Source organism: Elephas maximus, chromosome 12, assembly GCF_024166365.1.
Source record: "Elephas maximus indicus isolate mEleMax1 chromosome 12, mEleMax1 primary haplotype, whole genome shotgun sequence".
NCBI lineage: Eukaryota > Metazoa > Chordata > Mammalia > Proboscidea > Elephantidae > Elephas > Elephas maximus.
Genome location: NC_064830.1, coordinates 109,948,093 through 110,001,946, shown reverse-complemented (window position 1 = coordinate 110,001,946; position 53,854 = coordinate 109,948,093). Strand labels below are relative to the sequence as shown.

General features: G+C 55.3%; 4 protein-coding genes and 1 non-coding gene across 19 annotated transcripts; 3 read left to right on the top strand and 2 right to left on the bottom strand.

Annotated features, from left to right (window-relative positions):
* Positions 1 to 9,997: 9,997 nt before the first annotated feature.
* On the top strand, positions 9,998 to 14,194 carry VPS37D (VPS37D subunit of ESCRT-I). Of its 2 annotated transcripts, XM_049904207.1 has the most exons (5): positions 9,998 to 10,157; positions 11,470 to 11,641; positions 12,084 to 12,166; positions 12,681 to 13,039; positions 13,894 to 14,194. In XM_049904207.1, exons 1-5 carry the CDS (start codon positions 10,020 to 10,022, stop codon positions 14,054 to 14,056), a joined length of 915 nt encoding a protein of 304 aa, XP_049760164.1. In that variant the 5' UTR covers positions 9,998 to 10,019; the 3' UTR covers positions 14,057 to 14,194. The 2 variants fall into 2 exon arrangements, with proteins under 2 accessions (XP_049760164.1, XP_049760165.1); XM_049904208.1 differs by lacking the exon at positions 13,894 to 14,194 and having other exon boundaries at positions 12,681 to 13,203.
* On the bottom strand, positions 10,945 to 19,992 carry DNAJC30 (DnaJ heat shock protein family (Hsp40) member C30). 4 transcript variants are annotated; one of them, XM_049904213.1, is made up of 2 exons: positions 18,861 to 19,992; positions 10,945 to 11,029 (listed from the first exon to the last, which is right to left on the bottom strand). In XM_049904213.1, the coding sequence occupies exon 1, from the start codon at positions 19,984 to 19,986 to the stop codon at positions 19,318 to 19,320; it is 669 nt and encodes a 222-aa protein (XP_049760170.1). In that variant the 5' UTR covers positions 19,987 to 19,992; the 3' UTR covers positions 10,945 to 11,029; positions 18,861 to 19,317. The 4 variants fall into 4 exon arrangements, with proteins under 4 accessions (XP_049760170.1, XP_049760166.1, XP_049760168.1 ...); XM_049904209.1 differs by lacking the exon at positions 10,945 to 11,029 and adding an exon at positions 15,057 to 15,943 and having other exon boundaries at positions 16,445 to 19,992; XM_049904211.1 differs by lacking the exon at positions 10,945 to 11,029 and adding an exon at positions 15,057 to 16,751.
* A 136-nt stretch (positions 19,993 to 20,128) lies between these two features.
* BUD23 (BUD23 rRNA methyltransferase and ribosome maturation factor) lies at positions 20,129 to 31,687 on the top strand. 2 transcript variants are annotated; one of them, XM_049903641.1, is made up of 12 exons: positions 20,129 to 20,232; positions 20,324 to 20,361; positions 22,201 to 22,296; positions 22,383 to 22,465; positions 22,563 to 22,659; positions 25,358 to 25,454; positions 26,275 to 26,325; positions 26,933 to 27,018; positions 27,203 to 27,248; positions 27,569 to 27,627; positions 31,262 to 31,351; positions 31,494 to 31,687. In XM_049903641.1, the coding sequence occupies exons 1-12, from the start codon at positions 20,185 to 20,187 to the stop codon at positions 31,546 to 31,548; spliced, it is 846 nt and encodes a 281-aa protein (XP_049759598.1). In that variant the 5' UTR covers positions 20,129 to 20,184; the 3' UTR covers positions 31,549 to 31,687. The 2 variants fall into 2 exon arrangements, with proteins under 2 accessions (XP_049759598.1, XP_049759597.1); XM_049903640.1 differs by lacking the exons at positions 31,262 to 31,351; positions 31,494 to 31,687 and adding an exon at positions 30,989 to 31,236.
* LOC126087624 (small Cajal body-specific RNA 20) lies at positions 30,695 to 30,825 on the top strand. Its single transcript, XR_007519804.1, has one exon. It is a non-coding gene; the product is annotated as a small Cajal body-specific RNA 20 (non-coding RNA).
* Positions 31,688 to 31,797: 110 nt separating the features above from the next.
* STX1A (syntaxin 1A) lies at positions 31,798 to 49,477 on the bottom strand. 10 transcript variants are annotated; one of them, XM_049903643.1, is made up of 11 exons: positions 49,413 to 49,477; positions 41,548 to 41,625; positions 41,121 to 41,220; positions 38,445 to 38,519; positions 37,643 to 37,716; positions 37,452 to 37,560; positions 36,967 to 37,040; positions 36,008 to 36,145; positions 35,611 to 35,693; positions 34,699 to 34,775; positions 34,384 to 34,464 (listed from the first exon to the last, which is right to left on the bottom strand). In XM_049903643.1, exons 1-10 carry the CDS (start codon positions 49,440 to 49,442, stop codon positions 34,748 to 34,750), a joined length of 789 nt encoding a protein of 262 aa, XP_049759600.1. In that variant the 5' UTR covers positions 49,443 to 49,477; the 3' UTR covers positions 34,384 to 34,464; positions 34,699 to 34,747. The 10 variants fall into 10 exon arrangements, 9 of the variants coding, with proteins under 9 accessions (XP_049759607.1, XP_049759604.1, XP_049759601.1 ...); XM_049903650.1 differs by lacking the exons at positions 34,699 to 34,775; positions 35,611 to 35,693 and adding an exon at positions 31,798 to 33,932 and having other exon boundaries at positions 34,292 to 34,402; XM_049903644.1 differs by lacking the exon at positions 34,699 to 34,775 and having other exon boundaries at positions 34,362 to 34,464.
* Between the last annotated feature and the right edge of the window lie 4,377 nt (positions 49,478 to 53,854).

The window sequence follows — 53,854 nt, the reverse complement described above, 5'->3', positions numbered from 1 at the left end:
ACAGACGAGTCTTAAATGACTTTGGTACAGGTTGGCCTGCAGGCAGGGCTGACAGATGTGCCAGGAGAGAGGGGCAGATTTCACCCCTGGAGGAGAGAAGGCATAGGCTAGGCCAAGAAGGTTGGCTCAGTTCTTCAGCAAGCATGAAGATATAGCATCAGAAGGGAGGGCAAGCAAGGCAGAGGGTCATCTTGAGCAAAGGCAGAGGAGGTACTGAGATGCAGAATAAGACTGGCGAACAGCCAGGAGTCTGGGGGTCTATAGGTCAAGTACAGGATGAGGGGGTGGAAAAAAGGGAGAGACCATGGAGGAACTCAAATGTCAGACAAAGAAGTGTAGACCTCATCATGGGGAGGATGGGGGCCATCAAAGAGCATCAAGCAGGGTAGGACCCTGGATTTGCTGGAGTAGCTCTGCCTGCAGCAAAGGGGAAGCTTTGCATGTGAGAGCACAGGGGCCTGCCAGGGGTGGGTGCCTCAGCCCGTGAGTGGGTGGGGCCTGTCTGAGCTGGGTCAGGACGGTGAGGCTCACTGGGAGTGGTGGATGGAGGACCTGCAGAGCTGAAGGGACTGTCGACGGTGGTTGTGATGTCTGTGTGTATTTCTCCAAAGGGCTTGTGTTTCATTTGGCTCTGGATCCAGCCCCAGAACAACCTGGAACAAAATAACTCACTAGTAAATGTCAGCAGAATTGCGTGGAAAGGATTTGGGGACAGATGGAACTTTCGGGGACAGGAAAGATGGAGGGATCAATGAACATGTTTCTGGTTTGAACCTAAGTGCCTGGTGGGACGCTGGCCATCTAAATGAAATAAAGGGATAGAGGGGAGACTGCTGGCACAGTTGGGGGACACTGAGCGGGAGGAGTTACCAAAGGGTGACATCCAGGAAGCTCTGTCTTCTGGATGGCAGTGGCCATCTGAGCTTCCGATGATGCCGATGGCTGGGGCTCTGAGGCAGCTGAAAGTGTGCAGTTGCTCATTTCCTCAGTCTGTACTGATGCTTCTTGTGTGCCATCCCGTGTGGTGTGAACATGATCATAGAGTGGTAGAAGGGTGTCCCTCTCAGCAGAAAGACAAGAAGAGCGTTCTCTTTCTATAAGGTTCAAAAACAGCTACAAATAAACAATCTACTATTTAGACTTATATGTATATAAGACTTTTTTTTTTTTTAACAAAATAAGGGAAACACACAGCTATAGGAAGGCTAAAATGAAAATGACTGATGATATAGTGTTGGCAAGAATTTGGAGCAACTGAAACTCTCATACACTGCTGGTGGGGATTTTGTTACAAAGTTTTGTTTTGTTTTTAAATGGTGTCTTAACAATGTTACACGTATACCTCCCATATGGCTTGGCCATTCCACTCCTAAGCATTTACCCAAGAGAAATAAAAGCGTATGTCCATACAAAGACTTGTACGCAAATGTTCACTGCAGCTTTATTTGTAAAAGCCCCAAACTAGAAACAATCTAAATATCCATCAACAGCTGAATGGATAAACAAATTGTGGTATGTCTATACCACAAAGTAATAAAAAGGAACATACCAAACAATAAATTCAAGGACATGAGTAAATATCAAAGTAAAAATGCAGAGTGAAAAAAAAAACCCAAAAATTAGTACACACTGTATAATTCCATTTATACAAAGCCATACAAAATGTAAACTAACCTGTAATGGCAGAAAGCAGACCAGTGCTTGTCTGGGGATGGGGAAGAGAAGTTGGGAGCTGGAGGGAGGGATTACAAAGGGGCATAAAGAAACTTTTGGGAGAGATGGATGTGTTCATTGCGTTGATTTTGGTGACGGTTTCATGGGAGTGTTCCTATGCCAAAACTCATCAAATTCTACAGTTTAAATATGTGCAGTTTATTGTACATCAATTATACCTCAATAAAGCCATTTTAAAAGCAATGGAATGATAAATCCTAAATTTAGGAATATGGTTACCTTAGGTAGGGGGCAGATAAGAGGACAGGCTTGTATAAGGAGCACCTGGGTAGAGGTTAGGTAGTGGTGAGTTTCCATTTCTGGGGTTGGGTGGTGGGTACTCTACTGCTTGCTGTAAGTTAATAAATATGTAAGTAAAAACAGGCCACATATGGACCAATTATAAGAGTATATTTAAAAAAACAGAATTTTGATTAATCTACTTTTGTGTACCTCAGATCCAGGTTTGAAAAAAGGGAAAGAGTGCTGGGAAAATAGTATCTCCACATGCAAAAGAATTAATTGTACCCCTACCTCATTCCACATAAAAAAATTAAATGGACCAAAGAACTCTTAGAAGAAAACACAGTAGTACATCTTTGTAACCTTGGGTTAAAGAATTGTTTCTTAGATTTGACACCTAAAACACAAGCAACAAAAGAAAAAATAGATAAATTGGACTTCATTTAAGTTAAAAAATTCTGTGCTTCAAAGGACACCATCAAGAAAATGAAAAGATAACCCGTAGAAGGGGAGAAAACATATGCAATTATATATCTGATAAAGAACTAGTTTCCAGAAAATATAAAAACTCTTACAACTCAACTTCTAAGACAGACTTGTTCTTTCTTCTGGCAGTCCATGGTATATCCAATATTATTTGCCAACACCATAATTTAAAGGCATCAATTCTTCTTTGGTCTCCCTTATTCATTGTCCAGCTTTCTCATGCATATGAAGTGATTGAAAACACCATGCTTGGGTCAGGCGCACTTTAGTCCTCAAAGTGCCATCTCTGGTTTTTGGCACTTTAAGGAGGTTTTTTTTTTTTTTTGCAGCAGATTTGCCCAATGCAACTTGTCATTTGATTTCTCAACTGCTGCTTCCATGGCTGTTGATTGTGGATCCAGGTAAAATGAAACCCTTGACAACTTCAATCTTTTCTATGTTTATCATGATGTTGCTCATTGGTTCAGTTGTGAGGATTTTTGCTTTCTTTATGTTGAGGTGTAATCCATATTGAAGGCTGTGGTCTTTGATCTTCATCGGTATGTGCTTCAAGTCCTCTTCACCTTCAGCAAGCAGTGTTGTGTCATCTGCATAACGCAGGTTGTTAATGAGCCTTCCTCCAGTCCTGATGCACTGTTCTTCATATAGTCCACCTTCTCACATTATTTGCTCAGCAAACAGATTGAATAAGTATGGTGAAAGGATACAACCCCAACGCACACCTTTCTTGATTTTAAACCACACAGTACTCTCTTTTTCTGTGCGAGCCACTGCCTCTTGGTCTATGTACAGATTCTGCACGAACACAACTAAGTGTTCTGGAATTCCCATTCTTTGCAACGTTATCCGTAATTTGTTATGCTCCACAAGTCGAACGTCTTTGCATAGTCAATAAAACACAGGTAAACATCTTTCCGGTATTCTCTGCTGTCAGACACGATCCAGCTGACATCAGCAATGATATCCCTGGTTCCACATCCTCTTCTGAATCTGGCTTGAATTTCTGGCAGTTCCCTGTCAATGTATTGCTGTAGCCTCTTTTGGATGATTTTCAGCAAACTTTTACTTGCATGTAACATTGATGATAGTATTTGATAATTTCTGCATTCTGTTGGATCATCTTTCTTTGGAACAGGCACAAATATGGATTTCTTCTGGTCAGTTGGCCAGGTAGCTATCTTCCAAATTTCTTGATATAAACAAGAGAGCACTTCCAGCTCTGCATCTGTTTGTTGAAACATCTCACTTGGCATCCCCTCAATTCCTGGAGGCTTGTTTTTTGCCAATACCTTCAGGGCAGCTTGGATTTCTTCCTTCAATACCATCAGTTCTTGATCATCTGCTACCTCCTGAAATGGCTGAACATCGACCAATTCTTTCTGGTACAGTGACTCTGTGTATTCCTTCCATTTTCTTTTGATACTTCCTGCGTTGTTCAACATTTTGCCCATAGAATCCTTCAATATTGCAACTCGAAACTTGAATTTTTTTTCAGTTCTTTCAGCTTGAGAAATGCTGAGTGTGTTCTTCCCTTTTGGTTTTCTAACTCCAGGTCTTTGCACATTTCACATGCACATTTCACTTCTAGCTGCCCTTTGAAATCTTCTGTTCAGCTCTGCTACTCCATCATTTCTTCCGTTCTCTTTAGCTTCTCTACTTTCAAGAGCATGTTTTAGAGTCTCTTCTAACATCTATCTTGATCTTTTCTTTTTTCCTGTCTTTTTAATGACATTTTTCTTTCTTCATGTGTGATGTCCTTGATGTCATCCCGCAACTACTCTACTCTTCAGCCATTAGTTTTCAATGTATCAAATCTATTCTTGAGATGGTCTCCAAATTCAGGTGGGATATACTCAAGGTCATACTTTGGTTCTCGTGGATTTGTCTGAATTTTCTTCAGCTTCAACTTGAACTTGCATATGAGCAATTGATGGTCTGTTCCGCAGTTGACTCCTGGCCTTGTTCTATCTGATGATATTGAGCTTCTCCACCGTCTTTTTCTACAGATGTAGTTGATTTGATTCCTGTGTATTCCATCCGGTGAGGTCCACATGTATAGTCACTGTGTTGTTGAAAAAAGGTATTTCCAATGAAGAAATTGTTGGTCTTGCAAAATCCCATCTTTGGATCTCCGGCATCATTTCTGTCACCAAGGCCATATTTTCCAACTACCAATCCTTCATCTTTGTTTCCAACTTTTGCATTCCAATCACCAGTAATGATCAATGCACCTTGATTACATCTTTGATCAATTTCAAGCTGAAGTTGATAAATAGCTTCAGTTTCCTCATATTTGTTATTAGTAGTTGGTACGTAAATTTGAATAATAGTCGTATTAACTGGTCTTCCTTGTAGGTGTATGGATATTATCTTATCGCTGACAGCGTTGTACTTCAGGATAGATCTTGAAATGTTCCTTTTTTCGATGAATGAGGCACCATTCCTCTTCAATTTGTCATTCCTGGCAGAGTAGACCACATGATTGTCTGATATCAGTCCATTTCAACTCAACAATGTCCAGGATATCGATCTTTATGCATTCCATTTTGTTTTTGATGACTCCCAATTTTCCTAGATTCACACTTCGTGCATTTCATATTCCAATTACTAATGGGTGTTTGTAGCTGTTTCTTCTCATTTTGAGTAGTGCCATATCAGCAAATGAAGGTCCTGAAAGCTTGACTCCATCCATGGCATTAAGGCCGACTCTCCTTTGAGGAGGCAGCTTTCCCCAGTCATCTTTTGAGTGCCTTCTAACCTGGGGGGCTCATCTTCCAGCACTGTATCAGACAATGTCCCGCTGCTATTCATAAGGTTTTCACTGGCCAGTTTTTTCAGAAGTAAATCACCAGGTCCTTCCTCCTAGTCTTAGTCTGGAAGCTCTGCTGAAACCTGTCCACCACGGGTGACCCTGCTGGTATTTGAAATGCTGGTGGCATAGCTTCCAGCATCACAGCAACACACAAGTCACCACAGAACGACAAACTGACAAATGTGTGTGACCCAGCGTAGGCACTCCATGAATTAAAAACCAGGGGAGTGTTTCTATAAAGAGAAACCTATTGCAGTTGCTATTTATGGAGTACCTACTTTGTGCCAGAAAACCTTGGTGGTGCTGTGGTTAAGAGCTATGGCTGCTAACCAAAAGGTTGACAGTTCAAATCCACCAGGCGTTCCTTGGAAACCCTATGGGGCAATTCTACTCTGTCCTATAGGGTCGCTATGAGTCAGAATTGGCTCGACTGCAGTGGGTTTGGTTTTGGTTTTACTATGTGCGAGGCATCATGCTAAACACTTAGATCAATTCATATAATCCTACAACCACCCATTTTACAGATGATGAAATCAAGGCTCAGGGAATTAAAGAATTTGCTCTTTCTTGGGCACATAAGAAATGGCAGTGCTCAAAATGAGATCCAGGTCTGCCTGACTCCAAAGCTAAAACCAAAAAAAACCTGTCGCTACCTATTTGATTCCAGCTCACAGCGACCCTATAGGGTAGGGTAGAGGTGCCCCCATAAGGTTTCCAAGGCTGCAAATCTTTAAGGAAGCCGACTGCCACAGCTTTCTCCCAGGAGCAGCTGGTGAGTTCAAACCGCTGACCTTTCAGTTAGCAGCGGAGCACTTAACCACTGCACTACCAGGCTCCTAACTCCAAAACTAGGGTCTAAAAATAGACCCTAAAAAAACTTATTAATTTTGTATCGAAGATTTCAGAGTTAGTAAAAAGCACAAAGGGTAAACACAGTGCACAGCTGTGTACCCATCACCCAGTCTAAGAAATCAGTTGGCGCTGTTGAAGTTCCCTGGGTTCCCTCTGTGATGCCAGCCCCTCTCGCTCAGATGACTGTGCTCCTGAATTTGGCGTTTATTGTGCCGTTGTGTTTATTTATATTTTTACTCTGTACACGCCTCCAAGCAATAGGAAGTACAGCATTGCATGTTGCTAAACCTCATCGAAACAGGATTATACTGAATATATTCTTCTGAGGTTTCTTTTGACTCAGGGTTGTTCGTGTGATTCATCCAAATTGACACGAGTAGGTGTGGCTTGTCCATTTTTGTTGCTGTGTAAGATTCCACTGTATTAAGATACACCCGTTTCTTTGCCATTTTCCTTTGGTTGGACATTTGGGTTGCTTCCGGTTTTTGTTATCACAGGGCTGCTGTGAACAATCCTATCCCTGTCTTCTTGTCCGAGAATTAGTAGAAGGGTATGTTAGCTTTCTGCTGCAACAAATCACCACAAAATAAGTGGCTTAAAACAACACAAATTTATTATCTTAGAGTTCTAGAAGTCAGAAGTCCTAAACGGGTCTCACTGGGCCAAAATCAAAGCATAGGTAGGGCCACCCTCCCTGGGAAGTCTCTAGGGAAAAATCCATTTCTCTGCTTTTCCAGTTTCTAGAAGCTGCCTGCATTTCTCGGCTCATGGCTCCTTCCTTCATCTCCAGACCTCTCTCTGAGGCTGATTGTCTTTCTGTGGTTCCTTCTCTGACTGTGACCCTCTAGCCTCCCTCATGTAAAGAGCTTTGTGGTTACACTGGGGCCAACCACGTGATCCACGACGATCTCTCCATCTCAAGGCCCTTAATTTAATCACAACTGCAAAGTTCCTTTTGCCACGTAAGGTAATCTTTGGGGGGCATTATTCTGCCTCCCACAGAGGGAACAGCTGGGGGGTATAGTATGAACATGTTTGAATTTATTAGTTTGTCAAATTGCTCTCCAGGACAAATCAGCTCTCTCCCTTCTCACTAACACTTGATATTGTCTGACTTTTTAATTTTTGCCAACCTGGCGGCTATGAAGTATCTGGGCTCTGGCTGGTATGCAGTTGAGAAAGAGGGTAGTCAGTGGTATCAGATGTGGCAAAAGAGGGGCCCGGCAGTAACCATGGTTGGTGACCTTGACTGGAGCGGTGCCTTGAGGTGGGTGGAAGGGGGAGGGGAGACTGGGTTAAGGAATGGAAGTGGGGGCGAGATAATGGACACAGAGTGTAGGGGGCACTTTCAAAAAAACTGAGGGTGTGAAAGGGAGGTACCAGTCTAAAAGCAGAAGTTAAAGATGAAAGAGGCAGAGAGAGAAGTATCTGATGGGGTAGGCAAGGCATCTTGGAGGAGACAGGTGAAGGTGAGACCATTGCAGGGGTACCTGGGCTGCCCGTGGAATGTGCAGCGGCGGCCCTTCCCAGAGCTGGGAGGGAAGGAAGGCAGAGAAAACCGGAAGAGGTAGGGTGGGAAGTGGCAGAAGTACCTGTACAGAAGGAGCCTGAGGGGTGTGGGAAAGGTTTTCCAGGGGGCATTGTTGAGGGACACTCAACAAGGGGCTCACTGGGACTGAACAAAGGGGGATGGGTGAGGAAGAGGGGACAAGCAGAGGCAGTAGCCCCCCATCAGGTCTTAGCATCCCTTAATGTGAAGAAGGCCCTTAGCCCAGAGGGGGAGGGGCCAAGGGAGGACCCATGGGGGAGTGTCTAGGAGATCCCTGAAAGTTCACTGGAAATAGTGGGCCCTGAGGAGGCAGGAGTCCTGGTGGTGCAGTGGTTAAAGTGCTCAGCTACTAACCGAAAGGTTGGTGGTTGGACCCACCAGCCACTCCACGGGAGAAAGATGTGCCAGTCTGCATCCACATAGGTTTACAGCCTTGGAAACCCTATGGGGCAATTCTCTGCTGACCTGTAGGGTTGCTATGAGTCAGAACTTACTCAAGGGCAGTGGGTTTGGGCTTGGCTTCAGGAGGAGGCAGAGGAGTCCCTGGTGGTGCAAATGCTTAATGTGCTCAGCTGCTCACCAGAAGTTTGAAGGTTGGAGTCCACCTAGAGTCTCCTGGGAGGAAAGACCTGGCAATCCACTTCTGCCAAGTCAGCCACTGAGAACCTTATGGAAGTCATTCTCCTCTGACTGCATGGGGTCTCTGTGAGTCGGAATCGACCCAAACGAAGGCAGCTAGGAGGGGGCAGAGAGGGAAACGGGGAGCTCATAACGAGGAAGGGGCTGTCGGCAATGAGGAGAGAACTGTGGTGGGGGAGTACAGGGAGGCTGGGAGCGCAGAGGACAGGGGCACACAACCCAGCCGGGACAGCTGAGAGGGCATCCTGGAGGAAGTGACGCACAACTGAGGCTTTAAGGGAAAACCAAATTTCAGTCATCATAAAAGCGTGGAAGAAGTTTTGCCTTCACAGAGTGTCAGCAGGACTGTCCTGCCTCCTCTCCCAGACACCCCCACCATGCCCAAGGTGCTCTGGCTAGATGGGAAGACAGGCTGCTGGGCTCTTCTCACCCCCATGCCTTAGCTTATGGACTTCTCTTTGGTTCCATTATTTGCCCATAAACTTCAGATCTCCTACTCATCCTTCAAAGCCCAGCTCAGATGTCCCCTCCTCTGGAAAGTCTTTCTGATTGCCCAGGCCCCGCCTCTGTGCTTTGGGGTAGCTGGCGCGTGCAGTGGAGGAAACACTGGTGGTGTAGTGGCTAAGTTCGAATCCACCAGGTGCTTCTTAGAAACTCTACAGGGCAGTTCTACTCTGTCCTATAGGGTCGCTATGAGTCGGAATGGACTTGACAGCAATGGGTTTGGTTTGTTTTTTTTTGGTGCAGTGGAACAAACTCACCTGTTGCTGTTTGATTTTAGGCAAGCTTATTTTTTACTTAATCTCTAAGTGCCTGTTTCCTGAGATGGGGACAAGGGCACTGGCCAAGTGTGGTGAAGAAGAGCACGTTTGGCATCGCAAAGGAAGCTGCCGTGTGGTGGTTCTGTCATCCTGTCTTGTACTAGAGTTAGCAGGGTGGGTATGTGACCCTGCCTTAATCCATGAGCTCCCTGAGGACACAGACGATGCTCCCCCAGGGCCGAATCCAGGGCCCAGCAGAGGGAGGGTCATGTGCTCTGCAGGGACCGCACAAACGGAAAGAACTGGGATCGGCTACCATTCACCGGTGATGTGACTGGGGAAGTGATATTGCTGTGAACTTCTGTTTTCCCTTCTCTAAAATATCAATAATCTATATTATTAACCTATATTACCTAGTACCTATATTCTAATAACCTGTATTAGGTATTCACCTGCTACTCCTTAGGTACTCCACATTCACTATTCTCACCCCATTTCACAGAAGAGAAAACTGAGGCTTGGGGAGGGTGAGCGACTTGTCGAAGTTAGCAGCAGGGCAGGATCATGGCACCCAGTCAAACTCAGAAAATTGTGCGAATCCGAGGAGGAAATGTGAAATAGCCCTGCAAACTGTAAACGCCTGGGGTGGGAGCGTCTGCGTCTGGGGGCGTGGTCCGGACGGGGGCGCCCTCAGATTTCGGGGTGGCGGCAGGGGGGCCGACTCGCGCCGCGGCCCGGGGTGCCCCAGGCCCCGCGCCCCGAATCAGCCTGCGGGGAAGGGGCGCGGCCGCCCCCCAGCCCCCCAGCCCCCCAGCCCCGGGCCGCGGCCCCTTTAAGAACGAGCGGGGCGCCCCCTGGCGGTCGAGCGGCGCGCGGCCGGAGCCGGAGCCGAGCGGAGCGGAGCCGAGCGGAGCGGGCCGAGCGGGCCGAGCCAGCAGCCGAGCTGGGGGCGCGGGCGGGCGGCATGTACCGGGCCCGGGCGGCGCGGGCGGGGCCGGAGCCTGGCAGCCCGGGGCGCTTTGGGATCCTCAGCACCGGGCAGCTCCGGGACCTGCTCCAGGACGAGCCCAAGCTGGACCGGATCGTGCGGCTCAGCAGGAAGGTAGCGCGGGGCGCGGGCGGGGGGCGCGGGGCCGGGCCGCGGCCTGCGGGACCTGCCGGGCGACAGGAGGGCCGCGCGGGCCGCGCCGGGGGCGCGGGAGCGGGGCACGCACGGCGGCCCGGGGAGGGGGCGCCCGGAGCCGGCCTAGGGCGGGTGGGGCGCCGAGGACCCGGGGAGGCGCCAGCGCACCCCCGGGACGGCCGCGAGGCGTGTCCTACAGCGGATGCTCTGGGAAGGTGTGTTCCAGGGGCCGGGGGTGGCTGTGTGGGGGGGGCCCTGGCTCGCACACCCACTCTGTAGGGCCAGAAAGGGGAGGCGCCTCCCATAGGGACAACTAGGGGCCTGTTTGACACCTGGGGGGCCGCTGGAGGGGCGTAAGGGTTCTGGGGGCGCAGGAGGGGGCTTTGTGTCTTGCGTTGGGGAGGGGTCCTGAAAGCCGAGGTGTGTATTCCATAGGCCACCATAGAGAAAGTTGTCTGTTCCACGGGAGATAGGCCTGGGCGGGCGGGCAGTGGGGGCAGCAGGGAAAGTGTGTTGGAGGGAAGCAGACAGGGAGGGGCACGTGCATCCTACAGGGGACAGATGGAGGGTAGTGCATTCCCCAGGGGCGCGGAGGGAAACAAGGAAGAGCGTTCTCCAGGACCAGCAAAGACGGGGGGCCTGCTTTCTGGGAGAGAAGGGAAGCAGGGAGCAGGTGCTAGGGGGTCAGGGAGGGAAAGGGAGTGTGTATTCCTAGGGTGTGGGGATTCCGCTGGAGGGCAGAGGAGGGGGCGTGAAGGGAAGAGAGGCTGACCTGAAGGGGTGAAGGGACGGGGCGTGGACGTCACTCTGGAGAGTAAGGGCAGGAGGCGGAGTGCTTTCCGCACAGACACCTGAGGAGGAAGCAGACAAAGAGGCCTGGAATGAGAGGGAAGCTGCCCAAGCATGGAAAATGGGACAGGGGAGGGAGGGGTCTCCTCAGGGACCTGAGCAGACATATTAATTGAAAAAATTAAAAATTAACTAACGTTTGTAGAGGCCTTCATAGTTTCCCTCACTTAGGTCTCACAACAACCCTGCCAGGTAGGTGTTTTTACTCTGCTTTGCAGAGGAGGAAACTGAGGCCCACAGTGGTCAGGTGTCCTGCCCAGGGCTACACAGGGAGGCAGCTCTAGGCAAAGTCTAGCCACCTGTTGGGCTCACCACCCAGAAAGTTGGGGCCTTCCAGGTGCCTTCAGCTTGCTTGGCTCGTAGGCACTGACGCCCACTGTGGCAGCAAGGTGGCTGTGGGCAGACTTCTGGAGTGGGCCTCTGAGCTCCTCTCTGCTGGCAGTTCCAGGGCCTGCAGCTGGAGCGTGAGGCATGCCTGGCCTCCAACTACGCGCTGGCCAAGGAGAACCTGGCCCTGCGGCCCCGCCTGGAGATGGGCCGGGCTGCCCTGGCCATCAAGTACCAGGAGCTCCGTGAGGTGGCCGAGAGCTGTGCAGACAAGCTGCAGCGACTGGGTGAGGGGACAGCTAGAACTGCCTGGGGGAGGGCTTGGCCATCTGGCTGGGTGGCCCTGCGGAAGTGCCATGATCTGAAGGGTGGAACTTGGGCAGTCCTCTTCCCAAGCAAATTTGAGGGGGATGTTACTCCTGGCCCCCTGGGAAAGAGAGTTGGGCAAGTGAGCAGAAGGTGAGTAGAGCTGGGTTGGAGAGGCCTGAGGGGGCTCTGGGCAGTGGGAGAAAAGGGGTCCAGTACCCCAGGGCCTGTATACCTGCTTCTCTTTTGCATTAGGGCTGAAGGCAGAACCTGGGGGCAGGGACTCTGGGGGTGTGTGCATAAAATGATTACATAGGCATTTTTTTAAGAGTCAGGATTGGACCCTGGGGCTCTGGCCTGTCTGTCCTGGGAGACGGGCCCTGAGGGTAGGGGCTGTTCATTCCGTCCCTCTGTGGCCCTCAGAGGACAGCATGCATCGCTGGAGTCCCCACTGCGCGCTGGGCTGGCTGCAGGCGGAGCTGGAAGAGGCTGAGCAGGAGGCTGAGGTGAGGGGAAGGTGGCTGGGCCTAAGGACAGGGAGGGACACCCAGCCTATCCCACCTCTCCTCCAGGAAGCCTCCAGAGTGCCTGGCCCACAGGGGAGCCTTCCCTGGCAGACACTGGCAGCAGGGACTCCCTCTGCCTACCCATGACTTTTCCCCTGGCTTCCTTGTGAACAGCTGAGGGCAGCATAGGCCTGGGTCTGCAGAGCTGGCACAGACGGCTCAGTGCTGCTGGCTCGGGTGGCGTGTGTGAGCTGGTGGGAGCAGGGGAAGAGGAGACCCAAGCCCTGGCCTTGATGAGTCCCCACCTCCAGTCCAGCAGGTCTGGTGGTGCTGTCTTCATGTTCTAAGTGGGGGAAATCAAGGCTTGAGCGAGGAGGACATCTGTCCACAGTAGTTCAGCAGGGCTGTCAGGCCAGGCCATGGCGGTCACCATGGGAAGGGACTCAGGGTGGGAGGGAGAGGGCCAGCCCTCAGTCTCTGGTCTTGCTTCTCACAAACCCTTCTCCGGTCCCAGGAGCAGATGGAGCAGCTGCTGCTGGGGGAGCAGAGCCTGGAGGCTTTCCTGCCCGCCTTCCAGCGTGGCCGCGCCCTGGCCCACCTGCGGCGGACCCAGGCAGAGAAGCTGCAGGAGCTGCTGCAGCGCCGGGAACGGTCTGCCCAGCCAGCCCCCACTGCTGCTACTGACGCCCCCAAACCCCTCGCCCCTGCAGCTGTCCTGCCCACCGGGGCTGCCCGGGGGCCACCAGCAGTGCCCCGGAGCCTGCCTCCCTTGGACTCCCGCCCAGTGCTCCCACTGAAGGGCTCCCCCGGGTGCCCCCTTGGCCCGGCACCCCTGCTGAGCCCTCGGCCCTCGCAGCCAGAGCCCCCCCACCGGTAGGATCCAGGGGGCGGCCCTCCAGTGGTGGGCCCAGACAAACTTGATGCGTGGCTCCTCCTCCTCCCCCACTGCCTGGGTGGGGGAAGGGGCGGGCCCCTCCCCCGGCCTCAGGCAGGCCCTGGCCCTGGAGGCTGAGCTGGGGAGGAGGGTCACCTGGAAGATGCCCAAAGAGGGCCGGGGGTGGGTGGGGGGCAGGGTGTTAGCCTCTGGCACTGAGGAAACTCTGCCTTTTCTGTCTCCTGGGCTGGGGCCTCCGGGGTGATGGGCCAGCTCCAGTGAAAAGAACTTGACTCTCCTATGAGGGCCTGGGAAGATGCCTGCTTCCCCAAAGGGCCCTGCCTAGGGGCTACTGCACCCCACCACTCCACCAGGCTTGCACAATACCAAGGCCAACGGGAGTGTTGTCCATCAAGTCCTGAGCCTACCTTTCCCCCAACTCTGGGGCCCACCTCCTGGGAGCCAGGTAGTCAGGCCCCTGCTTTGGAGCCAGACACACCACGGCCCTGGGGCCACTATGGGTCCCACTCATGCTCCAGACTCTGGGACAAGGTAGGCCAGGGGCTTCTGACCTGCACAGGTGAGAGTGGACCATCCCCAGGAAAGACCATTCCGTATTTTTCTGTCCCTGTCTCCGTAGAATGGAACCTTTTTGAGGGCAGGTCCTTGTCTTTGTATGTTCTGTCCCCAGCCCCGTCTCCCGGGGCCGTCAATAAATGTGATGATGAGGGTGACGTTGCCCGACTCCTCTCTGCTCCCCTGCCCAGCCACTCTGCCGTTGCAGCCTCCACATCTCAGCTCCTGCAATGCCCCCCCTTCCTCTGTGCCCATCCACAGCCCCACTGTCCTTCAGGTCCAGCACGGTTCCTGTTTCTTCCATGAAGCCTGCTCTGATTACCAGCCCAGGAGTCTTTCCTGAGTCTCAGCTTCCCACACGTCTGGCCAGAAGCACACTCTGCTCCACTGCTGTTCTCCAGTTGCCTCACCTGTGCACACCTCTTCCTGGTCACCTGTAAGCCCACCAGGATGGTACCTGCTCCTTCTTGGTCTGCTAAACGCCCACCCCACTGAGTGATGGTGGGGTTCTACTGGGCTGAAGGTATCCGTCCTCTGCTCGGGTCCACACCAGGTGGCCAGCTTGGCCAATGAGTGTCGGACAAGATGGGAGAGCAGGAATGTGTCCTGAGTCAGGTTAGGTGGAGTCTAGACCATCCCCCCTTCTGAGCAGTCTGGGGCAGGCTGGGCCCCTCTTGCCCTGGCCTCCTGTTCCTGGTCCGAGCTTTCAGGGAGTTTTGTTTTACTTTGTGACCAAAAGGAGAAAAGGGGCTAAAATTGGGCATGTCTGAAACCTCGTTCAGCCTCCCCTCCTTAGGGCAGGCAAGAAGCAGAGAAAGATCCAGGCAGGGAAGGGACTGGGAGGGATGAAGTGTTGCCATGGGAACCAGGTGGGGTCCTTCAAAAGGCCTCCCCCACACCTCACCTTGCATGAAGAGTCCAGGCTCAGTTGTAGGGAGGGCAGGGAGTGGGGCCACTTAGAGTTCAGCTCCAGCCTGAAAAGACCTGAGGTGGGTGGGGATGAACACCACCAGAGGGGAGCCGGCCTAGTTCTAGACCATGGGAGAGGCTTACAACTGGATAGTTAACAAGCTTTACTGACCACCCTGAGTGAACCCTAGAACTTCCTGTCTGCCTCTAGGTTCTTGGGAATGTTTCTGGCCACGATCCCCTGTGAGAGAGAGCTGGAGGGTCTACATCAAGCAGAGATTTCTCATGGGACCTACCATGAGAGAAGTCCCACCTATCACTGACCACTAGTGCTCTTACAAACCCCAAATAAAAAATCCCTTGCCGCTCCCACTTTTTTTGGGGGGGGTAAAAACAAAGAGTTTCTGCCCCTCAACAAAGTCTTACATACATATCCTCTGGGAATCACTAGCTTCTGCACATTTTCTTAAGCTCCCCCTTATTTTCAGACACGAAACATGGTAACATCAAATGTGCTTTTTTGCCAGTCAAGGCTCACTGAGCTAAGGTCTTAATCAGAGTGGGCTCAGATCTTTACCACCGAATCGTGTGGTCACTGCAAAGCCATGGCTAAGAGCTCGATCCCGAGCTCCAAGGTTAGAAAGAATCAGATGGTTTCCAAGAGACTAAGTTGGGCTAGCTGAGGGTTTATCCTAATTCAGACAAGGCTTTTACAGAAAAGACTGAGTGGAGAAACTGGTGTTACCATCCCAAAGGCCTCTGCCATTGCTGCAGACCTCTCAAAAGACTTTTCTTGTCCCACCATGAAAATAAGATTCACACTCAGCCTTCCTGCATGAAGTGAGGGGTCTTGCAGCAACGTATGCTGCAGACTAGGAGTTTGCAAACTCAAATACCTTTGGGGCCAGGAAGAGGACACAGAGCAGTAAAGCAGACCATTTCCACAAAGAAATACACTCGCCTCCATTTTTTCTAGAAATGCACGATCCTTTTTTGTTTTCCTTCTTGATAAACACAGGGTACAAAGAGATATTTCTCTACCGTGGGAAAAATGGTCTAAGTGTGTAGATGAACGGCCTTTTACACTTTCCTCTGTTGGTGCAAAGTAAAGCAAACTAGGAGCAATGTTCTACCTCAAAGGGCAGATGTCACTTGGCTTCTCCCACAGTGGCCATACAGGATGTGACTCAATGGTGGCATATGTTCTTACTTTTTGACAGAAATTAGAAATGTAGATTTTTATGAGAAGTCTCCCAACTTTTCAATGTTGGTTAAATTTATTTCAAGACACTCTGCCAGTCAAGTGTCTGCTGCTTGGCTGTGACCTGTGAACCACGAATCTCTGTGCTTTTGGTCCTCCTGAAACAGGCCTTCTTTCCTCTAGGGGCAGTCACTTTCCAGGGCTGAAGGTGTGAACACTGAAGGGGCAAAAGCAAGATGAGTAGGCCAACCTACCTCAAGACTACCAATTGACCCCCAAGATTGGGGCAGCCTTGAGAGACACTGGTGACATGGCTTGATGCACAGTGAGACTGTGACCCTAAGACAGATGGCGAGAGGAACTCTCTGCACTGACTTCTGGGGATTGAAGCTTGAGTGCTCTTGGCATATGCGAGGTCACAAAGTCCACAATCAGATCTCACTGTCCTCTTAATACATCTTAACAAAGGGACACTCGGCTGCTTTGCATAAACCGTATGGTCACCAGGGTTGCAAGCCAGGCCTAAGAGTCAAGATGCTTAGGGCAGGCGAGGCGGGTCTTCTCCCCCCACCCCCTGTAATCTTACCCACGGGCAGGTGGCATGAGTCACCTCATCACAGGCTGAGGAACTGAGGTGAGGCCAAGGTCAGTCAAGAGCCCACTTTCCTAGCGCACTGAGATTCAGGGAAGAGTGATTTGAAGTAGCGCCACTACTTACCATCTGTGCCTTTCCTCAGCCTCTCTTCATGGGGTCTGGTGAACCTCTAGGAAGCCCGAAAGTCTAAGACAGAAGCTCTTCCCACTTTCCAAAGAGGCAGTGTTGGTGGCTGTTCACTTGGGCTTCACCTTGGTGCCTCAGCCTCAGGTTGGGATCCCTGTAGAGGGACCTCCAGAGTCCATCAGATCATGGCAACTCCGGCCCCAGTGAGGCCGTTGACGTTAATCACGCATGTACCGGGACTACCACAGAAGGTGCATGCAGTGAACGAAGGAGGCAAGAAACCCTGTTCCCTCAGCACTGGGATCTGTAAAGGGCCATTTCACCAAGCAAAAGGTGAAGGGCAACAGAGGGATGAAGCAGTCTGGCTCAGTGGGGATAAAATAAAGTCCCCCAAGAACCCACAGACAACAGCAACAGTTGCCTAGACATGTGCAGCCGACTCCTGCCCCGGTGCCCATCTCCCGTTAGGACCCGTGCTGGCTGTTCACTCAGTCTAGTACTCGCATTCCCATCCCTGCCACTCTGAGCCTGGTGCGGGATGGCTCCCTCTTGCTCAGACCTCCCATTCCAAGTCCAAGCTTCCAGAATTTTGTTTTAATTTGTTACCAAAAGGAGAAAGGGGGCTTGGGGATAGCCACGTCTTGCTGCACTATCAGGAACTAGGGAGCAGCTCCTAGAAGGGAGGAGTTAATGTTCAGGGCCTGGTTCAGCCTCCCCTCCCCAGGCAGGCAAGAAGCAGAGAAAGAGCAGGACGACCCCACAGGGGACAGGACTGAGAGGGGAGAAATGTTGGAACCAGATGAGGTCCTTCGAAAGGCCTCCCCCACACCTCACCTTGCATGAAAAGTCCGGGCTCAGTTTTAGGAAGGGTAGAAAGTGGGGTCACTCACTCCAGCCTGAAAAGACCTGAGGTGGGTGGGGATGAACGCCACCAGAGGGGAGTGGGCCTAGTTCTGGGCCATGGGAGAGGCTCAGGACTGGATGGTTAACAAGCTTCATTAACCACCCTGACTGAAGGTACATGGAATGTTCTGGAAGGTTTCAGGACGTCTGTGTCCTACTACCTGTCTGAAACCTTCTGGAACTTTCTTGCCTGTGATCTTCACTGAGAGAAAATAAACGAGTGATTTATATCAAGGGGCCTATGAAAACGGTCCCGGTTATTACAGACCACCAGTGCTTTTACAAGCCAAAAAAAAAAAAAGCCCCAACCCCTTTTGACAGAACAGAAAGCTCCAAAGGAGTTCTGTTAGGCCCACCTCCTTGGTTGAGGATCACTTTCTGTGGTTTGCATTTCAAAAAGACTTTCCCTCTTGTTTTCCAAATATGAAATATAACATTAAACCAGCTTTTTTAAAGTCCATATCTCTTCTCCTCCCAAATCAAAGCCCACAGAGCCGAGCAGGCCCAAATATTTCCACTGGATTGTGTGGCTGCTGTAAACTTGTGGCTAAAAGCCTGCGCCGACCTTCAAGGCTAGAGAACTGAATAGCTTCCAAAGGACAAGTTGGACTAGCTGCAGGTTTATCGACATGTAGACAATGACTTTACACAAGGCTGAGTGAAAGGATCAGTGTTGCTGTACCATCGCACCTGTCTAGACCCTAGACTTAGGGCCTCGCCCTTGCACAGACCTCTTGAAAGTTTCCCCACCTCACAGCTTTACACTTAGCCCAGTGCATAAACACTTGAGAACCTACAATCCCAGACAGCACACTCCCCGTGTGTGGTGATTCAGAGTTAAGAGAGCCTTCCCGCTACACCTCTAACCAGATGATGACCAACTGCTTAGCTAACCAGAAATAGAGAAAAGAAACCTCAGCCAGCTCTGAACAAGGAACCAAGTTTCCACCTTGACCAGCAGCAAGCCTCCTACCCCTACAAGGCCTGTTTACTCCATACCTCCAACATTTCCCATAGCCTCAAGCAGCTCTGCTTTACAGGCTTGGCTTGTAGGGCTTGTGCTGAACACTGCATGTAAACAGGAGGATAGGCCACACTCAGGGAACTCAAGCTATGAATTTGTTGCTCTATTTCTGCTGGGGGATGGGCTACACAGTTAGCAATGAGGCTGGCTGGTAGAGGGGTGACCAGGTGACTAGCATGCTGTTCCACAGATGAACCTGGCCCTAGTATCATGTTATAACCACTGAGCCCATTAGAATCCTAGGTGATAATGCCAGTCAGCCCTCAGGAGAGTGGGGGATTTACTCCTGCTATCACACCCAGAGTTAACTTCTCAAAGGTCATACACAGACAAACAAGGGCACGGGAGCACTCATTCCTTATGCTTGAGGACCTTGCTATCCACTTCCACATGCCACCAACAGAAGGGGGAGTGGGGCCTGGGGCCAACCACAGAGGAATGGCCAAGCCTTCACACCCCACAGTCTTACTCTAGGTCAAGTCTCACCTGTGGCTTGGGGACCTCACAGAAAGACAAGCGCCGCAGAATCCCAGAACTTTTCTTTTGGCAGCCAACAATTGGTCATATTGCACGTTTCAAGGTTACAGGGCAGCCCCACAGTACAAACACGGACGGGTGGTGACAGTTCTCGCTCAGGGCTTTGCATGAAACCAGAGCAAGCGCTCCAGAAGTGACAACGCCAGGAAGGCAACCTCTGGAAGCAGGCACCCGGGGGGGCTCCGGAAAACCCCTGACTGGCCCTGCAGCCCCGGGCTCGGAGCCTCTCCACCTTGGGGCCTCTTCCTGACGCCTCAGGCAGTCTCCTCGTCCGGGGGTCGGGGAGGGACGTGCAGGTCCGCGGCCGAGCTGGGCGCCGAGGGAGCGGAGGAGGGACAGCAGGTCCTCGGGGCTCCGAGGCCAGGAGGGCCATTGCCGGGGGTCCCGCGCCCCCTGCCCCTCCCGGTCAGATGCGAAAGCCGACGAGGACGAAGCCGGCGAGGAGAAGGAGGAGGAAGGCCGTGTCCCGGGCCTCGTCCCAGCTGATGCCCCGCCTGGCCCGCTCCTCCCGCTGCCTGCGCAGGGCCTCCCGCCGGGCCCTCTGGCGCCGCTCGCGCTCCAGCTGCTCCCCGTAGTGCGCCCGGTAGAAGGCGTCGAAGTCGAACACGGCGCGCCCGCCGCCCGGCTTGGCCCGGCCTCCGCTGGGGGCCCGAGGGGCGGCCGGCGGGGCGCGGGGCGCGGCGGGGGTCCCGGAGGGCCGCGGGCCGGGCCCGCGCAGGTCCTCGTCGCTGAGCAGGCCGCGGTCGTACTTACGGCGGAGGGCGGCGCTGCCCAGCACCACGTAGGCCTGGGCGATGCGGGTGAAGCGCTCGGCGGCCTCGGCGCTCCCCGCGTTGCGGTCGGGGTGGTAGAGGAAGCTCTGCCGGTAGTAGGCCGCCTTGATTTGAGCCTGCGTGGCTGTGGACGGGACGCCGAGCAGCTCGTAGAGGGCCGTGCGCGAGTACGGGCCGTCGCTGCGGGCGCGAGTCCTCACTCCGAGGCCCAGGCCCCACTCCGGACCCTGGGGAGCCCCGCGAGCCCCCGACGGCCTCCACAGCAGCAACCGCGGGCCCCTCCAAGCACACCGGGCTGCCATCTTGGATGGGTCACGGGGCGGTGCCAGGTGAACTGGCCAATGGGAGGCCCGAGTTTGCCACGCGGCCGCCCTGCAGCCAATCAGGTAAAGGGGAGGCGGGGCGAAGGGGCTGGAGCATGCGTATTACTGCGGGCGCCCTGGAGGCGGTATAAAAGCCGGGCGGGCGCGGCGGGTGTGGCGTGCGGCTGAGCGGCTGGGATGGCGTCTCGCGGGCGGAGGCCGGAGCACGTCGGCCCCCCGGAGCTGGTGAGGCAGCGGCCAGCGACCCCTGTCCGTCCTCTCGCGGGGTCACAGCGCCTGCAGTCCTCCCCTGACCGCCCCTTTCTCTTTCCCGCAGTTTTACGACGAGAATGAAGCCCGGAAATACGTTCGCAAGTGAGGGGAGCCGGGGTGTCGCGCGGAGCCGGGGGGGGGGGGGCGTCGCGCGGACCCGGGGGGGGCGTCGCGCGGCGTGAGGGGCCCTGCTGCGTGGTGGGAGCAGCGAGGGCTCTGGGTCGGTACCGGGTCTTCGCTGGGAGAGGCCCCTTTAGGTCCATCACCGACTCTGGGCCTCGGTAACCGCGCGCTGTACCGGGGTTGTCAAACCTGCTTCCCTAGACGTTTGACGCGGTGACTTGTCTTTAAGCTTGTGGTGAACTAGGCGGCCGATGCGTGTAAGGGGTCAGGGGTCGGCACTACTGCGGGAGGGAAATCATGTTGTTAGAATGTTAACAGCCCTGGTGGCGCAGTGGTTAAGGGCTCGGCTGCTAAGCAAAAGGTCGGCAAGTTCGAATCCATCAGCCGCTCCTTGGAGACTCTATGGGGCAGTTCTCCTCTGTCCTGTAGGGTCTTTATGAGTTGGAATCGACTCCACAGCAGTGGGGTTTATTACGAAATTTCAGTTAATCCTCACGACAACCCAGCGGTATTATCTGACTTTCCTAGAAGGTAGTTAACTAGAGAGTCATTTAGCGTGCGAGGTCTAGAGCTGGGGCTTTCCAAGCCTTTCCTTTCCGGTACAGATACCTTTTCTCTTTTCTCTTCAGAGTAACCCGTTGCCATCAAGTCGATTCCGACTCATACCGACCCTATAGGACGGAATAGAACTACTCCATAGGGTTTCCAAGGAGCTGCTGGTGGATTCCAACTGCGGACCTTTTGGTTAGCAGCTGAGCTCCTAACCACTGCACCAAGTCATGTCAGCAAAATTCTCAGGCCCAGTTGTCATCGTGTATCGAATACAAACTTTTTTTCCCTAGCTACAGAGACCTGTGTTGATTGTTAGGCATTTTGAGAACTATCATGTGGGATTCTTTCCCTTGATTTTCAGGCCAGGTGTATCATACTATAGATGTATTCTGTCCAGTAAGGTAGCCAATTGGCATCTCTTGAAAGGTGGCTAGTGTGAATTATCTGGGATGGAGAAAATGTAAAGTATTTTATTGATAATTTATTGTTGTTGACTATGTGCTGGAGTAATATTTTGAGCATATTGGGTTAAGTAAAATATAATATTAAATATATTGGATAGGTAAACTCTTAAGGTGTTCGTTTTTTTTTTTAATCTGTTTTTTAATTTCTTTCAAACCATGGGTACTAGAGAGTCGTATGTGGCTTGCATTGTGTTTCTGATGGACAGCACTGTTTTGGTGCAAAAGTAATGTTAACCCTTATATATGAGGGCAACTGATGGAGAAACGAGCCCTGACGGTGCAGTAGTTAAGTCCTGGGCTGCTCACTGAAAGGTTCAAACCCACTCAGCCGCTCCTTGGGTGAAAGACTTGGCCATCTGTTCCTGTAAAGATTACAGTCTAGGAAACCCTATGGGGCAGTTCTGCTCTGTCATTCAGGGTCACTAAGAGTCAGAATCAACTCGGTGGCACACAACAACAACAGTGGTGGTCCTCTGTGACAAGTAATAGGTGCATCAAAGCCTGATAGAGTTGCACATACCCAATGGTTGGTTATCAAGTGATAGGCTTCCTACATATCAGCTATCACTTGTCACAACAAAATAACATGTTGCTGTGTGACGTGGACTTTTGGTTTCATGTTTGAATAGTTGTCATTGAATTTGTTGACCCCAAGTTAAATTTATAAGTAAAGGGGTCAGGAGAGGGTCCCTTGGTATGGTTGTTCCTTTTTTTCTTCTCTTGGCTTTTTTTTTTTTTGGGTCTGGGGGCAGTATCAGCCCAGAAATTTCCTCACCAGTCACTTGTGCTTCTACCTTCCCAGCTCGCGGATGATTGACGTCCAGACCAAGATGGCTGGGCGGGCACTGGAGCTCCTTTGTCTGCCTGAGGGTCAGCCCTGTTATCTGCTGGATGTTGGGTGAGGTCCTGGGAGCTGGCTCAGGTTGTCCAGACGGAGTGTCTCCTATGCACTGTCAAGTCCCTGATTGATTGTGTCTCTTCCAGCTGTGGCTCTGGGCTGAGTGGGGATTATCTCTCAGATGAAGGACACTACTGGGTAGGCATTGACATCAGCCCTGCCATGCTGGGTAAGTGGGTCCCGTTTGGCACTGGGGTGGGCTACCTTTATGATTATGGAGCAGCTGTGCGAGTCGTGTTTCCCTGACGCCCTCTTCTGCAACGTAGATGCGGCCTTGGACCGAGACACGGAGGGAGACGTGCTTCTCGGGGACATGGGTCAAGGCATCCCCTTCAAGCCAGGTGCTTTTGATGGTTGTATCAGGTGAGTCTTCACTTACTAATTCTAATTCTTCAGGCCAGTGCTTCCCAAACCTGCGCAGCAGAGTCACATGGAATGCTTAAAACGTACATCCCCAGGGTTTTTGGAGCTGAAAGGTCAGAGTAAGGCCCAGAAGCATGTATTTTTTGCATTTCGAAACTGTCTACTCCTGTGATTATCTTGCATTTCCAGGTATAGGTGCCAACTGGTATAGATTCTCTGCTTTGTATGGCGGGGGGAGGCAGTCTCTGAGCTTTTAGGAACCATCTTGTTGACCATATTGTCACCTTCTTTTTTGAGAACTCTGGTGAGCAGTAGCCCAGGCTGCTCCGGTCACTTCAGTAGCTTAGGAGTTCTTCCTAGGTGGTGAGGGTCAAGGAACTTTTGTCTGGAGCATGTACATAGTACCTTGATAACCAAACAAACAAAAAAAAGCAAACTTGTTTCTATCGTGTAGATGTCGACTTATTGCGACCCTGTAGAACAGAGCAGAACTGCTGCAGCTGGTGGATTCGAACTGCCAGCCTTTTGGTTAGCAGCCGTAGCTCTTAACCGCTGTGCCACCAGGGCTCCCCCGTAGAAAATGGAAATGAACCATTAGAAATGTGAAGCTTTTCTTTGTCTTCTGTGGTGAAGTCTGTTTGGTGTTTGGTGCGAAGGTGGGGAATAGGAGAGGAAGCCCTGGCTTAATCATGACCTGGGTGCCGACCTCATCCTGGGACCCTGGGTTGAGACAGGGACATAGAGGCATCGAGGTGAGGAGGAAGAACTTGGATTTGGAGATTGTCTTTGAGGTAAGGGATTAGTTTCCATCTGGAAACAAGACTGAGAGGAAGAGACCATTTCAAGGGCGGCACGTGGGTTTTCATAACGATTAGGTGATTAAGGGAGACACCCAGTTGGATGGTTTGTTTGTTTCAGGTATAAATTGCCCGTTTCTCTTTGCTTGCTGTTTATTTTTAAGAGGAGAGATGGTATAGCAAGCTTTCTTTCCTTTTGTAGCATCTGCTCTATGTAAGACGGAAATTACCGAACAATGTCGTTAATATCACACCCGAGTAAAACTTTGCAGAAGATCATTCCGAAGCACCTACAGCAGTACCTAGACAGGGAACTGTCCGGAATGCAGGCCAGATTCGGAATGAATCATGGCTGAAAGCAGAGAATATCAGAAAGATGTTTGTGTTTTATTGACTGTGCACAGACATTCGACTGTGTGGATTATAACAAATTTTGGTTAACATTGGGAAGAATGGCAATTCCAGAACACTTAATTGTGCTCATGAGGAACCCGTACATAGATCAAGAGGCAGGGGATACTGATAAAATCAGAAGTGTGATCAGGGTTGTGTAGGGTCACTGTGAGTCAAAACTGACTCGACAGCACCTAGCAACAACATATGTAAGACGTTGTCTAAGGTACTATGGAGTGTGTGAAAATAAAACATAGCTCCTGCCTTTAAGAATTTCCGTAGTTATTAGCATAAGACATGGGTCACACATCTAAGCATAAGGCCTTGAGTAGGGTGTGCAGTAAGGAGGCACAGGGCTACCAGGGTTCTGAAGAGAAGTGAGAGCACGGGAAAGCCCTGAGCGGGTGAGCAGGCCTTGGAGGCTGGGAGGAATGGGGATAGTCAAGGAGAGGGTTCAGAGGAGGAATAGTGGGAGGAAAGACAGAGGAGTGCGGGGGGAGAGGGGCCTGGTCAGATCACAGGGATGAGAGCACATGGATGAGGGTGTGTGGGATAGGCTCCTAGGATGTTTTCACGCCATTCTAAAAATGATCCAATCAAAGTGGTAATGTGTGTTGACCTAGGAGAGCAGCTGTTGTTGGCTGCCAGGATGGCTTGGCCCCTGACTCATGGCACCCCCATGTACAATGGAACAGAACGCTGCCCAGTCCTGTGCCATCCTCATGATCTGTTGTGGATTAGACTGTTGTGGTCCGTAGGGTTTCCCTTGGCAGATTTTTGGAAGTAGGTTGTCAGTCAGGCCTTTCTTCATAGTCCGTCTTAGTGTGGAAAGTACACTGAAACCCGTTCAGCATCATAGCAACACACAGGCCTCCACTGACGAACTGGTGGTGGCTGCGCGTGAGGCACATTGACCGGGAATCAAAGCTGGTTCTCCCGCACAGAAGGCGAGAATTCTACCACGGACCTGCCAGAGCTTCATAGGAGAGAAGTGTAGGGAAGTGAAAGCTGGAGAGGCAGCCATTTGGGGTCCGTGGGTGTGTGCACAGCAGCGAGGAGGGCGTGCTAGCAAACGCCTGAAGTTTTATGTCTGGGGGTTGTGGAGACACTTGACAGGTAGAGTTGAAGGAGACAGCTTAGGAGGACGGTGAGTGGATGACTGTACTGGAAAGCATGCTTCTCTTGATGGGAGGAAGACAGTGAGGAAGTAGGTGGGTGGGACAGCCTTGACACACTGAGCCATTTTAAGTGTAACTTCAGAGGCGTGTAGAAACAGCTCGAGAAAATGTTTGCTTGGGCTGGCTACGAGGGAGTTTGCGTGACCTTCTGTAGACCCTGTTTGGTGCAGTATTGTCGAAGGGTGACCTGGAGTGGACATTCCAAGAAAGGAGCTGTGGGCAGGAGGGTTTCACCTGGAGGTCAGGGATATGTGGTGTTCAGGTCTCCAAGGGGCAGGGGGAACAGTGTGTGTGTTGATCCCTTCCTTGACTAGATCCCTTCCTTTTCAGCATTTCTGCTGTGCAGTGGCTCTGTAATGCTAACAAGAAGTCCGACAACCCAGCCAAGCGCCTGTACTGCTTTTTTTCCACTCTTTATTCTGTTTTGGTGAGTGAGTTCTCCCACCTGGGCTGGCTGCCTGTCCCTCCTTCGCCTTGCAGGTAGAGTGATGAAGTAGAGGTGTCCCATGGGAAGGCCATTCAGATGGGCTCATACGGACTTTACTGTGGTCGCTTCTGTCCAGGTCCTTGGCCTGAACAGAAGTTCAAGTTCAATGGGCTGCCTCTCCCCAGTCAAGCCCAGAAGACACTGATGTCAAAGTCTGAGACCGGTTGACTGGCTTCGAACAGGGCCTACTTCTGTTGATCAGAAGTTGGTTTAGGGACATGGCGTCAGCAGGGCGAGGACCCCTCCAGAGTGCCCACCTGTGAAGCACATGTTTCGTGGTCTCCCTAGTTCTCCCCACTCACTAACTCCCTGAGGATGGGTTACCTCTACAGGTGGCTGGTCTTGCACGTGACGTGGCATCTCTCCCACACACACTGGGGTTCGTCCTGGAGTTCTGGGGGCCTTGTGTTTGCCTATCTCTGCCGAAATGCTGTTGTCATGCATTTCCATTGTGAGCTCCCCGCCACACTCAGGTCTCTGCCCAGGAGTCCCTCAGAGAAGGACCTTCCTTGAGCTGAAGTCATGAAACAGCCTGTGTCTCTGTCACTGTTCATCCCTTTGACCCTGTTTGGCACTTATCGCTACTAGAAATAGCCGCCTCCCTCCCAAGAACGTGGGCTCCCAAAGCTTAGGGGCTAGCGCTCTGGCACCCTCTTCACGCCTGCACCCCCAACCCTGAGGACAGAGAATGCAGGAGGAGAAGAGGCTCCTGGTCCTGGCCCTGCTGGGCACGGGTAAGGCAGTGCTTATTCTCTGGCAGGCCCGTGGTGCCCGTGCCGTCTTGCAGCTGTATCCAGAGAACTCGGAGCAGGTGAGCCTCTTGGCTGCTGGAGGTGCAGGGAAGGGGGACCCAGAGCAAGTAAGGGGTCCTGTTCCTCACTCACCTGCCCTTCTGTGGTTGGGGAGTGATGGGCAGGGGCCCTTATGCTGGTGGGAGGGGACATGCACACCTGAGAGTGGTCCCAGTGGTATATTTCATGACTCATATCCTGAGATGGTGTTACAGATGGTACAACGATACCCACGACCAGGCAGAAAAAGGAGCTGGGGTGTGAGGACCTCGGCAGTTGTCCGTTCTGTGAAGTGTGACCAACTAGGAAGTACAGGTTTTGAGAGACAAGTGGTGAAATATCCTGATTAGTAATATGGAAACATCTGGCTCCCGGTTGATGGCCATTTTTTGAAATTTGAGTGGGGAGGATGGGTCCCTCCCTGGACTAGAAAAGTTGTATTCAGGGGAGACTGGCTCTAGCCTGTGCTGTCCTTAGCATGGCTTTTGGGGGGTCAGAACTGGGAATGGCCTGTGAAGAAGGCCTTCACTTCTCCCAGGGAAGGTCTATCCTAGGACCAGACTGGCTTAGCTGGAGAGGTGAAGCTCCTCCAGCCTCCCCTGTCTGACTCTGTCTTTCTCTCCTCAGTTGGAGCTGATCACGACCCAGGCCACGAAGGCTGGTTTCACTGGGGGTGTGGTGGTGGACTACCCCAACAGTGCCAAAGCAAAGAAGTGAGTGCTGGGCCAGCGATTTGCATCGGGAGGGCCACGTTTGAGCTCTTAGGTCACTGCCGAGTGGACCAGAGCAGTGCTGGGTTGGGTGATCTGGATGGAGTCAGGCAGAGGGACCACATTTCCTGTTCCCCTTCATGGGAGGGTGGTGAGGAGAACCTTACTTTGCCCTTTCTTGTTTCAGGTTCTACCTCTGTTTGTTTACTGGGCCTTCAAGCTTTCTGCCAAAGGTGAGGGGCCTTGGGTTTGCAGGCCTGTGTCTTTTATATTCCAGACTAAGGGTTTTAGCCTGAGGAGCATGCTAAGAGAATACCAGAGGTAAAGCACGTCCCAAACCTGGAGCACAGAGCCTGGTATGCCTGAAACCTCTGGTATCTGGAGGCAGTGACTTTGGCTTTCCAGTTCCCAGAGTGGGGTGGTGGTTTCTGCTATGGGACTGGGCTCTAGTACCTATCAGGAGGGGTCAGACTTGGGAGCCCAACCCTTCTGGGGTGGGGCAAGTGGGCTGAGAGATGTCCAGGGTGATATGAGAGCACTTTGGTTCCTTCAGGGGCTGAGTGACCAGAAAGATGGAGACGAAGACAGAAAGTCTGCGTTCACTAATGAGAGGTAAAGGCCTTGCTCAGCCAGTCTCAGGACCAGGGGTTCAGGCGCCACGTCTGTTGGACGTGATAGGAAGGTGGCAGCAGCAGCGCTACCCCACCTGTCTCTGCTTCAGCCCCAGCCTCAGGTTTAGATGCAGCAGGGACACCGGGTGGTACTAGGACTAGAGACCCCTGTGGGCTGTGCTGCTCTGGCCTCAGGGCCTGGGACCCTTCTGGATGTGTGTGGATGACTGCTAGGCCTTGATTTCCTTCTCGAGTCTGCACAGGTCCCCTTCTTCCTGCTATGTGTGACAGGCTGTCCCTGTCCTTCCCTGAGGCTGCCCTTCTTCACCTGTGCCCTGGACCTGACCCCTCTTGGCACCTGTGGCCGTCCCTTCCCCCTCCTGCACCCTTGTCTTTGCTCTCCTGGGTCCTTCCCATTAGCACAAACACACTGCACAATTTCTCATGTCTTAAAAAAGACCCATTCTTCATCCCATCACAGCGTCTAGGTACCATCCCATTTATGTGTTTCCCTTTATGGCATGTGTAGGAATGGCATGGTGTGAGGGCTTTGGACCTTCTTGTCTGACTTCAGAAGGTGGGAGGAGAATCCTTACCAGGTGAGGACAGACGTGCCTCCACCCTCCAAACTTTTTACCAGCCCTGACTCCAGCTGCCCCTCCCCACAGCACTCTCTACTTCTCTGCTAGGTTTGAGTATTCGTTGCAGTGGCCACACAGAAATCACAGACTGTACTCACAATTACAGGGTTTATTAGGGAAGTAACAGGTTACAATTCAGGATCAGGAACGCTCAGGGTACAGCTCTTCCATCAGGACAGCCTCGTAGCTGTGCCTGCAGGCGGGTCTCTGTCTGGCTCTGGCCTCTCGGCCTGGCTTCTGCCCTGCTGGAGCAAGTGTTACAAAGATCTTTAGCTCCACCAGTAAGTGCCTGGGGGTACTCTACCACACCAGTGAGCCTTGGCCTGAAGGTGCTCAGCTCTCTTGCTCCTCAGGTCGGGACACCCGCCATTTCCCCCTGTTTTGCGATGGCACTGGGTGTGTGTGTTGTGTGCTGTCTCGGGTGTTACAGCTCGCTCTCTCCATTTACTGGCACCAAGTTTGTTTCATCCATGCACTCCTTACCCCCACCCTCCCACTCCCCTAAACTGTTCAAAGTCCAGAGTCTAATTCATCAGTCGGAAGACTTGTTCCAGGCCCCCTTCCTGGCTTGGTCCCTGCAGTTTGGGGTAGTCCCTTTCTTCAGCTGCTCATTTTTCCTCCCCTCATGACTCTCGTTTCTTGTGTGGCTCACACCTTGCACCCGTTCACTGCTTGGCCCCCATAGTTTCCATTTCCTTCCAGATTCCTCAGGATTACTTCTCCTGCATCACCAGCCCTAAGTTTGCAGCTCCTGCTTTGTACCTGGTCATCGGACTCAGTATTCAAATGGGAACTCGCTGGCTCGTCCCCACACTGGTTACTTGGGACTGTCGCCAGGGTCCTCTGGGGTATTCCAATCCTCTTCTCTCCTTTTTTGCCCACCCCAGCCCCTTTTTCCTGCATCCTAGTTGTGGACCCTCTTGTTTCTTGCCTGAGCTGTTGCCTCTGTACACCTGCTAGACGTGAGATCACATTGTGTCCTTCCTTGGGCATTGTCCGTGTTGTCTGGTGCTGCTCTAACTGATTCCACCAGTGGGTGGCTTTAACAAACAGAAGTTTATTCTTCCGCAGTCTAGGAGGTAGAAGTCTGAATTCAGGGCACCACCTCCAGGGGAAGGCTTTCTCTCTCTGTTGGCTCTGGGGGAAGGTCCTTGTCATCAATCTTTCCCTGGTCTAGAAGCTTCTCAGTGCAGGGATACCAAGTTCAAAGGACATGCTCCACTCCTGGCACTTCTTTCTTGGTGACATGAGGTCCCTTCTCTCTCCACTGGCTTCTCTTTTGTATCTCAAAAGAGATTAACTCAAGAGACAACCTAATCCTGGAGATTGAGTCCTGCCTCGTTAACAAACATTATAAACCCACCCACTGCCTTCCAGTTGATTCCAACTCACAGGGACCCTATAGACAGAGTATAACTGCCCCATGGGGTTTCCAAGGAGCACCCAGTGGATTTGAACTGCTGACCTTTTTGGCTAACAGCTGAGCTCTTAACCACTGTGCCACCAGGGTTCATTATAGAGGTTAAGATTTATAACATGTAGGATAAACACGTTAGGTCACAGAATGTTGTACAGCCATGCAGTATTGAGAGTCATGGTCTAGCCAAGTTGATAACGTTTTTTGGGGACACAATTCAACCTGTAACAGGTATAAAATGTTCACCGACTCTCTGATGCTTCCCAGAAGGAGACAAGCTTCTTGGTGACCTTATGTCCTCCATGAATTGGCCCAACCCACCAGTCTTGGCCGTAGTCCTTCCCTTCCCCTTTTTGTACCCATGACTCCAGGCAAACGGGATCCTTTGCAATTCCTTGACCTTCGCCTTCAGTCCCTCAGCAGGGCCTCATTTTTTTAAAAAATTTTTATTGTGCTGTAAGTGAAAGTTTACAAATCAAGTCAGTCTCTCATACAAAAACTTACATACTCCTAGTTGCTGTCTCCCTAATAAGATAGCACATTCCTTCCCTCCACTATCTTCGTGTCCATTCGGCCAGCTTGTTCCCCTCTGCCCTCTCATCTCCAGACAGGAGCTGCCCACATAGTCTCAGTGTTACCTTGATCCGAGAAGCCCATTCTTCACCAGTATCATTTTCTATCTTGTAGTCTAGTCCAAATAGCAGGGCCTCATTTTCATGTATTGCCTCCTGCCTGGAATGCTGTCTTCCCCCACTTCTGCCTGTTGAAATACCAGCTTCTCTTCGCTGCCCCAGGCTTCTCCTTCCTTCAGCGCTCCCTTCAGCAGCTCCTGGACCCTGCACTCACTTGGCCTGCTGTAGGTGGGCCTTCAGTGCTTCCTTGCGGTCATGGATACTCACGTCAACTGGAGCAACCAGGGACCGTGACTCGCAACAAGCAGTCCTTGATGGTGTGACTTACAGCTGCTAAGCAGGATGTGGTCTGGGGGGACCCCGGTGCCCCCTGCTCTTGGCCCCTCTTCCCTGGGGCTGTGGGAGTCTCCTTTGCCCTCAGCCAGGACAGGGGGCCCAGATCAGCCTTGGAGGAGCATCGTTGGGGCTGCTGTGAGCTGGGTGGCCTCATTTTCCTGCCTCAGACATTACTGTTGCTGGGGGGGAGCACCCACTCAGTCTATACCAGGCACGCTAGTCCCAGACCAGACTTAAGCCTGAAGTGGCTTTACTGGGACACTGTCAGGCTCTCTTGTGAGCCTGTCCTGGTCTGGGTTTCTCCACAAGTAGCTCTGCCCTCTGCATGCCCCACAGCGAGGTGTTTGCACATCCCATGGAGATGCCTGCCTGTGATGAGTGGGGCCTGCCCCCTAGCCCTCCTGAAGAATTGCTTAGGCACCAGCGGATGTTACCATCGAGGCAGCGTGTCCAGAATAGGAGCTTCTCTTATAGGAGGGAAGACTAGGAACTTGAGGAGGTCCTGAGACCACCTAAACCAGGAAAGTGCATCATTTCTTCCTGCCTGGGTTACTCTAGTGCAGCCAGGCAGCTCTGCCCATCGGCATACAGCCTGTGTCTCCCGCACAGGGTCCCGCACAGGATTGCGAGGCGGGGAATGGTGAAAAAGAGCCGGGACTGGGTGCTAGAGAAGAAGGAGCGTCGCAGACGTCAGGGCAAGTGAGTACCTGGGCTGGGGACGAGGGAGGGCCGGTGTCTTCTGCTACTGAAGGCTCACCTGCACCTGAGAGGGTCCCAGGGGTTCTTGGTTCTTTTTTCTGAGACTGTTCTCTTCTTCCCACCCATCTTTTCTCTGGCACAGGGAAGTCAGACCTGACACTCAGTACACTGGCCGCAAGCGCAAGCCCTATTTCTAAGCGGTAGCAGCGTCCTTGGGACAGCTCTGAATCACACAGGTGTGACCTTGCCATCCAGCCAGGCACTTGCCTCTGGGAAGTTTTCTCTACTGAAGTGCCTACTTCATCAGTTGACAGAATAATGTTTTTAAAAAGTTCTGAAGTTTTAAAGAAATTTTTTTCTGAAAAAAAGTCTCTGAGAGCATGTTATTTTGTTCTAAAAGCAATAAACCACTTTCTGTGGGGTTCTCTGGCTCTCCGGCATTTTCCAGCCCTGTGGCCCCAAACATATTTTCTGAGTTCCTCTGTTGGTAGCGTTACTGTTTGATTGCAGGAATTAGTTCTTGAATGTTTATAAAAGCATTCTTTTCATTTGTGAGGAACACAGGTGGATCTCTGTAATTGAGAGTTTACTATACTAAAGAGAATCAGTTGGAGGCGTGATCAGCATGAAGTGTAGCAAGGGTGCCTGTCGTCTGAGACCTCTGCCCAGTCTCTGGCCCCCCTTTGGTTTGAAGGCATCTCCCGGCCCAGCTGCCCTGGGCTGGGCTTTCATGGCTGCTTAGCAGCCCGGCACTCAGTTGCCTTTGGCCAAGGGGCCAGATCACTGGAGGCCAAAAGGGCAGGCCCTGCACTGGGCTGTGGGGGGTGGTCTAGCAGGCTGATAGGAGGGGGGTCTATGGTTGCCTGAGACTTTTGGGGAAAGTGGTGAGAGGGACTAGGGGAGGGCAGTGCCAGACACAGCAGGCTCAGGCCCCAAGGAGGTGGGAGGGCGGGGCCAGAGGGACTGGTTGCCTGCGAGATGGATGAGGCTCAGGGTCCCAGAACTCACACCTGATCCTGGGGTCTTGCCCAGATGTCAGCTCCCAAAGGTTGAAGGTTATCCACTGAATGGTACTTCCCCTACAGGGCCAGAGTGGGCCTGAGAGAAGGCCTGTGCCTGTTTGAGATCCTTTGCCTCCGAGCCCTGTCCCCTCAGGGCCACACACGTTCACCTGCACCTTCCAAGGCTGTGGCACGCCCACAGGAAGAATTGCAGGGAAGAGGCTTGGTACAGATACAAATGTTTATTCTACATAAAAAGTCCACAAAATGGGCAGCTGGTCGTACCAAGACCTTTGGTGAAGGGGTGGAGGTGGGGAGTCAAGTGGCTACTGAAGAAGGCAACGCGGACAGTGGTCACAGCAGGTGCAAAGCTGAGGGAGGGCCCACTCCCTGCCTGTCAAGGAGGAAGAGGGGCTCGGGCGGGGCCTTGCTGACCAGAGAGAAGGCTTGGGGTGGCCGGGGCCCTCCCTGGCTGGCTGCTGAATACTGCATCTGAGACATCTGACGCCCATGTGTCACATCAGTGGGGGAGAACAAGGGTAGGATGTGACTGTAGGCCTGAAGTGACAGTCCTGACTTCCCGGAGCATGAGAGCAGGGACCACTGTCCCAAACATGCAACACAATGGCTTGGGGACCCAAGGCCTGCCGGGGTCAGTGGCTGGGTCGGCTGTGGACGGCAGCCAGGCAGGGGCTGACGGGGTCTGGTCTGTCTCCCCAGCTCCAGGGGCACTGGGACAGGGCACCAGCCAGCCTCTTCCAGAGGGTCATGTGGGGCAGACTTAGCCCAAAGGGGTTACTCTTGAGCTGTGGGAGTGTGGGGAGGGGTTTGAGGGGAGAATGAAGCAGGGCCTCAGCCAAGGGAGACCTTTTGGTTTTGCCCTGAGGTAGGGGAGGGGGCCTGGTCCTGAGGTGGCCAGAGGCCATGGTACCCTCAGCCTCCCTGGCAGTGATTGGCTATCAGAGGCTTAGAGCTGGGCTGTCCCCCTCAGGGCCACCCCTCCCCTAACCTGAAAAGCAGCACCATGTGGCCAGCTGGTCCCCACCCCTCAGGGGCTGGGCTTGGGACAGCTGGAGAGGCCAGAGGATAGGGCGGGTCAGTTGGAGGCAAGACTGTGGTTCAGAGAGAGCCTTGGTGCCAGGAGAGGGCTGAGCCCAGGCCCGAGGGGAATCACTGAAGGCAAGGGGAGGGGTAGCCCTGGCCAGTGAGGGTGAGGTGGCCAGGGCCTGAGTCTGTCCCGTGCTGACACCTGTCCCCACCCCCTGGGCCGCTGCCCAGCCTGGCTCCCCTCTGCCTCTTCTGTACAGACACACACTCACAGAGATCATGCAGACAACACGGCTGAGGGCAGGGCGGGGATGGAGGGCCCTGTGGCAGAGAGGAGCACGTGGGGTGGGGTGCTCCGAGCCAGCGGCGGGGTGCAGAGGGCTACTCAGCTAGGCGGCAGCAGCCAGGGAGCCTCCTGGGTGGACCATCCGGAGTGAGGCGGCAGAGGGTGGTTTCTATCCAAAGATGCCCCCGAAAGTGGAGGCAATGACGATGCCCAGGACCACACAGCAGATGACAATCAGAATTTTCTTCTGCAGGGAAGCAGGACAGGGCCTCAGTGTCAGAGGCTGAGCTCTGGGCAGAGCTTTGAGGGCTGGGGCACAAGAGGACAGCGGGAAGCAGGACAGGGCCTCAGTGTCGGGGGCTGAGCTCCGGGCAGAGCTTTGAGGGCTGGGGCACAAGGGGGCAGCGAGGGGGTTTGGGGATGCCTTAGGGGATAAACCAGGGCTGAGGGCAGGAGGTCACAGTGAATGGGGAGGTACAGGCTCTGGTCAGGGCTTTGGAGAGGAATCACAAAGGCAGAATGGGGAGGAGTGTTGTGGAGTGGTCTCGGGGCTCCTGGGCACTGGGGAAGGGGGATGCAGGCTTGGGCCAAGCTGGGGCTACTAACCCGGCGGGCCTTGCTCTGGTACTTGACGGCCTTTTTGGTGTCAGACACAGCCCTCTCTACGTAGTCCACCGAGTTCTCCACGTTGTACTCGATCCTATCTATCATTTCCCCCTGCAGGCCGGGGGGGATCCGAGCTCAAGGGCTCCCCCAGGGCAGGACTTCAGGAAAGCACCCTGAGGTTTGGGAGAGAAACGGGGCATCAGGTGGACAGGGTACAACTTCCCACCTTTGCCCCTCAGGCCAGGCCCCTGGGCAGGGCATGGAGGACATAGCAAACTCCCAAGGCAGCGCCCCCCTCTCCCTGCAGGGCAGTCATGGGGGGACTGGCCATGCAGTCTCAGCCAAAGTGTTGGGGACCATGCAGGGAAAGGCGGGGCAGGAGTCTGCGTGGCCTGGCTACAGCTCACAGGGTGACCATGCTGAGTGCCCCTCCATCCTCCAGGTATGATGGTCCTCTCAGCTCTGACGATCTGTGGTCTTCAACCTTGAAGACTCCTGGCTTGTTAGGCCCTCCACCCCCTGCCCAGCCCAGGACTGGCAGTTCATCCCCACACCACAGCCCTCTCAGCCCCTGGAGTCTGGTCCTGTGCTGCCCCCGCCCCCAGGGGCCAATCTGACTGTTATGCTGCCCTGACAAGACCCCCAACAACAGCATTTTGATAACTGGCTGCTCTCCCCCACACCACCCAAGTCCACATCACTGGTTTCTCCTCCCCGTGGCCAACCTGCTTCTATAACTCATATCACGCCCATACTTAAAACCCTCAATCTAGAAGAATCCAAATGCCCCACCATTGGCTGCCACGTCTGGCCCTGTCTACCCCATCTCTAACTTCCTCTCACCTCCCACCCCTCTGTGCTGCAGCCTTACAGGCCCCTTTCTGGTCCTCAAGTCATGCTCTTGCAGGTCTCAGGATCTGGGTGCACACTAGACCCTCTGCCTGGGGCCAGCTCCTCACTCTTCCCACAAGAAGTCTTAATGGCCAACTTCTTTTTACCATTTTGGTATCAGTTCAAATGTCACCTCAGAGACCTTTCCTGGTTAACCCATCCAAAGTGGCTGCCCTGTCCCTCTATCACAGTGTTGCTCCAAGCGTGGTCCTTGGACCAGCAACATCAGCAACACCCTTGAGCTTGCCAGAAGTGCAAATTCACAGGCCCCCACCTGACCTATCAATCTCTGGGAATAGAGACCAGGAAACCTACCAGCCATCCAGGGGACTCTCAGGCACAGGCAAGCTGAAGAACCCCTGCCGTCACACTGCCTCCTCATGTCCCCCGAGCACCTGGTACAACTAGAGGACGTTCCACGTATTTACCTAGGCCGCCCTTTCTCCCCACAGCTGTTCGCTCCAGGAAGCAGTGCCCTCATCTGTCCTGGCCGTGGCTGCGCCTCCCACTCCTAGAAAAACGCCTGGTCCTCAGTGGACACTGGAGAAACAGCTGGTGGCCAGGACAAGGCTAGCCTGGGGGAGGGCCAAGCAGAGACATGCAGAGCCAGGACCTAGTGGCAGAGCCATGCGGGGGGCGGGGGTCCTTCAGGTGGGCAGGGCCAAGTGGCAGGCAGGGCCCTGGAAGCAACGTCAACAGCAGGAGGCTAGTTACCTGAAGACTTGGTCCCTCCCAGGCAGGAGCAGCGTGTCAGGCAGAAAGGGCAGGGGTTAGTGCAGCTCTGGGTGCTGCTGTGGGCTGGGGGGACGGGGCCCGGGCGCTCACCTGGCTCTCAACGAGCATGGCCATGTCCATGAACATGTCATGAAGCTCACGGATGCTGTTCTCCAGCTTGATGATTTCACTGTGCCGTGTCTCAATCTCGCTCAGTGCCTGCTTCGAGATGCTGGAGTCCATGATGATCTAGTGGGTGGGACAGTGGGCTGGGACCCAGGGGTCTCTGAAGGGGGATGGGGTGGGGACTGGGACCAGAAAGGCAGAAGGCCAGAGGGAAGGCAGCTAGCTAGGATGGGCAGTGGCCTGAGCAGAGTTCCAGAAGGGTGGCCTGAGGGTTCCTCTAGCTACAGCCCACCCCTGCCCTCCTGCTTGCTTTACTGACTGTATCATCCGGTTCCTGAGACCGGTTTCCTGGTCTGTAATCCAAGCTAATGATGCTTCCCACCTGTGCATGACTCCTAGCAACTGCTCAATAAATTGTTGTTTACCATCAGTGGGCTTTATTACCAGAGCTCAAGCCGGCTGCCCCTCCATCCCCATGGACCCAGGTCCTGAATGGAAGCTTTGCCTTTCTACCACCCTGTCTCCTCTGCTTCCTCCCACACCGCATGGACTGCCATCATCCCCGCTTTTCCAGGACCTTTGCCTCCCATGTCTGCGTGCCACCTCCTCCAAGAAGCACCCTGCTCAGCAGAAAACTGAGCTTCGCTTGAATGTAGAGACACTGTGATCTCTAGGGGGGAAAAGATGGTGGGAGGAGGCCGCCGTGGGTGGCAAATGGGCAGCAGAGCCAACTGGGAGGAGTCAGGGGACCCGGGTCTTAAGTCCACCTTTGCCACTAGCATTTACGTGACCTCAATCTGGTCCCTTCTCCTCTCCGGGCCTTTGCTTTCTCTTTTGTAAACTGCAGGCACAAACCTGCCTCACAAGGGGGCTCTGTTGACCAAATACCGGGGCCCCAGCACATTCCGTGCACACCAGGGGTCATGGTGGGGGTCTACACTCACCCCCGAGGCAAAGATGGCTGGATTCCCACTCTCTAGCATGTCCTCCAGCTCCTCACTGGTAGTGGTCCGACCAGCTGAAAGCAGGGGTCACACTGAGCCTGCCCCACCCCTCAGCCCTGCCTGACTCCACCCCATCTCTGGCCCCACCCCTCAGCAGGGCCCCTGACCCACCCCTCACCCGGGCCCTGCCCCACCTCTGGCCCCACCCCTGATCCCGGACCCCGCCCCCACCCCATGGCCCGGCCCCTCATCCAGGGCCCCGCCCCACCTCGCCCACCTGAGCCTGGGCCCCACCCTTCACCCCAGGCCCCGCCCCTCACACCGGGCCCCGCCCCATCTCTGGCCCCACCCCTCAGCAGAGCCCCTGACCCACTCCTCATCCCAGGCCCCGCCCCACCTCTGGCCCCACCCCGCCCCACCCTTCATCCCGGGCCCCGCCCCACCTCTGGCCCCACCCCTCAGCCTGGCTGCACCCCCCAGCTTACTGATCTCGAGCTGCCTCTGGATGCGGCCCTTGCAGCGCTCACGGTAGTCAGACTGTGTTGCGTTGTACTCGGACATGACCTCCACGAACTTCCGGGACAGCGTGGAGTGCTGGGTGCGGGAGACGGGGGTGCGGTGTCAGGCCCGGCCAGTCTTAGGCACCTGCACCGCCGCCCGAGGTCCCTGCCTGCACCTGTGTCTTCCGGATCCGCAGGTCGGCGGAGGAGCGGTTCAGGCCCTCCTCCTGCTCGATGCTCTGCTCCATGCCTGGGTGAGCACAGGGCTGCTGAGCGACAGTCCCCACTCACCACTGCCGCCACCCGTACCATCCCACATGCCCAGGATCTGGCTCAGGCCCCGGGAACAAATGGGGGCTCGGGGAGTCTGCAGGTGGCCAGCGGAGGGGGCACACTGGGAGGAAAACAGGCATGATGGAGGAGGGGCTGAGCAGGTGTGTACTCAGGGGTATGTACACCTGTTCCCATGCACACCCACTTGGAAAGCCTGTCACGCATCAAGCTGTGTGTATGAGAACCTACTATGTGCCAGGCCTGGTGGCTCAGGCCCACCCAGTATCTGCCCCAGAAAGCCGTGCACCCAACCAGGGGCCCCCCTGCAAAAGAGCAGCCTAGGCCTGTAAATTTTGGGGTGTGTGTGCATGTCCACGGCCACACAGCACATGGGGCCTCTGCATGGCACAGCCAGTGTTGCCCAGTTAGCCCCTCATTAACCCTTTAGTTGAAGCATCTCACTGGGGTGCCCAGAGTGGGGCATGCCCTGGACAAGGCCTTGGGCATCTGGGTCGCAGGCCCAGCCCAGAGCCTGGCTCACCCAGGTTTGCCACGGAGCTGTTGAGTGAATGAGCACACAATGGCACCCTCATAGAGGAACACAAGATCCAACCCACCAGTGCAGGGGAGCGAGCCCCCAGGGGCTAACGAGTAGGCGGACCTGTAGTGCCTTGGCTCCCAAACAAGGCCTGAGCGCAGACTCACTCTTTAACTTGGAACGAACTTTGTTCGCCGTCTTCTTTATGTCAGACATGAGTTCCTCCAGCTCCTCCTTTGTCTCTGGGGAGGCAGAGGGAGCAGGGTAGACACTCTGGGTTCCCAACTGCCTGATGTCCAGGTACAGCCCCCACACAGGGGCCCGATGGGGGACACTGGCTACCTCCCCTTCCTCCCTGACTAAGGCTCTGCCTGCCCCTCCAGTCCTGGGTCAGGGCCATGCCAGCTGCAGCCTCGCCCACTCCTCACTGCCTTCCAAGGCATCCCCTCCTCCCTCTCTGGCTCCCCCCCAGCAGATAACAGATGGGTCTAAATTTCAGGCAGAAGTAATTGAGAAGCAGCTGGTGATGCTGGAGTTGGCACCGGGGCCCACTTACTTGACAGTTGCCCGAGTCGAAGGTGGGGATACGGGCTCAGCTAGGTAGCTTACCTGGTGGCTCAGGGTGAGCATCTAGCCAGTGGAGAGATGCCTCCTTGACCCCACATTCCCTGGGGCACAGCCTCACTCTGGCCAGGGCTGCCCTCGTTCTACCCCCACAGCTGCCCCTCCCCATGTGCTGAGCTCTGTGGAGGCCGAGAGCTGAATGCCCAGTGGGTGGGAGGGGCCGGGGGCACCTAACCTTGGTGAGCCCCTGGGGATCACCAGCCCTGGAGGTGGCAGGTAGCTGGGCGACGTTGGGGGAGGGTGGGGCATAGGGTTTCTGGTCCTTTTTCCAGATGGAACCATTGCCCTCAAGCTGGCAGCGGCTGTGGGAGTAGCCGGCTCACCCCGTTCTCTGCAAGGAGCTGGCTGGCAAAGTGGGCTGGGCTGGCTGCTTCCCCAGGGGCGCAGGGCACAGCAATGGGTCCTGGCAACCCCCAAACTTCAGGGCAGCCCTCCAACTCCCTGCTCTGGAAAGCCAGGTCTGAGCTCCTGGCTGTACCCCCTCCAAACACACCCTCTGCTTGCTTCTGGGTGGGTGTTTCTCCTACGGGAGGGGATGCAGTGGCCTATTAGGAAGGCCAGAGATAGGGCTCCCTCCCAAGTGGAGCATGAGAGGCAGCTGGAGGGCTCTGAGGAGTGGAGGAGGGTGCCTTGTTTGTGTGAACAAAGGAAAACTCGGTTACCAGCTGCTCCAACGTCTCAGCCTCCTTTCTCAGACCCAAAATAGCCCAGCCCGGATGGCAGCCCCCAGAGAAGGCAGAATCAGCCTTGGCCCAGGAGAGCACCCACTCCCCACCATCCTTCCTGCCAGCTCTGCTCTGCCTCTGTCCTTGAGCCCCTCGGCGAGCACCTGTCACAGCCCATGCAGTGACCTTCTGAGGGGTTCCAACTGCTCAGCTAACAGAGGGCGACTCTGAGCCACTCCCCCTGACCAGGTGGTCCAGGGAGAGCAGTGCAGAAGATGGCCTATGGGAGCCCCAGGCCCACGCTGCCAGTGAGAGCACCAATTCCCAGGCTCTTTACTCTGTTCCCTCCCCCTGCAGCCACCTCCTCACCCCACACAGGGACACAGGGGCATGAAGTACAGCAGACACACTGCAGCACAGGCTGGCTGCCCCAGACAAAGCCCTGGGGAGGGTGGGGCTGATGTCTGCGCTGATGTCCCCCACCTTGGCCAGCCCGCTCTCCTTTCCCCCTTTCCCAGGCAGTCCCCCAGCTCCCACTGCAGCATCCTGGCTCCAGAGGGCCCGGCACTGGGCTCGGTGGGTGTGGCAACAGCCTCAGATTCAAGTACACCTTGGAGCTGTGGGAAGACTTACTCTGGGTTCTTAAGAACGCCAGTGACCTGGGGGTGGGGTCACAAACTGGCAGTCAGTGTTGGAGACGATAAAAACCCCACCCTGAGTGCCAGGGGAGAACAGGACTGGGTGGCCGGCTCGGGGTCCCAGGTCCTTCCCCTTGAGGGCCTGTGCTGTCCCCATTGGGCCCCACAGACTGATACCATCTAAAGGAGCCAGAGACGTGGGGGTATCCCATGGAGGAAGCAGGTGCCTCAGAGGCTAGTCATTGCCTCACTGGGACCAACGGTGAGCCACCCCCTGTCAGCCTGGCCCTATTAGCGTAGTCATCAACACCTCAACAGAGACTGTGACAGCCAGGTCAGGGACACCTGTGGGGACAGGGGAATCCAGGCACACAGCAGCTCCCTGTGTGGAGAGAGAGGGGCGGCTAGAGCGGAGACTGCCCAGATCTAGGGTACCAAGATGGCCAGGTGCCAGGGCTGCCAGCTCCTTCCGGAAGCTCTGCCTGCCTGGCCGGCCTGCCCTCCCATAGCACTGCCACCCCAGAGCCGCCACCTGCTCCCTGGGGAGGCGAGGGAGAGGGAGGGGCGGGGCTGAAAGGCCTCCTAGTGATCTGAGACTCCTCCCTCCCAGAGTCCTCCCTCCTCCTGCCCAGATTCCAGGGCTGCAGCCGGCCCTGTGGCCTTAGAGAAAAGCCACCTCACCTGGTGAGGGTGGGGCTGGCTGCCTGTGCCCCACCCCAGGCCCCAGAAGGCTGCCCCTCCCTCGACTAAGTCTCCAGTGGTCCTTGGCCACTCACTCCATCACCATGGGCCTGGGATGGAGGTTTCCTTCTGAAGCTCCTTCCGTCCGTGGATCCCCTCACCTGGCCAGGCCTGGGTGCCCTCAGCCTCCAGCAGTGCCAAGAACTCCCCCGTGGTAGCCCCACCTCCCACTCACTCTCGTCAGGGTTGGGGGAGGCCAGAATGGCACTGTGCTTCCGCTTCACCTCCTCCACGCTCTCCGAGATCTTGTCAACGAAGCCACGGATCTCCTCCACCTGGGGACCACGGCGAGGCCGTCAGGGGTGACAGCAGGGAGGGGAGGGGCTCCTTGGGCCCAGGGCCAGGCTTCAGGTGGACGGGCCCGAGGTGGGGGGGCTGTCTCCAAGAACCCTTCTTGGCAGGAGTAGGGAGCAGTGGGGAGTTCCAGTCCCAAGCTCTCTTCTGAGCTCAGTCTACTTGCCCTCAGAATGGGTTCATTCCCTGCTTTCCTCCTGGGCTGCTGAGCCAGCACAGTGTCAGAGTGCTAGGCCTGGCTCACAGGTGACATGAGGCCCCCTAGGTCAGCCAGTGTACAGGGAGAGATGGGGTGGGCTGGCTCCCACCTGTTCAAAAAACTCGTCCATGAAGCGCTCTCGGTCCACGGTGACAGTGACATCATCATCGTCATCGCTGTCCTTGGCCTGCTTAGGGAGGAGTGCACATGAGTGGACTGCGGTAGGGCCTCTGGGTCCCACGAGACCCCAGCACACGGGCAGAGACATGGTGCACGGACACATGCAGACAGGGTGCAGCTCCAGGCCCCAGCCATACCCCTCTCTCCTGGGACCACTTGCAAGCTGTGCCCTCGGCTTCCAGCCTTCACCAGTGACAGTGGGAGGACCCCGGGGACATAGGCCCAGCCTATCAGGTTAGTGACAGGACCCAGTCTCTATGGCCTGGCCTGGGACTCCTTCCCCTGGCCAGCTGCCCCTTTCCCACATAACCAGGGTGGTCCCTGCACACCCCTCACCCCAGGGTGCAGCTGGGGAGGCCCTGCCTCTGGCTGGGCAAGCAGACCCTAGGGCTTGGTGTCTGTGGCCTGCAGCCCCTGAGCCTGAAGCCACCCAAAGGCTGGGTGTGTATCATTAGCTGAGCCTGCATCTGGCCCCTGCTCCCCCAGGCCTTGCCTGAAACAGGCTGTCCTGCAGCCAGTGTTCTCCATGCTCAAGGACTCAGCCACACCCCTCAGATTTGATTAAGATGGAGCCCTGAGTTCCCAGGTTCCTTTTCCAGGGAGGGCTATGTAGGGGGAGGCATGACTGTCTGTCCCAGGCCTGGGCACTACTAACGCCCCACCCTGTGGGCCCTCTCCACAGTGCCTCAGACAGTCCTGAGAGATATGGTCTATGGGGCCCTGCTGGGTGCTAGGTTTGCCCACTCAGCCCTTAGGCACTCTCTCCTCTTTCCTGTCCGTCTTGACACTGGAAGTTGATTCTCCCTCCTCTAGGCCTAAAGCTGGGCCTGGCAGGCACGAGACATTAGTCATGTTGCCACTTGGCTCCAGGCTGCCGTAGGCCCCATATACAGGTGGTGGTCCTGGCCCACCTGCCCCAGAAGCACCTGTACCAAAGCCACTCCTCAGCATGGGGCGGGTAATGATAGGTCTGACTTCCCAGCATACAGGGGGTGGTCATTACTGTCCGCCCTACACCTTGGGTCTGCCAGGGTCGGCCCACTCTGCCAGCAAGGCCAAGGCTGCCCTCCACAACAAGGCAAGGATTCCTAGTTTGGCCACCCCAGGGCAGGGGCTGCCACTTCTCAAACCACTTTCTAGGGTTAGGTCCTGCTTCCTCCTTTCTCAGTGCCCCATGGGGACGGGGTATGGCTGGGGGGCGCCCACTGCTGATTTCTCCTATGAGAGATGGGAACAGTGACGCCTGGCTGTGGGGAGGGAAGACTGAGCAGGTGGTGACAGCTCAGCATATACCAGGACCCCCCCAAACTGGCGGGGGTGCGTGTGGAAGGGGCGTCTTCCCATCAAGACATCACACCTCCTCCCCCAGCAGCTAATTAAATTCACACCCTACTCAACACAAGAGCCTGTGGCTGTCACCAGGTGGCCACCCCCCTACCAAGCCCACCCATTAAATGGAGTTCCCACCATTTAATGCTCCTCCTGCCCTGTCCTTCCGCTGCCCAGAGGTAGATGAGTAAGAATTTTCCAGCTCCCTCCCCAGAAAGAGTAATGATGGCCACTCAGGCCAAAGACAAAGGCCCCTGAATCCCAGAGAGGAGAGGCACTACCAGCCCCTGTCCCAGAGACCCCTGAGGTCTGGCTGGTGTCCCTTTCTGGGACCAGCCTGCTCATCTGTAAAATGAGGATGTATTTTCTCAAGGTGGCCGGCTAGCTCTGACCTGCTCCCTCCACAGCCTCCCCCAGGGCTGAAGGCTGAACTGGGTCTTTTTTCCAGCAGAGGGTGGGTGGGAGGGACACCCAGGCCCTCCTCCAGGTCCCGTCTATGAGTGCAGAGCAGGGGAAGGGAGACCCGGGGCAGGGTTTGCGGGTACCTAGGGTGGGGTCCACCACGGAGGTGGCTTTGAGGTTGGCCCCAAAGCCAATCAGAGGGTTTAGGGCCTGACCTCACAGCCTTGTACAAACCAGCTGTAGATCTAAGAAAACCTTGGGATGATGGTCCAAACAGACTGTCCCCCTTTGCCCCACACCCATCCTCACCAAGTCCTCCCACCCCCACCCCTCCTCTTCATCCCACCACCCCAGCCTGAGGCCTGACCCTCACATCCCCACACCACACCTACAACCACCACCCTGCCTTCCCCAAGCAACTCCCTTTGCCTGGAACGGACTCCCTGAGGCAGACATTCCCCTCATCCACGAATGCCACCTTCTTCTGGAAGCCTTCCCCAGTTGCTCCCCAAGTTCCTCTGGTTCCCAGCACACTGACCACATCCCTATTGGAGCCCTAAGGGACCTGCCTAGTGCTGGAGGCCCTGATGTTAGACAGTCCTTCCTTTCCTGTGGTTTGGCCCTAGGCCAAAAAGAACCTAACAGTGCCCTCTTTCTGAAGCGGCTCTACCAGAAATCTCAAGGCAGCATCCCCATCCTTCCTGGGTTTCTCTTCTCAAGTTGAGCATTCTCTCTCCTTCAGAGCCTTCCCAGGGGCCCTAAATTGCAGCCCCTGCCTCAGCCTTGTTGTGTGCCGCCTGTCTTCTCCTGCAGGTAACCAAATAAACAGAACCTGCTGACTGTGGTCTGAGCAGTGCCAAAGGGCTGACCTCTCCCCTCCCTCTCTCTACATGGTCTACCTCTACTAATACAGCCAAAAATTACATAGCACTTCCTGCCAAGGAAAGCCCCAAGCCCCTCCCTACTGCTGTCTCCAGTGATGGACTTTCATTCTGCTTGTTCCAGCCTGTAAGAATTGGATGGCTCCTGACTCTGGCACCCAGGCCACCCCACCCACATCCAAGCCCTGTGGCACCTGTCTAGAGACCGCCTCCAGACTAAGTCGGGCCCATAATCAGTTCTCACTGGACAACGAATAAATGACAAGGTTGTAGGATGTCATCCTCCCACCTCCTCTGCCCCCAAACAAGACACACTCCTGACCCAGATGGAACTCAATAATGCAGCCAGCCTGGTGTGGCTGCCTTGCTGGCGTCCTGGGCTGGCCAGGTGGCCGTCGTACACATGTACTCTTTGAGAGGACACCCTTCTGGCCCGCTGGCTGCTGGGAACAGAGTAGGCACCCTGTTAACTGCTGAATGATGAGTGCCCTCTCTGAGTGACAGTCACAGCTCCAGAAGGAGGGCTGGGTTGGAGCTGGGCAATTGGGCAGCTTCAGCATGGAGATGGCAGCTGGAGCTGAGGGGCACAACCAGCTCGAGGTCCAACGTCTCCTGGACACACCTACGCAGACATCAAAGGGGCAGCCTGCGTGGTACCATACCAAACCAGGCTGTACCTCTCTCCTGGGCTCCCTCCTCTAAAACCCCTCAAGGCCCTCCTGTTCCCCAGAGCCTCCACCCAGGCCAGACACCTGGGGGCATCCCACCATCTGCCTCCTCTCATATCCAGCCAACATCCAATCTGTCTGCTGCTCTTTGTTCCTAACTCAGTGGTGCTCAATCCTGGGAAAGCACCAGAATCCCCTAGAGGAATTTTTAATAAATAGCTTCCGGGGCTCCACCTTGAGGGACTGATCAGAATTTATGGGGGTGGGACCGGTGAGGGATTTTTTAAAAGCCCATGCACAGAAGAGAGCCATGGCCTGGTCTCACCCCCTCGCCTCCAGCCTGCTCAACCAGGAACAGAAGTCAGGGAGTAGGAAGCAGCGCTGACTGACCTTCAGGTCAAGAAGACCCTGCAAGAACCTCAGTGGGTGGATATGGCCAGGGAAGGAGGCAGCCTCTGGGCAGAGGCTCTAGGATTCCAGGACACCTTCCCAGAAATGAGTCTGAGTCCTCCAAGAGGCTGAGAGGCTGGACAGCCTCCAGGCCCGTCCCAGAGGATGGCGGCTGGCCAGGCAGCAGGTTGATTCATTACTGAAGCCTGGTTGAGCAGCAGTCGGTGTTGTCTGCCTCGAGGGCTATTTTTTTTTCCTTTCCTCTCTTTAGTGACTAATCAAAGTCAATATCTCTAGTGCAGAGAGGCCCAGAGCTGAGTCAGGGGTGTGTGAGGCCAAGCAGGGGCTCCAGGAAAGAGGGCCCTCCAGCCCCAGTCCCTGCCCTCTCTCACCTCCTCCTCCACCTGAGGTACCCAGCTCTCAGCTCCGCTGCCCCTCAGCAGGGCCCCAGAGCAGCTCAGGGAGTGAAAGAGGCCTGGCTCTGCCACCGAGGCACCTCGTGACCCAGGTAAGGCCTGGTCCTTCCTGGACCTCAGTATTCCCATTTGCTAGATAGTAGGCTGGACTAGCTGGTCCCTGATGGTCATTCCATCTGCACCCAGATGAAAATGTGCCCCAGTCCATTGTTTATTCTGGGAAATCCCAGGGAGGTGATGGGCAGGAAGGAGGGAAGCAGCAATTAGGTGTGTGCTGAGGTCTACCCCGGCCCGCTATTTTTACACCCTCATTTATGCCATCCTGCAAGGTGGATACTACTGGTTCCACATCACAGATGAGAAAATGGGCTCACAGAGGTTAAGGACCAAACCTGCACTGTGTTGCCCTCCTGGTCCCCAGTCTCTTTCCAGCAGACAGTGAGTGACAAGGGAACTTGTAGGCAAAGAGGGGGGCACTGGGCTGGCCCACCAGGCCTGCCCTGGCAGCTCCAGTGATGCAGCTGCTCAGGACCTCAGGGCCCCAGGAGGCCTGGTGGGGTCAGGACTTCCCATTGTTCTCCAGGTCCAACACATAGCCTCTCTCTCTCTGCCTTTATTCACACCAGTCCCGCCTTTTGGATCACCCTCCCTTCTCTTCAAATCCAGCTCCTCTTCCTGCACCCTCCTCAGTTCCCACAAGGTTCATAATGTAGATTAACACGCTCTGGGCCCAGAGAAGGTGGGTCAGCCCCACATGGTCCACCACGTAGATAAACATGCTCTGGGCCCAGAACATGCTCTGGGTCAGCTCCAGAAGTCCCCAGAGAGAAAACCAGGGAGGCCTGAGTAGAGGGTAACGGGGCAGCTGAATGCAAGGGCAGGGCTGTCTGGGGATACCTGTCCCTGAAGTCTCTCCTGGGCTGTGTGGTTTGGGCCATCCCTGTCCCTCTCTGGCTGCCTTTCCCACCTTCCCCCCAAAGGCTTGCCCCTGCTGACCTCTGAGGGCCTGTCTACAGTGTGGAGGCCCCCATGCTGGCCTCCTGAGGACCCCAACGTTTCCCCGAGCTCTTACTTGCAGAAGTGGAAGAGCCAGCCCAATGAGCTGGGGGCTGGAGAAGGCTAGAGGGCTGGGCCTGCAGAGTGCTGAGGAGACGCACCAGCTCCTTCCCCAAGTGTGACTTTTATAAATAAGCTCCCTTAGCCTTCCTTCCAAATGTGGTGGCGTTGGGTGGGGAGGAGAAAGGAGGAGGAGGAGAAGGAGGAGGAAGGGAGGGAGAGAGGGAAGACCAGAGGGATGGGGGTGCAGCCAAGGTTCTGAGCATCCCTCTGTCCAGCCTGACCAGCCTACACCACCCGACTGATTCATGGAGATTTTGGGCTGAAAGTTACAACTCCTGGGGTTCAAGGTCTCCCTCAAGTGTGGAGTCAGCTGGGAGACCTGTGACCATCCCTCTCTCCCTAAGATGCTGAGTTCCAGGGCTTCCTGTTTCCACTTCAGAGATGGGGACCCAAGGCCCAGAGGGAAAGAGACTCCCACCCTGCAGTGGGCAGGGCCACCCAGCAGTGAGTACAGTCTCCATGGCTGTCAGCCCATGAGAGGTGGGGTCTCCGAATGCTTCTGAGAGGACACTCAGGCCAGTGTGTGCTCACATGTGCTTGCACACGTGCACGTGTGTGTACATGCATGGGGGTGTTGGGTGGGTCCCAGAGATACCCGCCAGAGCAAAAAGACCTGGCTTCAAGCCCCTCACAACCTCAGCTCTCTTGGGGCTCCTCCAGTCCCAGCCATGGCCAAGTCTGACCATCTTCAGGGACTAGACAAAGCCCCTTTCTACCATCCATCTTGATATATCAAGCAAGCCACTTCTCCTTTGTGACTCAATTCCCCCTTCAGAAGAGGGATTGAGAGGCTGGTGAACCAGAGGCCCTCATCAGGTGTAAGGGACTGTACCCCTTCCAGCCACTTGGTCCCTACATACTCCCACCTGACCCACCAGCCACCCAAACATCAGCAAATACACTACACAGCCATCACCAAGATAACATTCTTTCTGACTCAGCAGAGCACAGGAAACTTCAGGGCAACTACAAGGACTGGCAGGGGAAGTGTTTAGAGACTGTATATAACCTGAGGGACCATATTCTTTCTTTGAAACATCATGGGGGTCTACCCCAGGGGCTGGGACCTGGGCCAGGAATAACACAGGTCTGAGGGGAGGGTGGGGGCTGCCATGTCAGAGCAAGTGGGAGATGAGGCAGGGGAGCGCGGGCCCCAGCTCCAAGATGCCCAAGACTGGTAAAATAGGGGAGGCCCCAGCACAAACTGAGGGAGCCTCTGGGCAGAGGGGACATGCCATGGGATCAACAGCCCAAAGGACACTTGGAGCTTTTCATATGAGGGGACCAAGCTGGGCAGAGGAGGGGTTTCTGGGGAGTCACTGAGCTGTGGGCCCCAGAGATCTGTCGGCAGGGTTTGTTAACAGGGTGGTTGGTCGGCCAGGGTCTCAGTGAGGCTCGACTTGGTATCTGGACTAGGGCCCAGACCCCCATTTGCCCCACAGAGACAGGAGGGCTTCAATTCCTTCACTGCCTCCACCAGCCCCAGGATCTGGCATTCCTAAGGACAGCATCCCGGTGAATGGCACAAGCCGGGGGCAGAGCCCTGGTGACAGGAGCAGGAGGCAGGGGTCTCTGTCTGTGCTGGGTGAGGGTGGGCTGACTCAGAACCTTTGTGAGTCCTCCTACCCCGCTCAAGCCCCGCCCAGGGGTCACACCCCAGGGACCTCTGAGACACAGGTGGAAAAACAGATGCAGGTCTGAATCAGACCGGAGAACACTGAAAGGGCCAGGAAACGGTGGCTCGGGCTACCTGGAAGCCAGGCTGGTGGAGCAGGGGCGGGTGGGCAGAAGACCAGGACCGCGACCCGTCGGGGAGCCACAGGTGACGGGGGCCACAGGTGACGGGAGCTACAGGTGACGGGGGCCACAGGTGACTGACGGGGGCCACAGGCGACTGACGGGGGCCACAGGCGACTGATGGGGGCCACAGGCGACCGACGGGGCCACAGGCGACTGACGGGGGCCACAGGTGACCGACGGGGCCACAGGCGACTGACAGGGGCCACAGGCGACTGACGGGGGCCACAGGTGACGGAGGCCAGAGGCGACTGACGGGGACCACAGGTGACCGACGGGGCCAGAGGCGACTGACGGGGGCCACAGGCGACGGGAGCCACAGGTGACGGGGGCGGCGGGGCGCCCCGCGAGAAGCTCCGGGCGTGGAGCCTGCCCCCACCCGACAACCCCGTTTCTGCAGCGCCCCGCGAAGGGGCTCGGGACAGGGGACCGCCCCCCGCCCGTCCCCACCGCCAGGAAACGGGAGGGACAGGAGCGAGGCTCAGCCGAGAGACAGAGACCGGACCCGCTCCGTGGGCCGAGGAGAGAGCAGGCTCGGCTCCGCCATCGGACCCCGAGAAGAGCCCCCGGCCCCGCAGGGGGTGCGGAAACTTCACCCCGGACCCCGGGCTCGGGCCGCCAGTCCGCGGGCCAACGGGGCCGAGCCCGCGCGAGCCCGCACCCCGAGGGGCGCCAAGGGGCGGGACCCCGAAGGTCGGGTCCCCGGCTCCGCCCCGCACCCCGCGCCCCGCTGGCCACCGACCTGGGTAGAAAGTCGGGGGCGCGCAGAGCGCGGGCGGCGGGCGGACTCACCGTGCGGAGCTCCTGGGTTCGGTCCTTCATGCTCCCGGGAGTGGCGGCGCCGGCAGCAGCCTGGCAGCCCCGCATGCGCGCTAGCCGCCCCGCGCCTGCGCAGCACCGCCCGGCCCCGCCCGGCCCCGGCACCCGGCCCGGCCCACGCCCCGCCCACCGCAGGCCTCGCCCGCCGCAGGCCCATGCAGGCACCGCCCACCAGGGCCCGGCCCCGCCCGGCCCCGCAGGCACCGCCCCGGGACCCCGCAGGCCCCGCCCATTGCAGCCCCGCCCCGCCCCCCGCAGGCCCTCACACCCCGCCCCGCGGCTGCGCAGCACCGCCCGGCCCCGCCCGGCCCCAGGACCCCGGTCCCGCCCCACGCCCCGCCCACCGCAGCCCCTCAGGCACCGCCCACCATGGCCCCGCCCTCCCCGCAGGCCCCGCCCCTCCCTCCTCAGGGCCCGCCCGGCTCCCGGGATGGGGCTCTGGCTCCCACCGCACCCGCTGACGGAGCCCCTTTGGGTGGAAGCCCGGGAACTTCGCCCTCCTGCGTCCTCAACGCGTAACCCCTGCCTGGGATCGAGCCCCGGAGCCCCTGCTCCCTCGCGTGTCCCAGCGCCCTCTGGACCCCGCCTCTCAGCATTCCCCCTAGACGCGAGCCCTGGATCTTCGCCCCCAGAGGTCCTCTCTTCGCCGGGGACTTGGAGGTTGGACCTCCTTCCTTGATTTTATTACCTGGCGCCCTCCAGTACCCCCTTCTCCCCCAGCCACAAACCTCTCCAGAGAGCTCCAGCCTCAGCCCCTGCGCCCCCACATTTCACCCGGAAATCCCCGTCTTTCCCCAGGTTTCTCCGCTCCGGGTCTGATGCTGGTGACTGTCCGTCTCCTTTAGTTTCCACTCCTAGCAGGCTGCAGGAGCCCCTCTATCACTGGGGAGGGGGGATCTAAGTTACAGCCCCCGCTCCTTCGCTTTCCCTGCATCTCCAAGCCTGTCCTCAGTCCCAGGCCTGAGGTCCCATCTTCTTCCTAGAAGCTGGGGGCAGCTAAACCTCCAGCCTGGGGCCAGCCTCCTCTGGCTGGAAAGCTGTACCTGTACTTGCCGAGGGATGGGTGCGTGTGGACTAGTCAGTAGCAGGTACTGTTCCAGCCATCTTGAGAGAGCAGTGCATACACACTGCCCCCACCGGCCACCCCCTCTGTGCACTGGCCCGGGCCCTGCTGACCCCAAGGCAAGCACTCCCCTTCCCGTCCCTAGGGCTGCCAAGGTGTTGCTTTGGAGCTGGGCCAGTCCAGCTGGCACTCCCCCCAGGCTGTGGGCACAGGTTAACTGGCTGGCACACAGGCTAGAGGACACGTTCCAGCCATCCCTCCTTCCCTGGAAGGCCTGGCTCAGACGGGCCCTGGCAGGAGGGACAGCCACACCCCTTCCAGTTGTCCAGGCCTCAACCTTGAGTGCCCCACAGAGCAGGCGTTGATGGTATCCCATTTGCCATGTGAGGAACTAGGACTCACCTGCGGAAGGAACTTGCCCTGGGTTATAGGCAGCAAACAGCAGGGAAGGTGCTATCTGACTCCCGATCCCGTGCTCTTTCCTGTGTGCAGGGCAACTCAGTCGGGCAGGTCATAGGTCCACCTCAGAGCACAGTTCCTGGCCCTGTGGGGAGAGGGGAGGGAGGGGAGACACACTCCTGCCCTCACAGAGCCCGTGTCATGCCAAGCACCACTCATTTAGACAGAGTAGGACCGCCCCATAGGGTTTCCAAGGAGTGGCTGGTGAATTCGAACTCTCAACCTTTTGGTTAGCAGCCAAGCTCTTAACCACTGCACCATCTCCTCCAGTCTCAGTAAATGGTAGCATGAAAAATGCATAAAAAAATAAATGTGTGCCCTTCACCTTGAACCCTGCTTGTCTGATATGTCTTACCCTCATCCAAAAATTTATTCATTCATTGATCAAACATTACCTGGGAAACAATTCTTGGAGGCCACTCTGGTGCCCCCAGTGTAGTGGAATGAAAAACATGTCTTTAGTAGAGTGTGATGAGAGCTGTGAGGAGCGAGGGCAGCTTCCCAGAGGTGGTGGAATTCAAGTGGGGTCCTAGAGAAGTGGGGTTACAACAGGCAGTGCTGCAGGCATCCTGGACGGAGAAAGTGTGAGCCCACAGACTTTGGCAGAGAGCACGGAGCTGTCTGGAGACTCTCTGGAGCCTGTGGTCTGCACTCGGGGCTGAGGGCAAGTGGAGGTGGGGATGAGGCCAGGGAAGGAGGCCTTGACAGTTGAGCTTCATTGTGCAGACAAGTGAGAGGCAACAGAGGGTGAGACTTCCACTCCTTTGTTCAAAGGTATTTATTGAGCAGTGTGTGTTGACTAGGAGTCCCTGGGTGTTATAAACCATGAAGCCCTCAACTGTTAGCCAAAAGGTTGGAGGTTTGAACCTCAGAAGACAGGCCTGGTGATCTGTTTCTGAAAGGTCACAGCCTTGAAAACCCTATACAGAGTGGAGCCATGAAGGTATGGGGAGGAGGATATTCCAAGCAGAAGAATCACCAGGTGCAAATCCTGTAAGGACAGCCCAGGCCCAACATGTCTGAGAAACGGCAAGGAGATAACGATGCCTGGAGTGCAGTGGGTGGCAGAGAGCAGAAGGGGGTGAAGTCAGAGAGGTCCGGGGAAGCAGACCACCTGAAGCCTGGTGAGCAGTCGTATGGCCTCTGGCTTACTCTGTGGGGGTGGGAGCCATGAAAGGCCTGGAGCAGAGGAGGGACCTGGTCCACCGAGGCTTTAACAGCATTGCTCTGGTTGCTGGGTTCAGAGCAGACTGAAGGAGGCAGAGGATGGAAGCAGGAGCACACTTAGCAGATTGTTGCAGTCATCCAGGTGAGAGACGATGGCTGGGACACGGGTGACAGCCATGGGGTGGTGAGACGTGGCCACATTCTGGATGTATTTGAAAGGCAGAACAGGACTTGCTGATGGAATGGATGGGGCAGGGGACTGATGAAAGAAATAGAAGAGTAAAGATGGCTGGAGTTGAGGTTTGTGGCTTGAGCAAAGGGAGAGAAGGTGTTGCCATTTGTGAAGATGGAGGAAGACTGGAGGAGGAGCAGGTTGGTGGTGGAGGTAAGTCAGTATTGGAATTTTGGTCCTGTTAATTTTGAGCTGTCCAGTATACATCCCAATGTGGGGGGGCGGGGGGGGGCAAGTCGGCCATTGTCCATATGAGTCTGGAATTCAAGGGAGAGGTCCAGGCTGGAAGCCACCTCAGGATAGATGGGTTTTAAAGCACGTGATGGGCCCTCTCTCTGGCAGCATGGAGGACTGCTGAAAGGATTTGGTGGCCCAGAAGGGAGAACAAAAGCAGGGCTGGTAGGGTCGGTAGGGCCAAAGGCATTGAAGAGATTTATTCAATATTGCTATACCTTATTTCAAGAAAGAATACTAGTTTGTTGTAAAACATTGAAGCAATAGACAGATGATAGGAATGAGAAGCAACGGGCCCTGGTGACTGGCCTCGTGGGGTTGGGAGCCTGAGCTCCTGGCTTGGAGCTGTGGAGGAGAAGGAGTTATGGGGGCAGGGATGAGTTCAGACTGGGACAGGTAACATTCTAGGCCTGCCCAACATCCAGGAGAGACGCCCAGAGGTGGTGCAGAGTTGCGGCAGGAGACTCAGGAATAGCCCGGGTTGGGGTGGTGATGGAAGTTATGGACCACACTCCAGAGAGCATGTGTGTACGTAGGAGCAGAAACAAAGGCTGGAAATGGAAGCCGGGTGCTCCTGAGGAGGGTGGCCAGACATGAAGGAGTCTAAGGACATGGAGCAGGCTAAGACAGAAACCACCTGCTCCCCCGAACGGGTAACTCTCTGGCGTCATGGACTACTTTACAGAGGTGAGATATTTCAACTGGGGCTTAAAAGATGGAGTAGGAGGTGGGCAGGTGGAGAAGGGAGGGAAAGGCATTCTAGGCAGAGTGGGAATGAAGTAGGAATATGGGTGAGAGGAGGGTTTCTTCCCAGTGGGAACGAAGAAGTCCCTATGACACCCCCATTCTTCAGTGTGGACAGTTGATGCACCCCAGTCTGAACAAATGCTCTGCAATCCTTATCTTCCCTCCAGGCAAAGTGGCATCTCTAAGCCCAATACAGGCATTCTGCCCCCTGCCCCTCCCTGCCATGCTCGTTCAGGGCACTCAGGTGTCCCGTTGCCCTGGGGAGAAAATCCAGATGGCTCAATATGACTTCCCACAGCTCTTCTTTGAGATCTGGCCTCGCCTGACCTCTTGGAGGCCCCCTTCCCTTCCACCCTGTCCTGGCCACTGCACACCATCCTCTCGGGTCTTTGTACACACCCTTCCCCAGGCTGGAGCACTCTCCTCCCTGTTTCCTTCCTTCTCCCTTGAGAAACCCTGGTGGCCTAGTGGTTAAGAGCTATGGCCGCTAACCAAAAGGTTGGCAGTTCAGAT

What these genes read in the sequence shown, in the direction of transcription:
- VPS37D (XM_049904207.1), top strand. Translation starts at nt 10,020, where the DNA reads ATGTACCGGGCCCGGGCGGCGCGGGCGGGGCCGGAGCCTGGCAGCCCG. An exon ending in TCGTGCGGCTCAGCAGGAAG is followed by an intron (nt 10,158 to 11,469) that starts GTAGCGCGGGGC and finishes CTCTGCTGGCAG; the next exon opens with TTCCAGGGCCTGCAGCTGGA. An exon ending in AGACAAGCTGCAGCGACTGG is followed by an intron (nt 11,642 to 12,083) that starts GTGAGGGGACAG and finishes TGTGGCCCTCAG; the next exon opens with AGGACAGCATGCATCGCTGG.
- DNAJC30 (XM_049904213.1), bottom strand. Translation starts at nt 19,986, where the DNA reads ATGGCAGCCCGGTGTGCTTGGAGGGGCCCGCGGTTGCTGCTGTGGAGG.
- BUD23 (XM_049903640.1), top strand. Translation starts at nt 20,185, where the DNA reads ATGGCGTCTCGCGGGCGGAGGCCGGAGCACGTCGGCCCCCCGGAGCTG. An exon ending in CATCAGCCCTGCCATGCTGG is followed by an intron (nt 22,466 to 22,562) that starts GTAAGTGGGTCC and finishes TCTGCAACGTAG; the next exon opens with ATGCGGCCTTGGACCGAGAC. An exon ending in TCTGCGTTCACTAATGAGAG is followed by an intron (nt 27,628 to 30,988) that starts GTAAAGGCCTTG and finishes CATGCCCCACAG; the next exon opens with CGAGGTGTTTGCACATCCCA.
- STX1A (XM_049903650.1), bottom strand. Translation starts at nt 49,442, where the DNA reads ATGAAGGACCGAACCCAGGAGCTCCGCACG. An exon ending in CCAGAGGCAGCTCGAGATCA is followed by an intron (nt 37,041 to 37,451) that starts GTAAGCTGGGGG and finishes CCCTGCTTTCAG; the next exon opens with CTGGTCGGACCACTACCAGT. An exon ending in ACCAGAGCAAGGCCCGCCGG is followed by an intron (nt 33,933 to 34,291) that starts GTTAGTAGCCCC and finishes GCTTCCCTGCAG; the next exon opens with AAGAAAATTCTGATTGTCAT.